This window comes from Gossypium arboreum, chromosome 13 (assembly GCF_025698485.1).
Source record: "Gossypium arboreum isolate Shixiya-1 chromosome 13, ASM2569848v2, whole genome shotgun sequence".
Lineage (NCBI taxonomy): Eukaryota > Viridiplantae > Streptophyta > Magnoliopsida > Malvales > Malvaceae > Gossypium > Gossypium arboreum.
Window position 1 is genome coordinate 50463494 of NC_069082.1, and position 72089 is coordinate 50535582.

Below are 72089 nucleotides of genomic sequence, written 5' to 3' on the forward strand. Positions count from 1 at the left end.
CATGCACAACCAAACATCTTACTTAGGCATTAACAACTTTATAGTTATATGCATATCTATGTTAAGACCAATTATATATTTAATAAATTCTACAAATATGGTTATTTATAATGACTAAATACCATTATATCTCAAGTTATACTTATAAGCACATCCACCTAAATACATTCGTACTTAAACATCATTCGACCTAATACTCATATAGTCACTAACATATTATTAATCACTTCCAAAGCCAAGAAGACATATTTAAACTTAGTACTTTTTCACTCAAATGCAAAACTCATGTATCGAAATAATATTTCACATACATATACTAATCATTTAAAGAATATATTTCATTGTATATACGCATATATATAAGAACCATTCATAACATACTTATTACTCATTTACAAAGCAAAATACTCATATCACATTTATAAAATTACAAGCCGAATATACCTATACTTACATCACTTGAACATCAACACTCAATTTCTTTGACAAAGCACATTTTCGAAAATGACAAGGCAATATAACAGCCTTTAATCCAACTTATAATTCATGCATATCACATTCCAAGCATTCACTCTATTCCATCATTTAAAATACAAACATTATTCAATAATTTCCTAGTTCAAATTCGGCAATTACACCAATACACAAGATGATTTATTATTATTATTGTTCATTCATTTAAACTACTTACAAATACCTTAAACTATCTCAATTATCAACCATTTGTAAATTATTCATTAAACTTGAAAACAACCATATACCTCTTTCATTTTCTACCATGGCCGAATGCTCAAGACACCACACAATTCCAAATTTGGTCATGGGTTAAGTAAAGAACTTAATAAATAACTCAAAATATGCTAAAAATCCAAGAATTATCATTGAACTTACCTTAATTTAGCTAACCACCATAGCCGAATTTCTCAAAGCTTTCCTTCTTCTAGATACGGCAATGGAGGAGCAAAATGGACTAACTTTGGTTTCTCCTCCCACTAATCAATATTTTACTTTTCTTTATTCATTATTTCTTTTTTTTAATCTAAAATATTAACATAAAATAAATATAATATGTTTTGATCAATAACATGGCCGGCCACTATCTAAAAGAATTTGCTAAATTGACATGCAAGTCCACCTTTTTAATAACATGCATAAATAGATCATCTTAAAAATTACCCATCACATTTCACAAATGTCTCACTTAAGTCCTAATTAAAATTTTCACATACAATTGACAAAATCAAAGCATGAGATTTTCACAAATGCATTTACACATATAAGAGGCATAGAATTTAATAGTTAATTATTTTTAAAAACTCGATTTTGTGGTCCCGAAACCACTTTTCGACTAGGGTCAAATTAGGGCTGTCACAAGTACTGTATGAAGTACTCATGATTTTAAATGGATTAAATCCATTAGATGCTAGCCCAAGCCTCACATTTTGAGGATCATTTGCAAAGCTTGGAAATTTACTATCAAATGTTTTCCAAGCTAAAGAATCCGTAGGATGCCTTAATAATCCATCACTGGTTCGTTTATCATAACGCCACCTTATAGACTCGGCTGTCTTTGACGACCTGAAAAGCCTTTGAAACCTTGGTATTAATGGAAAATATAGCAAAATCTTTATTGGCTTCTTTTTTTACTGTACCACACCTTCATCCTCATTCACATCCTCTGTATTCTTATTCATCCAACGAGATTTCCTGCAAACATGACAAGACTGTTGGTTTTTTCGATCACCCCAATACAACATGTAGTCATTTGGGCAACTATGAATTTTGTCGTACCCAAGGCCTAAATCTTTTATCAGTTTCTTCATATCTTTGCATGAATGAGGGATTTATTCAAACGGAAACATATCTCTCAAAAATGCTAATAGCTATAACACCCTAAACCCGGCCTAGACGTTACGGCCGAATTTGGTGTGTCACCTAAACCGCTTTTCAAATTTGATCTTTTCGGTAAAAATCCATTACTGAATCTAATCCTTTTATCATTACCTAACTAAATTTCTCGTCAAAACGTTTACAATTTGCTTGCATTTGGGGTATTACTTCATTTTAAATCGTGAAAGCATTTTAAAAACTCGTTGTTGAAAGCTCGAGTTCTTTAGAAAAAACGTGTTATTTTGAAAACCCATGTTTTCCTAGACTAGCAATTTAGTATAAGCAATCAAATTCCAAATTAAAATTTAAAACCCACTAGCGGCTTTATTACATAAATTTAAAACCCAAAATGAAATCTAACTGCAATTAAAAGAAATGCGATGTGTGGCCATCTCCAGTCCTCACAAAGACCAATCCATTTAAGCTTAGGGATTACCTGCACAGTTTAACAACGGGCTGAGTTTATGAAAACTCAGTGTGTAATCCCAATATCAATCGACGATGATCAACACGATGTCGACAATCTGAAGCCCTATTCAAGATCGATGCGATGCGGACCAAAGCCCTATTCAAGATCGATGCAACAGATAATGCAACCCATCCCATAACCATCCAGCACACCACCCGTACCAACTAGCACACCTGCACGGATATCAATCGACCCACCCAACCAGCACACCAATATCGTAGCAAAGCTGCCAGTAGTAATAATAACGCAGCATAGCTGCCAGTAACAGTGAGTGTTGAAGCCACTAGTGAAATATATATGTGACAAAGTCACCAGTACAGTACTTCCTCCATATCATGAGCCCAACCCTATGCAGATGTCGTGTCATAAACAATACGTGCATGCAATATGTCATACTCAAAACCAGTCATTTAAAAGTACTACGCACATCATTTAACCTACCACTAGCGTTATAAAGGTTATATCATCAGTTAGGGCCAAAACAGTACTTACGACCCTTCAGGGGTATTTCAGTCATTTAACAGATTTTAAAGTCTCGATACAGATAATGACCTCATTGAAGGTCTACAGTCACCTCGTGTGACTCCGATAACTCATTCAGGTGAAACGGTGAAATGGGCCTCAGCCCAACATTTGGCCCATGTGTGCCCACAGGCTCGTGTGGCCCGTTGACCTAATTCTAGCCATGGCTATGCGAATTCCATAGCCCAGTCCTATATTTTCCATCTTTTGTAAACTTTAATCCGTATAGGCCCACGAGCCCATTGGGTCCACACGGCCCATAGAGGCCCACAACGGCTCAAGCCCACGAGAGCGCTCGCGCTGGCCTTTACAGTGTGTCGCCCAGGTTTTATGGCTCGATTGACCTTGCGAGCGTTCACGCGCTCGTACGGTTGCAAATGTTGAAGTTTCGGCTCTTCGGCTTTTGCCGATTCACAATTACGCAATGGTGTGAGTACACACCCTTTTGGCTTATGATCAGTAATAGAGTGGTGTACGGTTACACACCTTTTTTGGAAAGAAAGACATCGAACCCTGTGCGCTCAACCTAAATCCAAAACAATGAACCTTAGTTAGTTCTCCAACGCTTGGATTAACCCCCAACCACGTACTCACCAATTCCCAACAATAAGCATTCGGTTACTTAATAATACTCCATCAAAACCAAACACACTTCTTACCACGACGTGAACTAAAATGAAAGACTATAACATTCGGCCCACCCCCTTGGGTAACATCACAACCCATAGCACCCTTTGAACAAAAAAGAAAACGTTAGATGAGCCTATCCTCATGACAGTCAAGAGGATTTGGCTCAGGAATACCCAAATCGAACAAGAACACAAAAGGAGCCTTTAACTATTCGACCAAGGAAAGCACTTACCTTTAATTAACAGAGACTAAGAATCGGTTAGGCCACCACCGCTTCGGTCACACGGAGAGAGAAGCAAGCGGCTAACTTCAGGAGAGAAAGAACAATGAAAAGGATGAAGGAGGAGTTGGGTTCGGTTTCTTCGACTTTAGAAGCAAGAAGAAAAGATGTTTGAGACAACAAAAAGAAACATGTTACTAATGTTTGGCTAAAGAGGATTCGGCAAGCTTGACTCAAAGAAGAAAAGAGAAGAAATTAGAAGAAGGGAGAAGTCACTTACAATCAGCACCAAAGGGTAGCAAAAAGAAAAGCCAAAAAGTTGCAAAGAAGGATTCGGCACCTACCCCAAACAACAATTGCCGAAAATGCCTAACCCAAACCCCTTGACTGAATTTGCACCCCCACACATACCCATTCTGCTACAACTCCCTCCCAATTCAAATCCCATGATAATCTCCACGATTTTCTCCACATAATCCTCCCCTTATCTCTCCATGATCCACTCCCAAGGCCAGTTCAAACTCTCACACAGCAGAGTCTGAAACCACTTCAAACTCTTGCTGCTCCCTTCTAGCAAAATTAAATACTATTTTGCTTGCCATGGGATTTGAACTCATGCCTCCTCAGTTGCTCCACACGCCACTTGCCACTAAGCCACAAGGCTCTTTGTGTCATCAACCAACCACGATTACTGATAAGGCCTAAGTGCCAGCGCTTAGGTTCTTTTAAAAGAAAAAACAAAGATGCTGCAAAAGCCAGAACTTGAACCCAGGACCTCCCAAACACCCCCAAACACACCTCAATCAACTAACCACTATAGCGAATAGGAATTTATGCTAAAACCGACAAAATTACAAACCCTAAATTTTTAAGGGGTTACAACTCTACCCCCTTAAAGAAATTTCAGCCTCGAAATTTACCTGGTCAGAATAAATGAGGGTATTGATACCGCATCGACTCTTCTAGTTCCCATGTGGCCTCCTCTGCGCCGTGATTGCGTCAAAGCACTTTGACCAGTGGAATAGACTTCTTTCTCAATACCTTAGCATCACTCTCCAATATCTGCACTGGTTCATCCTCGATGGTTAGATCAGGCCTAACTTCAATTTCCTTGACTGGTACGACGTGCGAGGGATCAGAACGGTATCGCCTAAGCATCAAAATGTGAAACACGTCGTGAATTTTCTCTAGCTCCGGAGGCAACTCAAGTTGATTCGCAACCTGTCCCAGTCACTTAAGCATTTGGTAAGGCCCAATAAATCTAGGGCTCAGCTTACCCTTCTGTCTAAACCTCATAATTTTCTTCCACAATGATACCTTAAGAAAGATATAATCCCCTACGGAGTACTCGATCGATTTTCGCTTTAAGTCTGCATAGGACTTTTGCCTGTCAAACGCCTCTTTCAATCAATCTTGAATCAGCTTTACCTTGTCTTCTGTATCAGTAATTAACTCTGGCCCCAATATTCGATGCTCACACAGTTCTGTCTAACAAGTAGGGGTACGACACCTACGACCATATAACGCTTCGTACGGTGCCATTCAAATACTGGACTGGTAGCTGTTATTATACGCAAACTCCGCCATCGGAAAATAATTCTCCCAGCTGCTCCTGAAGTCCAAAACACAACTTCTTAACATGTCTTCCAATATCTGTATTACTCTCTTAGACTGTCCATCTGTCTAAGGATGAAACGCAATACTGAAATCCAGTCGTATACCCAATTTCTCGTGTAATTTCCTCTAGAACCAAGATGTGAACCTAGGATCTCTGTCAGATATGATAGAAACCGGTACTCCATGCAACCTTACAATCTCAGCCACATATAACTTGGCCAATTTCTGTAACGAATAATCAGTGCAGACCGGTATAAAATGGGCAGACTTAGTCAGTCGGTCTACAATCACCCAAACCGAATCCTTCTTAGAAGGTGTCAAGGGTAAACCACTCACAAAATCCATGGTCACCCTCTCCCACTTCCAGAGTGGGATCTTAACTTGTTACAGTAACCCAGAAGGTACCTGATGCTCCGCCTTAACCTACTGACACGTTAGGCACTTACTCACATAATCTGTAACTTCGCGTTTTAACCCAGGGTACCAATACAATTCACGAAGATCCAGGTACAACTTGTTCTCACCAGGATACATGGCATAGCGGCTACCATGCGCCTCTCGCAGAATAGACTGCCTTAGACTAGAATCATTCGGCATACACACTCTTCCACAGAAACATAACACCCCTTCCCCATTCAGCCCAAAATCAGAAGTCTCACTTTTTCCCACTTGCTGAAAATGAGGAACTAGCAATTCATCCAACAACTGTTTCTCCTTAATTTGATCAGCCCAAGTCGGTCTCACTTGTAATCCAGCTAACAAGCTACCATCATCGAATAGGCTAAGGCGAGTAAACATTACTCTTAAATCAGAGACAACTCTATGGCTCAGTGCGTCAGCTACCACATTAGCCTTGCCTGGGTGGTACTCAATTGAACAATCGTAATCTTTAAGCAACTCAATCCACCTTGGTTGCCTAAGGTTCAACTCCTTCTGAGTAAGGAGATACTTGAGGCTTTTATGGTCCATATAAATAATAGTTCTTTCCCCAAACAAGTAATGCCTCCAAATATTTAGTGCAAACACCACCGCTGCTAATTCCAAATCATGAGTGGGATAATTTTCCTCGTGAGGTTTAAGCTGCCGCTACGCAAGCAACCACCTTCCTTTCTTGCATCAACACACACCTAAATCCAATGTGTAATCCATCAATGTAAATGGTAAATTCCTTCCCATACTCTGGCTGTATCAAAACAGGAGCCTCAGTTAAGACTTTCTTCAATTTCTCAAAACTCTCCTACTGTTTATCGGACCAAACAAAAGGCACCCCTTTTCGCAGCAATTTAGTCAAAGGTGCAGCTATCATCGAAAACCCTTCCATGAAACGTCTGTAATATCCAGCTAAACCCAGAAAGCTTCGAATCTCAGATACAGTCTTTGGTGGTTTCCAACCCAGTACAGCTTCAATTTTTCGAGGATCAACCATAATCCCCTTAGCGGACACCACATGACCTAGATATGTCACCTCATGCAACCAAAACTCGCACTTACTGAATTTTGCGTACAACTATTTTTGTCTCAAAATTTGAAGGACAATCCGCAAGTGTTCATCATGCTCCTCCTTACTTCCCGAATACACCAAAATATCGTCTATGAACACTACTATGAACCGATCCAGATAGGGTTGAAATACTCGATTCATCATGTCCATGAAAGTAGCTGGTGCATTTGTTAACCCGAATGGCATTACTAGGAACTCGTAATGACCATAACAAGTCCTAAACATTGTCTTATACACATCAGTTTCCTTAACCCTTAGCTGATGATACCCAGATCGAAAATCTATTTTAGAGAACATAACAGCTCCCCGTAACTGATCAAATAGATCATCAATTCTTGGCAATGGGTACTTATTCTTAATGGTTAGCTTATTCAGCTGACGATAGTCAATGCACATGCGCATGGACCCATCCTTCTTCTTCACAAACAATACTGGTGCTCCCTACAGAGACACACTCGGTCGAATGAATCCTCGGTCTAACAACTCTTGAATTTGAGCCTTTAACTCCACTAGCTCCTTTGGTGCCATCCTATAAGGGGCAATGGACACTGGGGCTATTCCTGGTAGAAGCTCAATTCTGAATTCAACCTCACGGTCTGGGGGCAAACCCGGAAGCTCTTCTAGAAAAACATCCGAAAACTCCTTAACAGTTCTAACATCCTCAACAAAAAGACTTTTAGTCTCAGAGTTGCTAACATATGCCAAGAAAGCCTCACAACCCTTGCGAACCAGCTTCTCGGCTCTTAACGACATTAGACAAAAAATCACTTCTCTCCCCTATTACAGTCACCTTCTCATCCTTCGCAGTCCACAACACCAACCGCTTAGCAGTACAATCTAGCTTCGCACGATGCTTCACTAGCCAATCTAAGCCTAAAATAATATCAAGTTCCCCGAATGGTAGTTCCATCAAATTCGCAAGAAATACGACCCCTTGAACTTCCAAGGGCACATCCCTGAACAATTTATCCACCCTGATCGATTGACCCAGCGGACTCAACACCGTCATTTTACTATCAGTGTTCTCAGATTGAACACCCAACATTCCAGACACAGTGCACGCAACATACGAATGCGTTGATCCAATATCAATTAAGGCAACATAAGGCAAATTATAAATTACAAACGTACCGGTTATGACGTCAGGGGCGTCACCATCCTCTCGGTAACGAGTAGCATAAACCAAGGCTGGTTGCCTCGCCTCAGTATTACCAGTGCCTCTACCCAGTGCTCCACGACCACGTCCAAACCCATTTCCTCCTCTTGCCTATCCACGACCCCTAAGTGGCTGACCACCTCTCACTGGCTGAACATGACCCTGTCCTATCACTTGCATCTGAGTGGGCTTCTGAGGACAATTCCTTACCTGATAATCTAAGGACCCACACCTGAAGCACGGCCCAATCTTTTTCCGACACTCACCCAAATGAGATCTTCCACATTCAGCACAGGGCTGCGATCTTACAACAACAATAGGATCTCCAACTCAAACCGGCCCATCAAACTTGGCCCTCTTAAAAGTCCTACTCGCAGAACCAAAGGATCCAAAGTCCCTTTTGCCTCTGCCCCTATCCTTATCACGATTCTGGTGCTCCAAGTGCTTCACATCCTCAATAATCATTGCTTTCTCCACTAAAGCAGCAAAGTCTTGCTCCCTCTGTGGAGCTATTAAAACTCTCAATTCATCGCGAAGACCGTCTTCGAAGCGGACACAGTATTCGTACTCAGTCACTACTATCCCACGAGCATAACGACTCAACCGTAGGAACTCCGCCTCATACGCTGCCACAGTCCTATTCCCTTGGGTCAAGTTCAGAAATTCCTTCCTTCGGGCATCCACATAACTCGTGCCCACATACTTCCCCTGAAAGGATACCTTAAAGAAATCCCATGTCAGACGGTCAGCTTGTGTACCTTCCCTCATAGTGAGCCACCATTGGTAAGCCTCATCTCGCAGTAACGACACTTCCCCTTTCAATTTCTGCTCCACAGTACAGTCTAGATCATCCATTATCCGTTCCGTAGCCTCTAATCAATATTCTGCCACATCTGGGGCTACACCAGAGATACCCCTAAAAATCTCTACCCCATTGGATCAGAGTCGTTCAGAAATTGACCCCCAGGTCACTGATCCCGTACTCGCTCCAGCAACTCTTTCAAGAACTCGCAGCATCGCCTGAGACAAGGCATCATCCCCAATTGCTCGATCATGAGACCGAGTCTCAGTTACGGGTGAAGCCAGTGACTCCCTAGCAGGCATGTGACCCGACATTGAAGACCCAGCCCTAGCACCCCCTCGGCCTCTACCACGGCCTCGCGTACCCCTTCCACGAGTACCCCTAGTGCTCATATCGATATACGCTTTATCTGAATTTAAAAGTTTTATGCCATCAGTTTATAATTTTAGTTTGACATTAACATATATTTTATGATAAACATTATTTAGAGTTTTGTTTTTGCAGATCAAGATCCCACTGCCAATATCAGTCTTCTACAGTCTCAGTTTACTCTAATCAGAGATTTAATGCTACTATCTATAACAGTTTTCCAACATCACATTACAACTTAGAACAATAAATACTAGCAGAGAACTTACAAATTTGGCGCCAGAGACTCGGTGTGCCACACCTTCAATAACATCATTTAAGAAGCAAGTCAAGTACCGTTGAAAATTTCCAAAACCAAATTTTAGAAAAATCTTTTTAAACCCCAATTTTAAAAAAGAAGGAAAAATACATTTCTACTACCCATACCACAGTCGAGTTTTGTAACCTGGCTCTGATACCACTAAATGTAACACCTCAAACTCGACTTAGATATTACGGTCGAATTTTTTGCGTCACCTAAACTGTTTTTCAAATTTGATCTTTCCGGTAAAAATCCACTACTGAATCTAATCCTTTTATCATTACCTAACTAAATTTCTCATCAAAACGTTTACCAATTTGCTTTCCTTTGGGGTATTACTTCATTTTAAATCGCGAAAGCATTTTAAAAACTCGTTGTTGAAAGCTCGAGTTCTTTAGAAAAAACGTGTTATTTTGAAAACCCGTGTTTTCCTAGACTAGCAGTTTAGTATAAGCAATCAAATTCCAAATTAAAATTCAAAACCCACCAGCGGCTTTATTACATAAATTTAAAACCCAAAATGAAATCTAACTACAATTAAAAGAAACAGAAGCAGTAGTGTGGCCATCTCCGAGTCCCTCACAGCACCAATCCATCTAAGCTTGGGGATTACCTGCACAGTTTAGCAATGGGGTGAGTTTACAAAAACTCAGTGTGTAATCCCAATATCAATTAGACAGTGATCAACACAATATCAGTACAGTCTGAATCCCTATTCAGTATCAGTATAGTGCATAATGCAACCCATCCCATAACCATCCAGCACACCTGTGGGGATATCAATCGACCCACCCACCAACACACCAATATCACAGCATAGCTGCCAGTAACAGTGAGTGTGGCAAGACACTAGTGAAATATATATGTGACAAAGTCACCTGTACAATACTTCTTCCATATCATAAGCCCAACCCCATGCAGATGTCGTGTCATAAATAATACGTGCATGCAATATGTCATACTCAAAACCAGTCATTTAAAAGTACTACGCACATTATTTAACCTACCACTAGCGTTATAAAGGTTATATCCTCAGTTAGGGGCAAAACAGTGCTTACGACCTTTTAGGGGTATTTCAGTCATTTAATAGATTTTAAAGTCTCAATACAGATAATGACCTCATCGAAGGTCTACACTCACCTCGTGTGACTCCGATAACTCATTCAGGTGAAACGGTGAAATGGGACTCAGCCCAACATTCAGCCCAAGTGGGCCTATAGGCTCGTGTGGCCCGTTGACCTAATTCTAGCCATGGCTATGTGAATTCCATAGCCCAGTCCAATATTTTCCATCTTTTGTAAACTTTAATCCGTGTGGGCCCACGAGCCCATTGGGCCCATAAGGCGCATTTCGGACCATAGAAGCCCACAACGGCTCAAGCCCATGAGAGCGCTCATGGTGGCCTTTACAGTGTGTCGCCCAGGTTTTGTGGCTCAATTGACCTTGTGAGTGTTCGCGCGCTCGTACGGTCGCACATGCCGAAGTTTCGGCTTTTCGGCTTCTGCCGATTCACAATTACGCAGTGGTGTGAGTACACACCTTTTTCGCTTATGATCAGTAATAGAGAGGTGTACGGTTACACACTTTTTTTGGAAAGAAAGACGTCGAACCCTGTGCGCTCAACCTAAATCCAAAACAATGAACCTTAGTCAATTCTCCAACGCTTGGGTTAACCCCCAACTACGTACTCACCAATTCCCAACAATAAGCATCGCTTACCTTGCTAAGACCAATGGGGCTTAAACCACCCTTATCCAACGATTACCCGTCCATAAACCAAAATCTACATCAACAACCCATTTATTCAGTAACTTAATAATACTCCATCAAAACCAAACGCACTTCTTACCACGACGTGAACTAAAACAAAAGGCTATAGCATTCGGCCCACCCCCTTGGGTAACGTCACAACCCCCTAGCACCCTTTGAACGAAAAAGGAAACGTTAGATGAGCCTATCCTCACGATAGTCAAGAAGATTTGGCTCAAGAATACCCATATCGAACAAGAACACAAAAGGAGCCTTTAACTATTCAACCAGGGAAAGCACTTACCTTTAATTAATAAAGACTAAGAATCGGTTAGGCAACCACCGCTTCGGTCACACAGATAGAGAAACAAGCGGCTAACTTCAGGAGAGAAAGAGCAATGAAAAGGATGAAAGAGGAGTTGGGTTCAGTTTCTTCGACTTTAGAAGCAAGAAGAAAAGATGTTTGTGACAACAAAAAGAAACAAGTTACTAATGTTTGGCTAAAGAGGATTCGGCAAGCTTGATCAAAGAAGAAAAGAGAAGAAATTTGGAGGAGGGAGAAGTCACTTACAATCAGCACCAAAGGGTAGCAAAAAGAAAAGCCAAAAAGTTGCAAAGAAGGATTCGGCACCTACCCAAAACAATAATTTCCAAAAATGCCTAACCCGAACCCCTTGACCGAATTTGCACCCCCACACACACCCATTCGGCTACAACTCCTTCCCAATTCAAATTCCATGATAATCTCCACAATTTTCTCCATATTATCCTCCCCTTATCTCTCCATGATCCACACCCAAGACCAGTTCAAGCTCTCACACAGCAGAGTCCGAAACCACTTCAAACTCTTGCCACCCCCTTCTAGCAAAATTAAATACTCTTTTACTTGCCATGGGATTCGTACTCATGCCTCCTCAGTTGCTCCACACACCACTTGCCACTAAGCCACAAGGCTCTTTGTGTCATCAACCAACCACGATTACTGATAAGGCCTAAGTGCCAGTGCTTAGGTTCTTTTAAGAGCAAAAACAAAGATGCTGCAAAAGCCGGAACTTGAACCCAAGACCTCCCAAACACCCCCAAACACACCTAAATCAACTAACAAATATAGCAAATAGGAATTTATGCTAAAACCGATAAAATTACAAACCCTAAATTTTTAGGGCGTTACAATAGCAGTGTAAAAGAGTTTTCGGTCCACCCTCCCAAACATTTTAAGTGAAATAGACGAATGTAGAAAGACAGTTTTAAAAATTTCAATCCGTCATAAAGTTCTTTATTCATTTCATTAAGTAACTTGTAGAACTTCATCTCTTCTCCATTTGGCTCTTCATCAGGTATACTTCTTCCCATTTCGGTAAAAGCATTTCCACCAATATCACAATCATCGGATGCAATGATTTCAGGTGGAAAAGATTGCAAACTATGACTGCACATATTGAATACATCCCACAACATACCTTCCATGTCATCTTCTCTAATAAACTGATGGTAAGCATTATGACGATAAGCCGGGTTAATCATTGAAGAGGTTCTATGAGGTGTCCACTGTCCATGAAAAATCCATTTTTTATACCCCCGAATAAAGCCATCAACAATTAGATGCTTGTAGAAAACTTCACAAATATGCCAATTGATGTTGCCACACTTCTTACATGGGCAAAGAATCATATTCTCTTGGCTTGCATTTTGAAATGCAAAATTTTGAAAAGTTTGTACTCCATTTCAATAGTCGTTGCTTACCCTTGGCAAATTCATCCAACTCTTATCTATTTCGTAGTTCTTGTAGTCTAAAGTTGACAACAAATTACGGTTACTTAAGTGTTCTAAATTGATTTAAATCATGTCATTGTACTAAAATAGATAATACATATCAAGTATCAAGTATCTAATGGGTGTAAACTAATTCAGGTAAATTGTTTATTTATAAGTATAATTAAGAGTAGGGAAAACGATAGTGTTGCCCAAGTTTTTGTGATTTTATATATTTTGATCTAAAATTTTATGTAAGTTATGATATGATATATATTTATGTATTATGTAAGTTATTTATGTAAGTTATGTAAGTTACTTAAAAGACAAAAATTAACAAATTAATAATTATATGTTAATAAAGCTAATAATTTTAATTTTTCATATATTTTGAGTTGATATTTAAATTAAATTTCCATGAACTTTTTACCTTTATACTACACATTAAAATTGATCAATTTATTTTTATGTTAATATTTATGAAAAATATTAAAATAATTTTAACATTAAGATAAATATTATTTTCCTTTAAAATTTTATTTTAATTAAATAATATTTATTTCTATGATAAATATTATATTATGTTTTATTTTGAAATTTGAACTTTAAACTATATACTTTTAAAGATAAATAAAAATATTATTTAAATTAAATTTTTTATGAAGGTTTTAACTTTAGAATTAAATATAAAAATTAATGAATATAAATTTAAAATTTAAAATAATAAATTAATAACACAATAAAAATGCAAAAGTTAGAACTCAAGTTATCTTAAATTTTAAAATAAAAATACAAATTTAGAATCAAAACTAAAATAAATAATAAAATTGGATTAAATATAAAGATATCAATAAAATAAGATATTATAATGAAGTTGCTTAAATGAAATAAGAACTTAAATCATAACCATGTAAAATATAATATTTGAATATCCATTCCCATGTGAAATATCAACATTGATTATTTAGATTGATCAATTTAGGCTGCTAATGAATACTTTCATTTCTAAGCCACAATTCCAATTCGTGTTTTTCTTCTTTCAACTCAAATAAAAATAAAATGTTGAAAACAAAACAATTAAATAAATAAAATAAAATAATTAGTTGACACGAGATTATTATTAAGTATATGCAAATATGAAAGTAGACGATTACAAAATTGGGTGTAGCTGGAAACATGAAAATATACACACTTTTTCATGCCCTTTTCAACTCAAATTCAAGCAGTTTCGGTAAAATTCTTGTCAAAAATTATTTAATTATTATGCAATAATTAAATTGTACTTAAATTATTAACATGTTTAACTTTACTTAATTTTATAATAAATTTTGATCATTTTTGATAGATTCGCACAAAGGGCGAAAAATGGCTCGACAAACACTACTAGAAGCACAAAACCGAGAAGCAATTTTGAAGGATCAATGAAAATTAATTTTTCAGCCTAAAACGGTCCAAATTATGTGTATTAATTCATAATATAATTAATTTTAATTTTAATCCAATTTAATTTTGGTTAAATAAATTATTTTTAATTAATTATGAAAAGGGGCCCAGTTGAGCTGAACCGTGAAAACCGATCCAACCAAGCACTGGGCAGCACAAAACTGTCCCACATGCTGACACAATCAGCTTGTCTGGCTGATTATTTGGCTTGCAAAATGACCCTTCAAGACTCCTTCAATTTGCATTCAAACCCCTCCACTATTCATGCCTTTCAAGATTTGCCCTTACCTAAAAATAACATGTTTGAGATATTCAAACATGCCACATGTCTGGCCGGCCATGGGGGAGTCTTTAGTTTCTGATTTTGGATATTTTTAGCAACCTTCTCAACCTATAAATACCCCCCTTGGCTGCTCACTTCAAACATATCTCCAACCCATTCATTTTTTCACTTCTCTCTCACTTTTCTCTCTTTATTGTTCTTCGTTTCCTTCTCCATTCCCTTACGGATTTCACTACTTGAAAAAGAGTCATTCAACCACCATTTGGAGTAACAAATAAGAACAAGCGAAGGAGGAGCTGAGCAAAATAGTCAAGCCTAGAGAAACACCAGATTTGATTCTTGTTCCTTATCCTTTTAATTTTATTGTTGTTGTTATGAACATGTCTATGAATATTTTTGATGTTGATATGTTTAATTTAATTAATATGGATTAAAATTAATTTATGCGGGGTTGATTGCATTTTGTCTACTTGAGTTATTAAAATTGTGTTTGTGTTGTTATAGACCTCGGTAAGATGTTTGATTAAGTAAAACCATGACTAAGTTATTCTAGCATTACAATTGTAAGGTAACTAATGCATTAATTATTTAAAAGGATTGAAATTGTAATTAATTGGCACAATACTTAATCAGTGCATGTTTAATCATCTATGGTGGCTGAAGATTAAATTAGCAATAGTATCTAACGATACATTAGCCTTGCATAACTTGGAAGATTATTGTGATTAAACTATTTCAAGGTAGAAATACATTGTTGCCTCACGTAATCTTTTATGTGCTTATGAGATTGAATTAATTGTTTGAATTGGTATAGAGATATGTACAAGAGATTATTTTAATTTCATTAATATGTATGTGCATTAACACATTTGCTTATTAAAATTTGTTTAATCGGTTGAATTGACATAGAGATATAATCAAGAGATAAATGGATTTTGGTAGGTAAGTATGTTCATAAGTTAGCATATTACCGAGTTGCTGTGAATTTGTTCGTAACAATATGAAAATGAGTTTAATAATTCTAAGTTAAGAAATGTAATTAATCTAACACAATTATGTCATCTTGATTAAAATCATCTTTTGAAATCGTGCATTGAACTTTTATTTTATTTTTATTTATTTTACTTAGTTAAAAATCTTAGTTTTCAATCACCTCCTCAAGTCAAAATACTTTTCTTCACCAAAATGTTTTAAATTGAATTCATAAATAATTCTTTTCATAGTCCCTGTGGGTACGATAACTCGACATTTACTTGTCACTTTATTACTTGTTGCGATTATGTACACTTGCATATTTTCGTCATTCCACTAGTTTTTGATCAACTAATTAGTTGATCCTACTGCAGCAAACTCGTGGAGCTTTTTTTCTTTTCTTTTTACTTTTAAATAGTAACATTTAAACTTATTTATTATCATCTTCCTCTTCTAAATTGTAATTTTTATTTAGCTATTATCATGAGATAATAATTAATATAAAATATTTTGAATAAAACAATTACTTTAAAATTTTAATATCCTTGAAATGAATAACTTTATTAGAAGAAAAATTAAAATTAATTTTAAATTTGAAATATGACATTAATTTAAGTCATTTTATTTAGTAATTAATTTATCTCAAATGATTAAACTTTTGTTCCTCAACACGAAGAAATAATAATATATAATAGTAAATTTATATTTTAATATTTATATTTTTTTATCAATTTAAACCTTATTATTTTAGCTAAATTTAAAATTATTAAAATAAAAAATAAAAATAAAAAATAATTTAACATAATATTATATGTTACATTAACAAATAATTTAAAATTATAAAATACAAAAATAAAGTCAAAATTAAAATTAATAATATAAAAGTTCATAGAAATTCAAAATGTTAAAATTAAAATGCATTCATATCACCAAGCATTATGCTTCTGTTTTTCAATATCAAGTTCCTTATGTGATAGTGATCGAAGACTAAACAAAACAAGAATGAAGAACAAGCATTAATTCTAGTTTGTACCATATATTGAAAAGGATAGCGCACCTTGGCAAAGAACTGCAAGCTGCACTGGGACAATGTTATCTGCCAACTAAAGCTGATAACTATGTATCTCCAAACTCAAACTTAAATGTCTCCCCAAACCAAAACCCTACAGGAAAACAAATTAACATTCATAAACCCAGTACAGTAGATACACACACCAAATGCTAGCAAATATTTACCTAAACCGGCTTGCAAATAGAAAACAAAAATTCGTGAAGCTTCCTCAGATGGTAACAAATTTCCTAAACAACAAACTAACAGAACTACTCAGGAGGCTGACAACATTTCATCAAAGGAGAAAATAAATAATAAGTACAAGCGAAGAGAAAGTAGTAGTTATAAAAATAAGGGTGAAATTCACTGCTACTACCTTTACACAATTTTGGCTTGCTTAATTAGGTCTGACCAAAAAAGAGAAAGAAACAAAAATATTTGGAGCTCAGTAACTTCCCTACAAAACCGTGCTCTATATCAAGAACTTGTTGATGTAATCACATAACTATATTTAGCTATTTTAATCACATAAGAAACAAAATAAGTGAACTAAAAACCAATAACACCAAAGCTGTCACCACATATGCTTGTTCCATAGGATAAACCAAATTCAAACATATTATCTTATTCATACCTGGAAGACAAGAGGATTATTCAAATCAACAATGAATTTGTGTGCAACCATCTTCGCAACTGCATTAAAAAAAAAATCTATTTAGCAAAGGATTAATAAATTACTAATTTTTTTTAACGAATAACAAAAACAAGTATAAAAAAATATAATTGCTATTCTAATAATTACATTAGTTTATTTTCTTGCTATCAAATACTAATCATTCTCTATAAAAAGTGGATAAATAAATAGTCATATCACTTACTCGACCTATAAAAGTCATGTAAATACAGTAGATATGTCAAACTCAAACTTTGATTGGATGAATTAGTCCATATACAAACCAAGAAAAAGGCCAAGTCCAACAAATCTTGTCTTTACCCTCTTTAAACCTCTAGTCAGCTTTCTCAAATTTCTGGTAAAGGATCGATGGTATTTTGAACTTTTGAACCAGATGGGGTCACTTCTTTTGTCCTATTGTGGGTAGACCAGCAAGGCCATCAGGGTAGGCTCGAGTCCATATAATTAAAAGCTGGAAGGAAGAACTATGTAAGCAGAAAATGCAACATATGTGTTCTTTTATGTGCTTCAATAAAAACAACAATCATACCCTGGAATGTCACTATGATTAATTATTATTGTCTATAAATGTTTCATCAAATTCAACCCAATGGCAATGACTACAAATTTGAGATGGTTCCAAATGGTGTAAAGTGTACCCCAGATTTGAAACACCACAGGTCTGCTCTTATTCACTATAAAGTTGCCACTAACTCAAGCTGAGAATTTGGGTAATCATTAACCCGAAGGTCTCATGAATTTAACTTTTCTCTAACAAGGTTAAGTCCCTACTAATTAGTAATGTCTCTGAGTTCAAAATTAGTGAACAAAAAAAAAATAGTCGGAGAGAGCTTTTCTCACTTTGAGGTCTTGCATTTCGATAATAAAGTCTTACAAAAACAAATCCTGACAGCTACCCAAATTTTAAAAAAAAATTATCATCCTTAAAAAAAACAAACAAAAATCTATCAATCATTTAAAACTTAGCATTGCAATTGTCCAAATTCCTCTGAATGGATTTCTTCACGTAACCCATCGATCTTAATGGCATGTAGTTTATTAATCTAAATCCAAAATTCGAATTCCAAGCCAGTTAATGAATAAAGCACATTTGAACTACCCAAATAAAAATTTGTAAATTTTTAACATGATTGAAAACTAAAGGAAGCAAGTTTTAACAAACCCAAACAAAAAAAAAATCAAAAACCTCACATACTTGCTAAGACTGAGTTCGCTGCTAGGTAAAGTAGCTAGGCGTCGAGAAAATGGGTAGATGGTTGCTCAGTTACAACCTTTGAGGAAAGGGGGCACAGTGGGTGTTTAAGGTTCTGGAAAATTAAAGAACAAACTGAGAAATAAAATAGAAGAACAGGTTGAGAGGATTTTCATATATAAAATAGAAGAACATGTTTTTAATTTTAGTTAAGGAAAGAATAAGCTGAGAAAGGCTGAGAAAGAAAAGGGAATCGGGAAAGAAAAGGGAATCGTGGGAGAAATAAAACGACATCATTTGCAAAGGAAAAGGGAATTAGTTTGTATCAAAGAATAAAAATGGCACCGTTTCAATCAAAATTAATAATTCACAGTGTTTATAGGAACAATGCCGCTATTACCTTACCTTTTGCTACGTTTTTAAGAAAAACGCCACTAATGGTATATATTTGCGGCATTTTCGGTCCAAATGCCACTAAAAACGCCGCTAAAAGCTTAATTTTCTATAGTGGCATTGCCATGTGGTCTGTTTAATTAAGGTGCAGGATGGTTCATACAACCACAGCAAGTTACACAGTCGTCTGACCCCTATTTTCATTTTTTACCTATATTTTCTGAAAAGTTTCAAATCAGTCTTGATTTGTTCCTAAGTTGGCTTAAGAGCTTCGTAGGCCTGATTGAGACCCAGTTTTAGTTATAATTCATATTTACTTGTGTTATTGAATATTTTGGTATTTGATTGAAATTTAAGTTGATTTTGTATGTGATATTGATTGTTAACAATAGTAGCAAATTATAGCTCGAGTCCAGCGATTGGATCGAGTATAGGGTGTTACACCCCCTATGGTGTAACACGCTATGACGAGCCAACCCAACAAGTCCATCAATTAATCGTGTCATTGTGATGAGGGAAAATGCATCGTCCCAAAAAGCTCCCACGTCCCAATAGCCACCATGTGCACATCATGACGAGCCACAGCACCTCCAAATATAAAGGGCTAAGCTATAATCCAAAGTCGTGATGAGTTGAACAAGAGATCGTGATGATCCATCATCATTAGTAGTGACGAGCCAAGATTCCAAGTCACAACAAAGTTGATCGAAATTGTGATACTATTATAGGGTGTCATGACATACCTTGATGAAATGACTTGTGAGAGCATAGAAATTATCCCACCATCGTAATGAGAAGGGGATTTCGTCAAGACGAGCTGACTACTATAGGAATCCAATGTCTCGATGCATCACTGTCCATTCGACCCATGGGATTCTCGCCATTCTCCACTCTCCACAAACTCAAGGACTATAGTTTTAATTAATTAATTATTGAAGTTTATATTTTATACGTAAGTATTTTTCGTTCACCTAAAAAATATAAATCTCGAGAGTTCCAAGACAACAAGAATTCAACCTTTTTAGGGAAGTTTTCTTGTTCACACTTTAATTCTTTTATATCAGGATAATGTTTGCTCTAAAGTGTAGAGGAAGTACATAGGATTTTTTGTTCAATTTGTGTGTTTTATTTTTTTATTTAATTATTAAATTTAGCAAAAAATTATTTTTTTATGTAGAAAATCCAAATTTTGGATGGCACAATTTTTTGGAGCTAAACCTCAATGAGGCAACAATCCCACCAATTCTGTTGCATTTATCAAGCTAATCAGTTAGTCTCATTCCTTTATTCATTTTTGGTGTACATTGATAACAATGTGCCAAATAAAGTGTGGGGTGACATAGGAAATTTTTAAAATTTTATTATTTTGTTTTGGTTTTATAGATTTTTTAGTAATTTTAAATTTTTTATTGTGTGTTTTCTATGTGCTTGAGCATGTAGACACACAAGTGATAAGTTAGGAGAATGTTAAATAGGTTGTTTGTTTAAACTATAAAACTAGCTTGAGAATAAATAATTTATGTTGTTTGCGTTTAGACTAATTAATTCAATTTGTTAAATTGTAAATAGGAAAAAGAATTAAATATACCAAGTGATAAAGGAAAAAAGAATTACATTTGTTGAATTTTAGAAAGTTTGAATTAAAAATGCTCAGTAAATAAATTCATTGTCATTGAAACGATATGATATAATAAATATTAAATCTTTACTTGTATGTGCTTAATTAAAATGAATGTGTGGATAAAAGTATTGGTGAGGGTTAAAAGCATTTTGAGTGTGATAAAAGCCTAGAACGGATAAAAGCCAAGTGATTGTGAGTGTTCACAGTGAAATAAAATATGAGAATTGAGAAAATCTCACTCATATTGGCACAAAAGCTCGGAAAGTGCTTGTACATATAAATATTGTATTTGAGTTCAAAGCATGGATTAAAAATACTAGGTATATAAAATTTGAACCACCTACATTCTTCAAAAATAATTACTATATTTGTATGTATATTTTGATGAAGCTATATATTTATTTTTCTTTGACTTGTTTAATTTGTAACATTTTGATCTAGTATGTTTGAATGTAAATGTAACATCTCAAAAATCAGAGGTTAGTAGAATCGGGTTTTTGAATCGAGAGAGAGTGGTCATGCCTTAATTTTTGAAATTTATCTATGCATTTTTAGGAAATAAATGAGGTATTGTTTGTTGGTTAAGTGTTAGTGAAACGTTCCTTGAAACCCAAGTTCAAATCCCTTTTCTCTCACTATTTTTATTATTTTGGAAATTCTGCCTTAAACCCTAGCATGTGACATGCCTTGTTTTTAAAATAAATATTGAAAATTTATTTTAAGAATGAGGAAAAAGCCTAATGGTTAAAAGAAATATAAGAAAGCATGGAAATTAAATGAGGTCCCAAGTTCGAATCCCTTCCATTGCGAAATAATTAAATTTTGCAAAATCCTTTTTTTTTTAATGTGTGTGCCATCCATACCCTTGAACCTTAAGTATAAATATAACTTTTGTAACACCCCAAACTCGGACCAGACGTTATGACCGAATCCGACGTGTCACATTGAAATTTTAAAAACCCATGACCCGTATTAGAGTTTTAAAAGATCGACTTTTGCAAAGTTAACAAAGTGAATGGAAGCTGTGCACCAGGTAGGTATCCGAAACAGAGGAGGTGAGCCATGAAGGCTGCTTAAGTACCAGGCTCTTGATTGAATCCAATCCTAGACATGCCCACAACCATTGCCACACTTTGATAAATGAGTTGAAATTCATTTGAGTAGATATCCTTGATAAACCGGTTAATCGTGTCATTGCGTTATTTTGAAAATGAGTATCATTTTGTAAACGCGCCCTAAGTCTAGCCCATTTGAATTATTATGAGAAATATTTAGAATTATTAAAAATAAAATAATCCCAGAAAAAAAAAGTTAAAATGGCCTTATTACAACCCAAAAATAAATAGTATTTAAGATAAACTAAAGGAAACCGGTTACTTATTGTAAAGTCCAAGAGCGATCATTGTGGCCACGCTGAATCCCCTCCGGCTCCAAGTCCCCACATCAAGGCTCACCTGCAAGGTTAAGAAAGGGGGTGAGTTTGGAAACTCAGTGTGCAACAAGCCCCTTTCAGAGCCCAACCAATATCAGCGTACTGAGCCTAAGCCTCAGTTCAGTTTCAATTTATACTGGGGTGAAGCCTTTCGTTTAACGGTTACTGGGCCAAAGCCTCTTCATAAATCATATCACTGGGCCGAAGCCTTTACTGTAATTGGTATGGCCCATAGGCCCATTTCAATATCACATGCAATATTAATGGATGTATGCAAGCCCGTTTGGGGAGACTACTCAACCCACCAACCGCTACTCTCCACCCGTACCAACCAAGCTCTCCATGTGGGGAATAACTCAACCCACCCAACCAAATTCTCCACTGGCAGCATAGTTGCTTTATCATATAACTGGAGGCCTAGCCTCTTTTAATAACTAGGGCAAAGACCTTTTTGATAAACTGGGGCAAAGCGCTTTTAGCACTTCTTCCATTCATATAAAACCCAACCCATGCATATGTGAATCTATCATGGCATATCATGTGCATATCATGGCATATCATGTACAAAAGCAGTATTACATGCATCTTAATTATAACATAACCCTAGGGGTATAATGGTCATTTTCACCTAGTGGCAAAAAGGGTCATTTTCACATTATAAGGGTAATTTCATTTCTCTATCAATTATTAGGGTTTTCCATGCTCATTATCAATTATCAACAATTTCAAGTGTTTAATTAGCGACTCTAGCCCATTCTAGCAAAACCGAGTCATTGGGCCAAAAACCCTTAATGGGCCTTGCCTGGCCGATTTAGTCATCTAGACCCATTTAGCCTATATTCCATAACGGTATTAACTGTCTTAATGTGCAATTTATCTGGATTCCATTTTCTACCAACTTACCCAAATGGGCCCGAAAGCCGATTGGGCCTGATTTCAGCCCCTCGAGGCCCAACTTACCGTGACGCAGCAAATCATGCCCTTACCTGTTCCAACGATCCCGATCATCAAACTTAGTATATCTAGCTAACCTATGAGCTTTCGCATGCTTACGAGTCCTTGAAATGCCAGAATTTTTGACATTTCAGCTTTTCGGCATATATCGAGTTAAGCTACGAAAGAGGGTTTGTTACACACCTGTTTTGTGACGTTCACCAACGAAGTCTCCCATGACAACCTACAATTATTCACCACCATTATTAGTCTATAGTTCATGCTAATCAACCCAAATCTTACCTTACCAAAATCGGCCAAAGAACCCCTAATGGCCATAGTTCACTTACCTTCACAGGGTCTGACGATATGATTCAAGCTTATCCAACACTGACACTCCAAGCCTTGCTGCTCCTCCAAAGTTTATCTATTCCACTATACAAACCATAAAAATCAAATGAAGAAGCCCAATGAGGCCTATATCTCAAATCAACAACCTCCATAAACTATAGGGGGTTTCGGCTTTTGTCAATAGTTATACTACTGAATCGATTGGAGTATGAATACTTACCACAGTCTTTCTTTTTTGTTCCGTTTAAAACTTAGCAAATGAAGGAATTGGTCACCAGAAAGTGAAGAGAAAAAGAAGGTTGCTGGTCAACAAGAAATCAACACAACCAAGCTTCACAGGTTTTGACTTTTGTGGCTTTTCGGCAAAAGTGATGATGAGAAAGAGACTAGTGGATGGGAAGAAAGGAATAGTAGGCTGGTTTTGGAGAAGAATAGAAGAAAGATGAATGGAAAGGGTGATAGTTCTGGTTAGAGAAGAAAAAGGAAGAAAAGAATGGCTCTATGGTGTTCCAACAGAGGAAAATCGGCACAACTATAGCCTAATGCCGAAATGCTACCCTTAAAATCCCTAAGCCGATTTCTCCTCCCTAATCCCCTCTATTCGGCCAACTTTAATCCCTTCTTCAAATCCCTAAAATCTCTCCCCTTATCACTCCTTAATTCAAGCATTCAATCGATTCAAACTCTCTCCAACAGAGTTCCATTTGGCTTCAACTTCTTCATGCTCAAGGCATAAAAATAACATCACATTTGCCATCATAGTGAATCGAACCCTGGCTTTCCCCCAACCACTTACACGCCACCTTTTTAGCTCCTTAGTGGCGTCACTTAGCCACATTGCCAGGGGCTCTTTTGTGTTACTTTTTACCCACACCTTTTAATAAGGCCACCTATCCAAAGCCCCATAACTCCTTAAGTCCAAAATTTTAAAATTCTATCGGGTTTTGGCCATCACATGGGCCTTCCATAAGCCCAATTACATACTCCAATTATGAATTTCACAACCAAATACCAAATTTTAAAAACTTTACCAAAATCTTGAGAATCACGAAAAACCCGAAAATCAGGATGTTACAACTCTACCCTCCTTAATGAAATTTCGGCCTCGAAATTTTATCTGTCCCAAACAGTTGAGGGTACTGCTGACACATCGCCTCCTCTGACTCCCAAGTAGCTTCTTCTTTGTTATGGTTTCTCCAAAGTACCATCACCAATGGGACTGACTTCCTTCTCAGCACCTTGACGTCGTGATCAAGTATCCGCACAGGTTGTTCTTTGAAGGTCAAATCTGACTGTACTTCAATTTCTGCAACTGGCACGATATGAGTAGGGTCAGAACGATATCGCCTTAGCAGGGATACATGAAAGACGTCGTGAATACGATCTAGCTCCAGAGGTAACTCTAGCTGATAAGCCACTGGCCCTATCCGCTTAAGGATCCGATAAGGCCCAATGAACCGTGGACTCAACTTGCCCTTCTTACCGAACCTCAATATCTTATTCCAAGGCGATACCTTCAAAAAGACCATGTCCCCTACAGAATATTCAATATCCTTACGCTTCAGATCAGCATAAAACTTTTGTCTATCCGCTGCCTCCTTTAACCGATTCCTGATCACCTTGACCTTGTCTTCAGTATCTGCAACCAACTCTGGAACAAATAGTTTCCTTTCCTCCAACTCTGCCCAACAAGTAGGCAAACGACGCCTTCGCCCATACAGTGCCTCGTAAGGAGCCATTTGAATACTTGCTTGGTAACTGTTGTTATATGCGAACTCCGCCAATGGCAAGTAATCCTCCCAACTACCCCTAAATTCAATAACACAACCTCTCAACATGTCTTCTAGAATCTGAATGACCCTCTCCGACTGCCCATCCGACTGAGGGTGAAAAGCCGTACTAAAATCCAATCGCGTTCCCAACGCCTCATGCAACTTCTGCCAAAATCGAGATGTAAACCTTGGGTCTCGGATAGAGATTATTGATACTGGCACTCCATGCAACCGCACTATCTCTGCCACATACAACTTGGCCAACTTTTAAAGTGAGTAATCGGTTCGGACAGGTATGAAATGGGTAGATTTCGTCAGCCTATCCACAATTACCCAAACTGAATCCTTCTTGGAAGGTGTCAATGGCAAACCACTTACAAAATCCATAGTTACCCTTTCCCACTTCCAAAGTGGTATCTTTACCGGCTATAACAATCCTAAAGGCAGTTGATGCTCGGCCTTTACTTGTTGACACATCAAATATTTCCCCACAAATTCGGTCACTTCTCGCTTAAGCCCAGGCCACCAATACGCTCTCGCAAGTCTCGATACAACTTACTCCTTCCTGGATGCATAGCACAAGGTCCACTATGTGCTTCCTTTAAAATCATCAATCTCAAGTCAGAGTCCTTCGGCACACAAATTCTTCCTTGGAAACAAAGAACCCCATCATTATTTAATCTAAAGTCTGGATTCTCCCCCTTCTCAGCTTGCTGAAACAGAGAAACCAACGACTCATCCACTAACTGCTACTTCTTAATCTGCTCCACCCAAGTCGGTCTCACTTGTAACTCCGCCAATAAGCTTCCATCATCATATAAGCTTAAATGAGCAAACATTGCCTTCAATTCCGCCACAGTTTGACGACTCAACGCATCAGCCATGACATTTGCCTTACCTGGATGGTACCCAATCAAACAGTCATAGTCCTTTAACAACTCTATCCACCTTCGCTGTCTAAGATTCAGCTCCTTTTGAGTCAGCAAGTACTTAAGACTCTTGTGATCCGTATAGATAATGCATCTCTCCCCATACAAGTAGTGCCTCCATATCTTAAGTGCAAAAATCACCGCTGCCAACTCCAAGTCATGAGTAGGATAGTATACCTCATGAGGTTTAAGCTGTCGTGAAGCATAAGCAACCACTTTACCTTCTTGCATCAACACGCAGCCCAAACCTACATGTGACGCGTCACTATATATCGTGAAATCCTTACCGGACTCTGGCTGAATCAACCCTAGTGCTTCTGTCAGAACCTTCTTTAACTTCTCAAAAGCCTCTTGCTGCTTATTTGCCCAAACAAATGGTGCTTCCTTCCTTATAAGTTTCGTTAACGGTGTTGCCAACACAGAAAATCCTTCCACAAATCTTCTATAATAGCCTGCCAACCCCAGAAAACTTCGGATTTCTGTTACTGACCTCGGTGGCTTCCACTCTAGAATCGCCTCAATTTTCCGAGGGTCTACCTTGATCCCCTCAGTAGACACAACATGCCCCAAGAAAGTTACTTTATTCAGCCAAAACTCACACTTACTAAACTTTGCGTAAAGTTACTTTTCCCTTAGCACCTGCAGCACAATACGAAGATGCTCATCACGCTTTTCTTCCATTTTCGAGTTCACTAAGTTATCATCGATAAAAACGACAATGAACTGATCCAACTACGGCTAAAATACCCAATTCATCAAATCTATGAATGCTGCCAGTGCATCAGTCAAACCAAAGGGCATAACCAGAAACTCGTAATGACCATATCGAGTTCTGAATGCCGTCTTATGAATATCCACTTCTTTGAATCTCAACTGATGATATCCTGACCGAAGGTCAATCTTAGAAAATATCGAGGCTCCTCTCAGTTGGTCGAACAGATCGTCGATTCTTGGCAAAGGATACTTGTTCTTGATCGTCAGCTTGTTCAGCTGCCGATAGTCAATACACATCCGCATGGTCCCATTTTTCTTCTTTACGAACAACAATGGTGCGCCCCACGGAGAAACACTTGGTCTTATGAACCCTCTATCCAACAGTTCCTGAATCTGAGCTTTCAGTTCCACTAACTCCTTTGGTGCCATCCGATAAAGCGCAATGGCCACTGGAACTGTTCCAGGTAACAAGTCGATTCCAAACTCGACTTCTCTGTTTGGAGGTAGTCCAGGAAGTTCCTCTAGAAATACATCTTGAAATTCTTTGATGGTTATGACCGACTCTACAGTTATCCCCTCAGGTTCAGCTTGACTCACAAATGCTAAGAACGCCTCACAACCTTTCCGAATCAACTTCTCAGCCCTTAAAGCCAAGACAACATTGGACAAATAGTTCCTTCACTCCCCTATGACCATTATCTCCTCATCCTTGGCAGTTCTTAGCACCATTTTCTTAGCAGCACAATCCAACGTTGCCTTATGCTTAGTTAGCCAGTCCATTCCCAAAATAAAATCAAAATACCCAAATGGTAGCTCCATCAAATCTCCTACAAATATCCTATCTTGTGTCTCTAAAGGCACCTCCCTAAAGAGTTTATCTACCTTAACCAAGTGTCCTAAAGGGCTTATCACCGATACCCCACTCACAGTCTCCTCAGGAAGCACACCCAATGCCTCAAATACATCATAAGCAACATACGAGTGAGTGGAACCCACATCAATCAAAGCAGTGTAACACGTGCTATGAATGAAGAACATACCGGTTATAACATCAGGAGTGTCACCCTCCTCACAACGCCGTGCAGCATAAACCAATGCCGGCTGTAGAGCTTCAGCATGTCCAGCACCCTTGACGAGTGCCCCACGTCCACGTCCATTACCATTGCCACCGCCACCTTGCCCACGACCTCTCTGTGGTGGTGGTCCTCCTCGCGGCTGTTGGACACCTCTTTGTTCTGCAGCTTGATCCTGAGCTGCTCTCCGAGGACACTCTCTGAACTTATGTTCCTTTGACCAACATCGAAAGCATGCCCCAGTTAATTTCCAGCACTCCCCCATATGTACTCTGCCACAGTCTCTGCAAGCCTGCGGTCTAAAGGTATTCACCGGAATTGCTCGAACCGGTTCCTACATTCTAGCTCTTTTAGCATTCCTATTTGCAACACCCGAAGGTCTAGAATCCCTCTTAAATCTGGGTCGATCCCTCTCACGATTCTATCGTTCAGTTCATTTTACTTCCTCGGCTATCTTAGCCTTCTCTACTAACGCAGCGAAATCACTCTCCCTCTGTGGAGCTATCAGCACCCTAAGTTCATCGCGGAGGCCATCCTCGAATCGAACACTGCACTCATATTCGGTTGCAACTATCCCACTAGCATATCAACTCAGCCTCAAGAATTCCGCCTCATACTCCGCAACAGTTTTATTACCCTGAACCAGATTAAAAAATTCCTTTCGACGGGCATCCACATAACTAGCTCCAACATACCTCCCCGTAAAAGTAGTCTTGAACAATTCCCAGGTTACTCATTCGATCGGGGTACTCTCCCTTACGATGATCCACCACCGGTATGCCTTATCTCGTAGCAACAGCACAGCCCCCTTCAGCTTTTGCTCTACAGAACAATCCAAGTTGTCCATAATCTGCTCTGTTGCCTCTAGCCAATATTCAGCCACATTTGGGGCTACTCTAGATACGCCCCTAAAAACCTCTGCTCCGTTAGCCCGGCGTCGCTCATAGATGGATCCCCTATTTACTGTCCCGGTGCTAGCTCCAGCAACCCTTTCTAAAACCCTTAGCATTGCTTGGGACAAAGCATCGTCCCCCGCAGCCCGATCATATAACCCAGTCTCAGTTGCTTGTGGCACGAATGCCTCCTCAACTGGCCTATGCCCTGAGGATGAAGATTCAGCTTGCACCCTTCCGCGACCACGTTCGCGGCCTCGTCCACGAGTTCTTCTTGTACTCATACCGAATTATATGATTACAAATTTTATGACATTAGTTTAATTTTTCAATTGTTTATTATGAGATGTCTTATGGATATATAGCAGTTCAAGGATTGTTTTCGCAACATCGTAGCCTAGCTACAGTCTAATTCCTACCATTTTACAGCTCTACCCTATCTAAAGCATCATACAAGGGGCTCAGTTCTATCATATCAATATCACATAATATAAAAGAAAGTATACTTACAGACTTGGTACCAGGGATTCAGTGTGCCACTTCTTTCTCCAAACCATTTTAAAACAAAAATATGTATTTGATCACAAAAAATAGAAATTCTTAAAATTTGATTTAAAACAACTTTGTTTCGAAACTCTTGATTTTAAACCCGTTTAAAAACCCACCACCGAGTTGTTGCAACCGGGCTTTGATACCACTAAATGTAACACCCCAAACCCAGCCCAGACGTTATGACCGAATTCGGAGTGTCACATTGAAATTTTAAAAACCCATGACCTGTATTAGAGTTTTAACAGATCGTCTTTTGCAAAGTTAACAAAGTGAGTGGAATCTGTGCACTAGGTAGGTATCCGAAACAGAGGAGATGAGCCGTGAAGGCTGCTTAAGTACCAGGCTCTCGATTGGATCCAATCCTAGACATGCCCAAACCATTGCCACATTTTGATAAATGAGTTGAAATTCATTTGAGTAGATACCCTATATAAACCGGTTAATCATGTCGTTGTGTTATTTTGAAAACGAGTATCATTTTGTAAACGCGCCCTAAGTCTAGCCCATTTGAATTATTATTAGAAATATTTAGAGTTAATAAAAATAAAATAATCCCAAAAAAAAATAGTTAAAATGGCCTTATTACAACCCAAAAATAAATAGTATTTAAGATAAACTAAAGGAAACCGGTTACTTATTGTAAAGTCCAAGAGCGATCATCGTGGCCATGCTGAATCCCCTCCGGCTCCAAGTCCCCACATCAAGGCTCACCTGCAAGTTTAAGGAAGGGGGTGAGTTTGGAAACTCAGTGTGCAACAAGCCCCTTTCGAGCCCAACCAATATCAGCTTCGGGCCTAAGCCCAAGTTCGCTTCAATTTATCTTGGTCAAGCCTTTCGTTTAATCTTCTTGGGCCAAGGCCTTTTAATAAATCATATCACTGGGCTGAAGCCTTTACTGTAATCGGTATGGCCTATAGGCCCATTTCAATATCACATGCAATATTAATGGATGTATGCAAGCCCGTTTGGAGAGACTACTCAACCCACCAACCGCTACTCTCCACCCGTACCAACCAAGCTCTCCATGTGGGGAATAACTCAACCCACCCAATCAAACTCTCCATTGGCAGCATAGCTGCTTTATCATATAACTGGAGGCCTAACCTTTTTAATAACTGGGGCAAAGCCGTTTTTGATAAACTGGGGCAAAGCACTTTTAGCACTTCCTCCATTCATATAAAACCTAACCCATGGATATGTGAATATATCATGGCATATCATGTGCATAACATGCATATCATGTACAAAAGCAGTATCACATGCATCTGAATTATAACATAACCTTAGAGGTATAATGGTCATTTTCACCTAAGGGCAAAAAGGGTCATTTTCACATTATAAGGGTAATTTCATTTCTCTATCAATTATTAGGGTTTTCCATGCTCATTATCAATTATCAACAATTTCAAGTGTTTAATCAGCGACTCTAGCCCATTCTAGCAAAACTGAGTCATTGGGCCAAAAACCTCTAATTGGCCCTGCATAGTTGATTTAGTCATCTAGACCCATTTAGCCTATATTCCATAACGGTATTAACTGTCTTAATGTGCATTTTATCTGGATTCCATTTTCAACCAACTTACCCAAATGGGCCCGAAAGCCCATTGGGCTTGATTTCAGCCCTTCGAGGCCCAACTTACCGTGATGCAGCAAATCGTGCCCTTACCTATTCCAACGATCCTGATCATCAAACTTAGCGTATCTAGCTAACCTATGAGCTTTCACATGCTCACAAGTCCTCGAAATGCCAGAATTTTCGGCATTTCGGCTTTTCGGCATATATCAAGTTAAGCTACGAAAGAGGGTTCATTACACACCTGTTTTGTGGCGTTCACCAATGATGTCTCCCATGACAACCTACAATTATTAACCACCATTCTTAGTCTACAGTTCATGCTAATCAACCTAAATCTTACCTTACCAAAATCGGCCAAAGACCCCCTAATGGCCATAGTTCACTTACCTTCACAGGGTCTGACGATATGATTCAAGCTTATCCAACACTGACACTCCAAGCGTTGCTGCTCCTCCAAAGTTTATCTATTCCACTATACAGACCATTAAAATCAAATGAAGAAGCCCAATGAGGCCTATATCTCAAATCGACAACCTCCCTAAACTATAGGGGGTTTTGGCTTTTGTCAACAGTTATACTACTGAATCAATTGGAGTATGAATACTTACCACAGTCTTTCTTTTTTGTATCGCTTAAAACTTAGCAGATGTAGGAATTGGCCACCAAAAAGTGAAGAGAAAAAGAAGGTTGCTGGTCAACAAGAAATCGACACAACCAAGCTTCACAGGTTTCGACTTTTGTAGCTTTTCGGCAAAAGTGATGATGAAAAAGAGAGTAGTAGATGGGAAGAAAGGAATAGTAGGCTGGTTTTGGAGAAGAAACGAAAGAAAGATGAATGGAAAGGGTGATAGTTTCGATTAGGGAAGAAAAAGGAAGAAAAGAATGGCTCTATGGTGTTCCAACAGAGGAAAATCGGCACGACTATAGCCTAATGCCGAAATGCTACCCTTAAAATCCCCAAGCCGATTTCTCCTCCCTAATCCCCTCTATTCGGCCAACTCTAATCCCTCCTTCAAATCCCTACAATCTCTCCCCTTATCACTTCTTAATTCAAGCATTCAACCGATTCAAACTCTCTCCAACAGAGTTCCATTCGGCTTCAACTTCTTTATGCTCAAGGCATGAAAATAACATCACATTTTCCATCATAGTGAATCGAACCCTGGCTTTCCCCCAACCACTTACACGCCACCTTTTTAGCTCCTTAGTGGTGTCACTTAGCCACATTGCCAGGGGCTCTTTTGTGTTACTTTTTACCCACACCTTTTAATAAGGCCACCTATCCAAAGCCCCCTAACTCCTTAAGTCCAAAATTCAAAAATTCTATCGGGTTTTGGCCATCACATGGGCCTTCCATAAGCCTAATTACATACTCCAATTATGAATTTCACAACCAAATACCAAATTTTAAAAACTTTACCAAAATCTCGAGAATCACGAAAACCCCAAAAATCAGAATGTTACAACTTTTTATTGTGGTTTTTAGTCTTTAGTTCAAATTTGACCTACCCTAGCCGTTCACCCTCTTTCTTTCCTCTTTTCTCTTCAATTTTCTTTCTTTCTCCCATTGATATTTTTACCTACACCTAGTTTTAACTCTCTTTCTTCTTTTTCTTTTTTCCAAAAGATTTGTTAACATATTCTCCACCGTATTGCTATCATTTTTCCTCATTGAAATAAGCCCCAAATCTGAAATCTTGAACTCCAAGATCGATCTTGAACATTGCCAAGAAAGTGCCATTACCGTTTCTCTCAACTAACTTGGGTAAGGTCTCTTCTCTCTTTAATTTCTTAATTAATCTTGTCCATTAAAAACCTAAATTTCCAGATCTGGAATTTGGGGGATTATAAATGATTTCAGAGGTATTTTCCAGAATTTAATGAGATCTCAAACATTTTAAAATTCAGCCTCAATTTTGGCCACCGTGAGTGGTGGTGCGTGCACCTATAGGCAAGAAAAGGGGTTGTTTTGTTTCTTGGTTCTTATCTATATTTTTCCAGCATTAAATTGAGTTTTTGAACCCTCCTAATCAGCTTTTAAACCCATTTCAATTAGGGAAAAATGTTATTCATCGATTGGCCATTCAGATCCAACAAATTGTGAAGCGCTAGTGCAATTAAGAGTAACTAGTTTGTTATTTCGACATAGTTGTTGTGAAAAGCTTATGGATTGATTAAATTAAGGAATTTAATCATTAATTAGCTACTTATTTTCCAGTATATTATTGAATTAGGTTGTAATATCCCGAATTAGGGCCTAATCGAAATAGTGGTTTCGTGACCACAAATCTGATATAGAAATAATTATTTTATGATTATTTTGAGGTCTATGATATGATTGCATGATTGTGTGAAACTTTCGTGAAGAAATTCTATGCATAAAGTGCTTAATTTGAAGTTAGGGACTAAATTGAATAAGTTGCAAAACATGCATTCTAGAAGTTTCTAGTATGAAATTGCTTTGAAATATTAATTAGGAGGTCTTAAATAGAAATTTGACCAATTTCTAAGTTTATGGACAAAACTTGGTCATGGATGCAATTTTTGGAAAGTTTAGTAAAAAGGGCATTTTGGTCATTTAGGGGTAAAATGAATTAAAATAGAAAATTAAAAGCCAATTTTGTTCATCTTCTTCACCATGGATGTGTATACCAAGGGAGACTCCATGCTAGGGTTTCCAAGCTTCCAAGCTCAATTGTAAGTCCGTTCTAGCCTCGTTTTTAATGATTTTTACGTTTTTGGAGTCCCGGTAACTTGATTTAGCTTATGCTAGCAATAATTCAACCTAGGGTTCATAATTGGAAAAATACCCATACGTGAAATTTGTGTATTTTGGTGTTTTATGATAGAATATGAGGTTTTAAATTATGTTAGACAACTTGTGCTACTCGGTTTTAAGTGAAAACGAGTAAAAGGGCTTAATCGGTAAAAATATCTAATAGTCATAAGTACATTTAGAGTGAGAATTTGATGTTGCCATAGAAGGGGAAAATGATCAGCATGACATAAGAAAATAGGATGAAGTTTAATTTCCGAACCTTGGGGCAAAAGTGCAAATATGCAAAAGTTCAAATATGCAAAAGTTTAGGGGTCAAAATGAAAATTTGTAAAAATATGATTTTTGGACCCGTATGAATAGTGTGACTAATTATTAGTCTAAATGTGATATTATAGATGAAGGAAATTGAGATTCAGGCTTAAATCGGGAAAATACAAGGTTATGGACTAAAATGGTAAATTCCCGTTTCTAGATCGAGGTAAGTTCGTATGATAATAATAATTCAATGTTATGTTTGAATTATATTTCTTACTATTATTGCATATATTGTATGATTTAATATATTGGAAAAGTTGATGGAATGGTGTTTATGATGTGGAAAGATGACATGAAAGAATGTTACATGAAATGTAAGAAAATGATGATACATGACAAGTGATATATGAAATATGTGATATATGTTATGTAAATTCTTAAAAGCTAATTTGATATTTGAGTTGTGTCTTATTATACTATGAATGGACAATTGGTACTATGGATAGTGAGATCGACACTTCGAGTAAGTTCGTACATAAATAATCTATCAATTCTTTTTATGTTATTATATTTTGATATCATATTGAATGTGGCTGCCTATCAAATGGTTATTTGATGTAAGTTATGAATTTAAATTGATTACGGACAATTTAGTAAAATGTTGAAAAGTGAGGAATTTCCCGGTTGAACCTTCGGAATAGAAACGATACAAATGAACTATTGTGAGGTCACGTGTGTAGTACTAAGTGCAGGCACTACGTGTACCGGATAATTGGTCGCATGTGTAGTACTAAGTGCAGGCTACTATGCGTACCCAAAAATTGTGATCACGTGTGTAGTACTAAGTGCAGGCTACTACGTGTACCAGATTATTGGTCGCATGTGTAGTACTAAGTGCGAGCTACTATGCGTGCAGATAACCGGCTACAAGTGTGGAAATGGGAAAATGTGCAGGCAATTGTGTATCTGTTATTATTTCGATGAGTTCAACCGGAAATCGATTAAATGAAAATACATGTGAAAGTGATTACGTGATGAACAAATGCAAGTATATGTTTATTTGAATTTATGAGCAATATGCTCGATATTTGAGCGAACCTCGATAAAATGGAATGGATTAAGTGAATTATGTAAAAGTGAACTTTAGTAGTAAAACAGTGTTGAACAGCAGCAGTGCATGACTTTGAAAGTTTACCAAAATTTGTGTAAGTTGAATTAAATTTCAAAAAAATTATGATTAAATATTAATGAGTCTATTTTCATATAAAAGAAACAGGGGGAGCAAAAGAGTTATATATTATGTGATATTATAATTTTTGTGAGACAGTGTCAGAATAAATTCGAGATCCCCTGTTCTGAATTTATAAATTCACCATAAATTGTAAAATAATTATTAAGAGTCATACCTTACATGCATGGATTCCTTATTGAGTCTATTTTTAAGGGAAATAAACGGCATGGTCGTTGAAATTCTGTAAAGGGAGAAATTTGGTTCGTAGTGCACAGGGGTCAGAGTAATCATACCCTGAAACAGGGGAAACTTTAATGAATAAACTGTACTAATTGGCTAAACCAAAAATTCTGAAAATTTTATGGAAGAAAGATATATGAATCTAGTTTCAAGGAAAATTAACAGAACTAAATTTGGAGTTTTTTAGCTTCAGATATGAATGATTTAGTAACTATAACTTGATAACACAGCTTAACCTGAACATGTGTAATTGTACAATTATAGTGTTTTATCTTAAAAAGCGTGGTAGTAATTGCTTATTATTTTCATATGAACTTATTAAGCGTAAAGCTTACCCATCCTCTCCATTTCTTTAGTATTGGCAGATCGGCTCAGGGTTGGAGATCGTCGGAGGCAAAATCACACTATCAAACTATCATTTTGGGAGAATTAATTCAAATATTAGAAATATCAAGTGAGTGGCATGTATAGGAAGTTGGTTTGTGATATGTATTTTTATTATGATTTTGACCATATGTATCAGTTTGCATTGAGCTATCCTATATGATCATGAGATGTAGTCCTTAACCATTATGGTTTATAAGTTTAATTAATCGTGCCATGTCCTATGTTTTGATGTGATGATATAGTTAGCTTTGTTTGTTATGCATGTGTTCAAAAAGTTTTGAAGTAAATGAAATTTTATGGCCTGGTTTTCGTCTATGTGTATTGTTAAGTCTGATAATGCCTCGTACTCTATTCCAGCCTTGGATTCGGGTAAGGGGTGTTACATAGGTGTTGACCCAAACACCTCAAATCATCCGTAAAGGCGAAGAACGATTGTACGTACGATTTCCATCTATATAGTGTAAGGAATCTAACAAGTTTGGATTCATAAAATAGTTATAATTCCAACGATTGGTTTGAACTCATAAGTGTGTGTTTGGGGGCTGGTTTAATAGTAAATTTATTGTATTTATACTAGATTTTGGTTTAGGTTCGTTTAAGGAATTCTTAAGGAAAATTGGAAGATTCGCTAGTGTGCTGCGAGGAACCGAAAAATAAGGTGTGGGTCCTAAACCCATCAAATTCTTTGAAAATGTTAAATATCATGTTATATATGATAAATTAGCTTGCTGGTTAGATTGTCTTAATAGCGAAATTATTGATTTTGTGAGCGACTGAACCGATTATGTTTCGAGCCTTAAAAGATTGTCATATTGGCAAAATTGCTAGTTTGATAGTATGAACCTTTGATTGAGATTGTAATTGCATATTTGAGTCATGAGACATGAGAGTATTTGACTGAATGATATAATGTGTTGAGATATTAAGCTTTCGTATGAATTAAACGTATGAGATGTGTAATATCCTGAATTAGGGCTTAATCGGAATAGTGGTTTCGTGACCACAAATCCAAGATAGAAATAATTATTTTACAATGATTTTGATGTTTATGATATGATTGCATGATTGTGTGAAAATTTCGTGATGAAATTCTATGCCTAAAGTGCTTAAATTGAAAGTAGAGACTAAATCGAATAAGTTGCAAAACTTGCATTCTAGAAGTTTTTAGTATGAAATTGTTTTGGAATATTAATGAGGAGGTCTTAAATAGTAATTTGACCAATTTTAAGTTCATGGAAAAAATTAGGACATGGAAGGAATTTTTGAAAAGTTTAGTAGTAAGGGTATTTTGGTCATTTAGTTATTAAAATGAATTAAAAACAAAATTAAAAGCCAATTTTTGTCCATCTTCTTCATTAGGCCGAAATTTCAAGGGTTCTCCATAGCTAGGGTTTGTTTCAAGCTTCCAAGCTCCATAGTAAGTGATTCCAAGCCCCGTTTTTAATGTTTTTTACGTTTTTGGAATCTCGGTAGCTCGATTAAGCTTATGTTAGCAATAATTCAACCTAAGGTTTATATTTGGAAAACTACCCATAGGTGAAATTTGTGTATTTTGATGTTTTATGATAGAATATGAGGTTTTACATTATGTTAGACAACTTGTGCTACTCGGTTTTGAGTGAAAACGAGTAAAAGGGCTTAATCGGCAAAAAAACCTAATAGTCACAAGTATATGTTAGAGAGAGAATTTGATGTTTCCATAGAAGGGAAATGTGATCAGCATGTTATAAAACATAAGAATAAAGAATAAAGTTTAATTCCCGAGCCTAGGGGCAAAAGTGTAATTATGCAAAAGTTTAGGGGCAAAAGTGTAATTTTTCCAAAGTTCGTATTAAATGTTGTTTTGATAAATGTATGTACTAAATAAGATTAATTTGGTATTATAGATCAAGAAAAACGAGATTCAAGTCGTGATCGAGGAAAAGAAAAGATTGTGGACTAAATTGCAAAATCTTTATATTTTGGTACCAAGGTAAGTTCATGTGTAAATAATGTAGCATAAATGTTATTTTTAAGTTATTAATGTTAATTATATGATATGTTGATTTTAATCGTGAAATATTATGCTTTATGGTTAATGTTGAGTAATATGCAAATTATGTTTACTACTTGATAAATATGAATTGCTACTGAGTATCGATTCCGATATTCCATGGAAGACGGCAAATGTGAGATCGAGGGAAAAAGCCCGTTTGAACCTTAGGAATAGATTAGGATACAAGTGACATGTCACTAGGATGGTTGAGCATCCGAACTCGTTGCGTTGAGTCCGAGCTCACCTATGGATGCGAATGTCCGAACTCGTTGAGTTGAGTCCGAGTTCGTGAGATGTAACTAGGCATCCGAACTCGTTGAGTTGAGTCCGAGTTCACTTATGGATGCGAACGCCCGAGCTCATTGAGTTGAGTCTGAGTTCACTTAGGGGCGGGTTACATGATTTCTTGATTACATATGAGGCACTTATGTGCAAATTATCCGTGTATCCGAGTTGTATTCCGATGTGTTCAACGGGTGAAATTTCTAGTGAAATGGAAGAACACTTAAGATGCAAGTGACGTTTTGGTAAGTGTTGTGAAATGGACACTTTGGACAGGTATGTTCTTAACCCTCGGGTTGAAAATAGATACAATAACGATAAGGTGGTAAGATGATGAATGATGTTTAGAAATGTGATATATGTTTTGGTGATACCATGCTAAAGTTGTTTGGTATATTTGTATTGTTATGTTACTAGTTGTTTACATATGAACTTACTAAGCATTTATGCTTACTCCCTCCTCTTTATTTACTGTAGTTTTGAACAAGCCGGCTCAGGAATCGGGACAGGTCGAAAGTTCGATCACAGTATCCAAAGGACTTTTATCTTGGTAAATGGCTTGTACAACTACTTAAGTATGGCATGTATAGCAATATACTTATTTTGTGTAAATAATTTTATGATATGGCCATGTTTGGTTGAGAAAATGTTTGATATTGATAAGTCATGGTGATGGCTAATTTAGATCATGTTTGATATTATGGAAGTTTAATAGGTTATCTAGTTCATAAAAATTCATGGAAAGATGAAACTTGCCTTAAAACAGAATATTGCTGCAGCAATGACATGAATTTGAAAAATCACTAAAAATAGTATAAATGGAACTAAATGATGAGTAAGTAATGAAATTTAAGCTTAATGAGTCTATTTTCATATGGATTGAACAAAACAGGAATATAAATTATAGTTTATGAGATATTTAAACTTTTGCAAAATAGGGCTAGAGTGATTTCTCGATCCCCTGTTCTGACTTTAAAAATTTATAATAAATTTTACTAAAATAATTAGAAGTTTTTATTTATATGTACAGATTCGTTATTGAGTATAGTTTTAATACAAACAAACCTCATAGTCATTGAAATTTTTTATATAGATATATCTGATTCGTAATACACAGAGGTCAGAGCAGTCAAACCCTGAAACAGGGGATACTTTAATTAATAAAATGTACTAATTGGCCTAATAAAAAATTCTAGAAAAAAATTAGTAAATAGATATATGAGTCTAGATTCAGGGAAAATTTATGGATCTTGATTTTGAGTTTTGTAACTTGAGATATGATTTTTCTTGTAACTGTGACGCGAGTAGCTAGGAAGCTATGAATGTAGAAACAAATGATTTGAAGTTCTTAAATTGATAAATTATGTTCGGTAACCCCTCAAGCTCGACTCCGGTGATGGTCTCGGGCGTGGGGGCGTTACATTTAGTGGTATCAGAGCAGGTTTAGTCGGTTCAAGGACTACGTGTTGTATGTACGGATTTTTCTATACATGCCATATGTATGAATTGTGATAGTGTGACGACTTGTGACATTTTTAAATGATTTTTATATAGTAAATGGATCCTGATCCAGCTGTGACAGATGAAGTGGAGAGTAATCGCCATCTCCTATTTGAAGGGCAGCGTGACTGAAAACCCACCTCCTATTGTTGGTCGGGGAGGAGGAGAAAGGGATCGGAAGCCTTTCTCCAAATGATGAGTGCATGGTACATCGAGTTCGTTCAATGCGAACCCAAATGTACGACCTCCCCACCTCCCCAATTCCTCAACCTATGCCTCCAATGCCTCAAGGAGTGGATATGATAAAATTTCACAGAACCCCGTTGATAGAATTAAGTAAACAAGGGGCTGAAGAATTTAGAGCAAATATTGATGATGATGCGAGAAAGCGAGTTACGGCTTGAAAATTCTATCCGGTATTTGATGAATTATCTTGTACACGAAAATGTTTGAAATGTGCTACATCTTTGTTGAAAGATTCAGCCTATAATTGGTGGAAGACTTTGATTTGATTGGTACCGAAAGAGAGGGTAACACAGGAATTCTTTCAAGAAGAGTTTGGAAGAAATATATTAGTGAAAGATTTATTGATCGAAATGTAAAGAGTTTCTTGAGTGAAGCAAGGTAATATGACATCTCTCGAATATGAAAGAGAGTTTGTTCGATTGAGTAAGTATGCGAGGGAATATGTTCCTACAGAAGCCAAGATGTGCCGACGATTTGAAGACGGGCTCAACGAAGACATTAAAGTATTTGTCGGGATCCTTGAACTGAAAGAAATAGTAGTCCTAGTTGATCGAGCTTGTAAGGCGGAAGAACTACTTAAAGAGAAGAGGAAGGTAGAGCCTGAGACACGAAATTGGAAGAAAAGGCCAATGAGTAAGGAACCTTCACAACAACCCGAAAAGTCAAGAAATATGAATCCTCGTTCCCAAGTTTCAGCTGGGCAATCATATGGAAATTTTAAGAAGCAGAATGTGTGTTCTAAATTTCAGAATACTTCTGACCAAGGTAGGGAACTCGAGATTTGTTAAATCCGAGTGCCGTGTGTGGTAGAAATCATTTTGGTCCGTCAGAGCAAATGAATGTTTTCGATGTGGTTCTCCGGATCATTTTATTAGAGACTTCCCGAGAGAGCCGAGAAAGAAAAATTTGAGTGTAAAAGCTAGTGGTGCAAACTCGAGGGAAGGTATCCGAGAAAAGTGAAGTGAAACAAGCGGTAAGAATGTAGCCAGAGATGCAGTGATTAGATCCGAGGGAAGAGCTCGGCTAGAACTTATGCTATTAAAGAGCGTGAAGATGCTTCCTCACCCGATGTGATTACGGTACATTTTCTCTTTATGATATTAATGTTATTGCTTTGATTGATCCCGGTTCTACTCATTCATACGTATGCATTAAAGCGGTGTCTAGTATGAATATACCGTTGAGAACACGAATTTATGATTAGAGTGTCGAACCCGTTAGGCAAATGCGTGATAGTTGATAAAGTTAGCAAGAAATGCCCTTTAATGATTCGGGGTCATTACTTTCCGGCCGACTTGATTGTTTCCGTTTGATAAATTTGATGTTATTTTGGGTATGGATTAGTTGACATTGCATGATGCTATAATAAATTGCAAAGAAAAGGTTATAGAATTAAAGTGTGAAAGTGGTGAAATTCTGCGGGTTGAGCTAGGCAAATCAGAGGCATTATCTAGTATGATTTCTTCGATGTCGGCTCAGAGATATTTGAGAAAGGGTTATGAAGCTTATTTGGTGTATGTAATTAATACAAAAGAAGTTGAAAAGAAAGTTGAATCGAGTCTTGGTTGTGTGTGAATTTGCGGACGTATTTCGGAAGAATTGCGGGTTTGCCTCCAATCGAAGTAGAATTTGGTATTGATTTAATCTAGAAGCAGTTTCGATCTCGATTGCTCCATATAGAATGGCACCAACAGAGTTGAAAGAATTAAAGTCGCAGATTGCAAGAGTTGGTGATAAAGGCTTTGTGAGACCGAGTTTTTCACCTTGGGGTGCTCCCGTGTTATTTGTGAAAAAGAAGGATAGTTCTATGAGATTATGTGTTGATTATCGGCAGTTAAACAAGGTGACAATCAAAAACAAGTATCCGTTGCTGAGAATTGATGATTTGTTTGATCAGCTAAAAGGAGCGACATGGTTTTCAAAGATTGACTTGAGATCTGGGTATTATTAGCTACGAGTAAAAGAGTCAGATGTGCCTAAAACTGCTTTTAGAACAAGGTACGGGCATTATGAATTTTTAGTTATGCCATTCGGGTTGACAAATGCTCCTGCTGTGTTTATGGATTTAATGAATAGCATATTTCGGCCATACTTGGACAGATTTGTTGTGGTGTTTATAGATGATATTTTAATTTATTCAAAAGATGAGACAGAGCATGCTGAGCATTTGAGGATAGTTTTGCAAACTTTGAGAGATAAGCAGCTGTATGCTAAGTTTAGTAAAAGTGAATTTTGGCTCCGGAAGTTGGATTTTTGGTTCATATTGTTTCGGTGATGGTATACGGGTTGATCCTAGTAAAATTTCAGCCATTGTTGATTAGAAACCACCGAAAAACGAATCGAAGTTAGAAGTTTCTTGGGGCTAGTGGGTATTATCGGCGGTTCGTAAATGGATTTTCTATAATTGCTGCTCCTATGACTAGACTACTCCGAAAGGATGTTAAATTTGAATGGACGGAAGAATGTCAACAGAGTTTGAAGAATTGAAAAAGTTATTAATCAAGCACCGGTGTTGATACAACTTTGAATCGGAGTAAAGAATTTGTGGTGTATAGTGATGCTTCTCTAAATGGTTTGGGGTGTGTACTCATGCAAGAAGGAAAAGTGGTGGCTTATGCTTGAGATGTTAAAACCTCATGAGAAGAATTATCCTACTCACGATTTGGAATTGGTCTGCGGTGGTATTTGCTTTGAAGATTTGGCGACATTATTTGTATGGTGAAAAGTGCCGAGTATATACCGATCACAAAAGTCTTAAATACTTGATGTCACAAAAGACTTGAACTTGAGACAATGAAGATGGTTGGAGTTATTGAAAGATTACGAGCTTGTTATTGATTATCATCCGAAAAGCGAATGTGGTTGCCGATGCTTTAAGCGAGAAAGTTGTTGTTTGCTTTGAGAGTTATGAACACTCGGTTGAAAATTTCATATGACGGTTCGATTCTAGCGAGTTAAGAGCAAGACCGATGTTTTTACAAGAGATTTCGAAGCTCAAAAAATGATCAAGATTTGCTAGCCAAAAGAAAAGCAGTGTGAAGTCGATGGGATCGATTTCGAATCGGTTCGATGGTTGTTTGATGTTTAAAATCGGATTGTGTATCGAAAAATGATGAGTTGATTCAAAAGATTTTGCATGAAGCACATAATGGTTGTTTAGCGGTTCATCCGGCGATGCGAAGATGTATAATGACATGAAGAAAATGTCTTGGTGGAGTGGAATGAAAAGAGATATTTCGAGTTTGTATCAAAGTGCTTAGTTTGCCAACAAGTGAAAGTGAACACCAAGTACCTTCGGGATTACTCCAGCCTATTATGGTTCTGAATGGAAATGGGATCGGATTACTATGGGATTTTATATCGGGGTTGCTTGTAACTCGGGAAGAAAATGCCATCCGGGCAATAGTTGATGATCGACTAAATCGGCTCATTTTATTCCGGTACGTACAAATTATTCTCTTAATAAGTTGGCTGAATTGTATATCCGAGAGATTGTTAGACTTCATGGGATACCTTTGTCAATCGTTTCGGATAGAGATCCGAGGTTTACCTCACGATTTTTGCAAAAGTTACAAGAAGCATTAGGTACAAAGTTAAATTTCAGCACTGCCTTTCATCCACAAACTGATGGACAATCAGAGAGAGTAATTCAGATTCTTGAAGACATGCTCAGATGTTGTGTATTGGAATCTCAAGGTAGTTGGGAAAAGTATTTACCGTTGGTAGAATTTGCTTATAATAATAGTTACCATACAAGTTTGAAGATGGCACCTTATGAAGCATTATATGGTCGTAAATGTCAGACGCCATTGTATTGGATTGAACTCAAGGAAAATCGGATTTATGGAGTTGATTTAATAAAAGAAACCGAAGAAAAGGTGAAAGTGATTCGAGATTGTTTAAAAGCTGCTTCAGATAGACAGAAATCTTATGCGGATTTGAAACGAAAGGAAATGGAGTTTCAAGTTGGTGATAAGGTATTTTTGAAAGTGTCTCAATGGAAGAAAGTCCTTAGATTTGGACGAAAGGGCAAGTTAAGTCCGCGTTTTATTGGACCGTATGAAATAATTGAAAAAGTTGGACCGGTAGCATATCGGCTAGCGTTACCACCCGAATTAGAGAAGATTCATGATGTGTTTCACGTATATATGTTACGTTGGTATCGTTCGGATCCTTCACATATAATTTCACCGACAAAAATTGAACTGCGACCGGATATGACTTATGAAGAAGAACCGATTAAGATTTTAGCTCGAGAAGTCAAACAACTAAGAAATAAAAGTGTTGCACTTGTGAAAGTGTTGTGAAAAAAGCATGGGGTAGAAGAGACTACATGGGAACCTGAAGAAACTAAGAGAAACCAATACCCACACCTGTTTACCGGTAAGATTTTCGAGCACGAAAATCCTTAAAAGGGGGGAGAGTTATAATATCCTGAATTAAGGCTTAATCGGAATAGTGGTTTCGTGACCACAAATCCAAGATAGAAATAATTATTTTACAATGATTTTGATGTTTATGATATGATTGCATGATTGTGTGAAAATTTCGTGATGAAATTCTATGCCTAAAGTGCTTAAATTGAAAGTAGGGACTAAATCGAATAAGTTGCAAAACTTGCATTCTAGAAGTTTTTAGTATGAAATTGTTTTGGAATATTAATGAGGAGGTCTTAAATAACAATTTGACCAATTCTAAGCTCATGGACAAAATTAGGACATGGAAGGAATTTTTGGAAAGTTTAGTAGTAAGGGTATTTTGGTCATTTAGTTATTAAAATGGATTAAAACAAAATTAAAAGCCAATTTTGTCCATCTTCTTCAGAGGCCGAAATTTCAAGGGTTCTCCATAGCTAGGGTTTGTTTCAAGCTTCCAAGCTCCATAGTAAGTGATTCCAAGCCCGCTTTTAATGTTCTTTACGTTTTTGGAATCCGTTAGCTCGATTAAGCTTATGTTAGCAATAATTCAACCTAGGGTTTATATTTGGAAAAATACCCATAGGTGAAATTTGTGTATTTTGATGTTTTATGATAGAATATGAGGTTTTAAATTATGTTAGACAACTTGTGCTACTCGGTTTTGAGTGAAAACGAGTAAAAGGGCTTAATCGGCAAAAAACCTAATCGTCACAAGTATATGTTAGAGAGAGAATTTGATGTTGCCATAGAAGGAAAAAGTGATCAGCATGTTATAAAACATAAGAATAAGGAATAAAGTTTAATTCCAGAGCCTAGGGGCAAAAGTGTAATTATGCAAAGTTTAGGGAAAAGTGTAATTTTTCCAAAGTTCGTATTAAATGCTATTTTGATAAATGTATGTATTAAATAAGATTAATTTGGTATTATAGATCAAGAAAAACGAGATTCAAGTCGTGATCGAGGAAAAGAAAAGATTGTGGACTAAATTGCAAAATCTTTATATTTTGGTACCAAGGTAAGTTCATGTGTAAATAATGTAGCATAAATGTTATTTTTAAGTTATTAATGTTAATTATATGATATGCTGATTTTTAATCGTGAAATATTATGCTTTGTGGTTAATGTTGAGTAATATGCAAATTATGTTTACTACTTGATAAATATGAATTGCTACCGAGTATCGATTAGTATCGATTCCGATATTCCATGGTTGACGGCAAATGTGAGATCGAGGGAAAAAGCCCGTTTGAACCTTAGGAATAGATTAGGATACAAGTGACATGTCACTAGGATGGTTGAGCATCCGAACTCGTTGAGTTGAGTCCGAGTTCACCTATGGATGCGAATGTCCGAACTCGTTGAGTTGAGTCCGAGTTCACTTATGGATGCGAATGCCCGAGCTCGTTGACTTGAGTCTGAGTTCACTTAGGGGCGGGTTACATGATTTCTTGATTACATATGAGGCACTTATGTGCAAATTATCCGTGTATCCGAGTTGTATCCCGATGTGTTCAACGGGTCAAATTTCTAGTGAAATGGAAGAACACTTAAGATGCAAGTGACGTTTTGGTAAGTGTTGTGAAATGGACACTTTGGACAGGTATGTTCTTAACCCTCGGGTTGAAAATAGATACAACAACGATAAGGTGGTAAGATGATGAATGATGTTTAGAAATGTGATATATGTTTTGGTGATACCATGCTAAAGTTGTTTGGTATATTTGTATTGTTATGTTACTTGTTATTTACATATGAACTTACTAAGCATTTATGCTTACTCCTTCCTTTTCATTCACTGTAGTTTTGAACAAGCCGGCTCAGGAATCGGGACAGGTCGAAAGTTCGATCACACTATCCAAATGACTTTTATCTTGGTAAATGGCTTGTACAACTACTTAAGTATGGCATGTATAGCAATATACTTATTTTGTGTAAATAATTTTATGATATGGCCATGTTTGGTTGAGAAAATGTTTGATATTGATAAGTCATGGTGATGGCTAATTTAGATCATGTTTGATATTGTGGAAGTTTAATAGCTTATCTAGCTCATAAAAATTCATGGAAAGATGAAACTTGCCTTAAAACAGAATATTGCTGCAGCAATGACATGAATTTGAAAAATCACTAAAAATAGTATAAATGGAACTCAATGATGAGTAAGTTATGAAATTGAATTTTAATGAGTATATTTTCATATGGATTGAACAAAACAGGAATATAAATTATATTTTATGAGATATTTAAACTTTTACGAAACAGGGCCAGAGTGATTTTTGGATCCCCTGTTCTGACTTTAAAAATTTATAATAAATTTTACAAAAATAATTAGAAGTTTTTATTTATATTTACAGATTCCTTATTGAGTCTAGTTTTAATGGAAATAAACCTCATAGTCATTGAAATTTTGTATAGAGATATATCTGATTCGTAATACACAGAGGTCAGAGCAGTCAAACCCTGAAATAGGGGATATTTTAATTAATAAAATGTACTAATTGGCCAAATAAAAAATTCTATAAAAAAATTAGTAAATAGATATATGAGTCTAGATTCAGAGAAAATTTACGGATATTGATTTCGAGTTTTTTAACTCGAGATATGATTTTTCTTGTAACTGTGATGCGAGTAGCTAGAAAGCTGTGAATGTAGAAACAAATGATTTGAAGTTCTTAAATTGATAAATTATGTTCGGTAACCCCTCAAGCTCGACTCCGGTGATGGTCTCGGGCGTGGGGGCGTTACAAGATGTTTGTTATATTGTGTGTTGAAAGGGGTGCTATTTATACCAAATGAAAATTTGTAAAGTATGTGAAATTGAACGATATTGGTTGATACCAACACAATGGTAATTTGAAATATTGGAACACTGTTTGCATTTACTAAAAGTATGTGATTATTGAGGACATGCTGAGCATGTGAAATGAATGTGAAAAGTATTGAGATATGATTATGTATGAGATTGTGTGACATATTGCATATGCATTGGGTTGGGATTTTGTGGTTGACGGAGGAGTTCCGTGGAGTACTGGTGGCATATTAAGTCTACATTATTTGTAGTCAGTGCACTGCACCTGGAGTACTAAGGGGATTGACGATTTTATCGCATATTATATGTTATTGGCGATTGTATCACATTATTTGATATCCGATAGATTTTTTGCATTATTGATTATTCGGTGGTTTTACCACATCGAGCTATGCTCATAATGTTTTAGAGTTTGACAGACGGATTCTGGGGAACTCATGGTGTGTAGCGAATGGTATAGGTATGAACCTTTTTGCATTGCATCATGTGCAGGACATATTCGAGGGTTATTGAATTATGCTACGCATTATACTTTGTTGTATTGAATGGTATCAAAATTAATGTTTGTTAATTGAATGAATGATGATCTGTGCTCATACACCGTTTGACATAAATTTGATAATGGCTATGTAATGACATGAAATTCCTCTGATGGTTCTGTTTTCTTCTGTTAATGCTAATATGTTTCACTGTATTTGATGTTTCTGGCTGTTTAAATAATTATTCGACTCACACTGAACTTTCCATAAGCTTACCCCAATAGTGTTTAACTTTTTAGGTAAACCTCAAAATTAGGACCGGCTTGGCATTCGAAGAATCACCTTGGACCTCAAACTATTCTTAATAAGTATTATTAAGTCTTTATTGTTTTTGGCTTGTAATTTTTAATTATCTCTGATCTGTGGCTTGGTAACTTTTTTTGGGGGGGATTTTTGCATGCATGAATTACTCAAGCATAATTACTGGATAATGCATGATATTAGGCTTAAGTAAAATTTGATACTGCTCCTTAGTTTCTACTACATTGCAAATGAACTATTTTTGAAAAAAAGAAATTGATAAGGCAATTAATTTTCCAAAATGACTTGAAAAATGGTTTTTCCACTACATTAGATTAACTTTGATTTTTTTTTAAAGAAGGGCGACAAGCAAACGGTTTTTCTAAAATAGCACTGTCAAGAATAAAATGAATCCTAAGTATGCACGACCTAATGAATGAACACTTTTAAGATAACTCAAAGTACAACTACGATTTTCTCTAAAATGAGTTTATTTAAAGTCTTCAAAAGTAATGAAATTTACCTTAGCCATTTAGGTGGCTAATGTAGCCTTCTCAATCTAGCCATAACGTCTAGGCTGAGTTTGGGAGGTTATTGTAAATGACTATAGAATATTTAAACATCTAGCTAGAATTATGTCTTTAGCAAGTCTTTCTATTGTTAGCACTACGATCCAATCCCGTGTATCATGCTTGCTAGAGTATTTTGTTTTTCTTTTGTGTTTGTGTTTTTGGTTTTTATTTTGTTTTTCTTTTTGCTTGCTTGAGCACAAACAAAGGACTTAAGTTTGCAGGTATTTGACCTGATGTCAAATGTAGTAGTTATTTTAGGTCATTTTCGCATTTGGCGAGCTTGTTTTCTAGCACTTTTATAATTAATTATTACATTCTCAATATTATTAGGTTAGGAATAAAATATTAATAAAAGAAGCATTTTTATGCATTTTCTGCTATTTCAATGATCTGTAAGGACAACTTGGGCCTCATGAGTGACTAGTGGACTATTTAAATGTGTTGGATGCCAACTCAGGTCCAAGAATACAAGGGGTAACTGTCGAGCTGCGTGCTAAGGGAGCCCGATAGAACAATGAAGCTGCCAAGGTTCGGAAAGCACTTGACATCATGACGAGGAGCTTCCTCTTGTCATGAAGACGTGATGAAGGTAGGAAGGATTTTATGGTGGCGACGTTGTGACAAGGAGTCTTCCCACGTTCGGACAACGTGAAAAAGGCAGGCCAAAATATGGTTGATTCTTTGGAAAACATTTTTGGATGTTTCCTTATTTGGGCCCTAGCCTTTTAGAATATTGCATTAATTGGTATCTAAGTGTATCTATGTAACACCCCAAAACCGAGACCATCGCCAGAGTCGAGCACGAGGTGTTAACGGACTTAATTCATTAATTAAATAGCTCAAACAATTTATTTTAGAACTTCCAGACAAGCTCGCTAACTAAGTCACAGTCGCTTAAAAATTCATATCTCGAGTTACAAAACTCGAAATCCAATTTCGTAAATTTTCCCTAAAACTAGACTCATATATCTATAAATGAATATTTTTTCTAGAATTTTTGGTTGGGCCAACTAGTACAGTTTATTAGTTGAAGTCTCCCCTATTTCAGGGTTCGACTACTCTGACCCCTGTGTATTACAAATTAAATATCTCCTTGTACAGAGTTTCAATTATTATTCCATTTGTTTTTCATAAAACTAAACTCAATAAGGAATCTGTACATTTAAAGCATGACTTCTAATATTCTTTGTAAACTTTTTGGAGAATTTCCAAAGTCAGAACAGGGGATCCAAAAATTTCTCTGGCCCTATTTCACAAAAATTTAAATATCTCATAACATATCACTCATATACCTATTTTGTTCCATCAATATGAAAATAGACTTATCAAACTTTAATTCTATATCTCATTCACTATCTAAATCCATTTCTACTATTTTTAGTGATTTTCCAGATTTATGTCGTTATTGCTGTCAGATACTGTTTTAAAGCTAATTTCACCTTTTTCATGATTTCCATGGAATAACTAACATTTAGGCATACATAACACCAAACATGTCCTTGATTAGCCATTCCAATAGCTAATCATTATCAAGCATTTACTTACCATTCATCAGTCATATCATCAGATCATACACACAAAATGGCTACGATGCTGTACATGCCATACTCAAAATGAAACGTCTAGCTATACCAAAATAATCCTCGTGATAGTGTGCCTAGACCTCCGACGTACTTTACGATCCCCGAGTTATCTTGACAAAACTATAAAAAGAAGGAAAATAAAGGGGGTAAGCATTAAGCTTAGTAAGTTTCCATGCAAATAAATAACAACATTCATAAGAATTATCTTACTACTTGGCATGATACTACTTAATGCAACTTCATTAATTGTCATAGACATATTTTAAACTTCTTCACTTACTCACTTACTTAAATACTTACTTAATCAAATTTATTAATACATTTTACTTACCTTTTTCCTTATCAAGCATACATGAACATTATGTACTTACCTTTGCTCTTCTAGCATGAACTTGTCTTACCTTTTTAGTATAACTCGTCTTACCTTACCTTACCTTGATATCCTCTTTAAATTTTCCCGTTGAACCACTTGGAATACTAAGGATACGCAGGTACCTTACCATTGCCATAACTTGTCATGGTCTTACGTGGTATCCTTTTGAAACTTACCATTTCCATGTCTTGACATGGTCTTACATGGTATCCTTGCCTTATGAACTCACCAATGCCATGCCTTGGCATGGTCTTACATGGGACCTTTGCCTTATAGTAACTTATCAATGCCATGTCTTGACATGGTCTTACATGATTTCCTTGCCTTAGAAACCTTACCAATTGCCATGCCTTGGCATGGTCTTACATGGTATCCTTAAACCCTAATGTCATGACATTTGTATCCTACACATTCCTAAGGTTCAATCGGGACTTTCTGAAATTACTTCTCCGTCAATTCATGCTTAAGTCTTCTTTGAATAATTTCATAAAATAAATATATACATGCTGGAAATTAAAAACATTAACATAAAATAATAGAATATTGCATTTATTTACCGCAAACTTACCTCGAAACAAAATACGATCAATTATATCGATTTAGTCCACTATCATTTTCTTTCCCCGGTCTAACTCCGAATTTTTTTCTTCTTTATCTATAATAAAAAAAATTAGCTTATTTAATACACACATTTATTAAAACTGTCCTTGACCCAAACTTTGGCAAAATTACATTTTTTGCCCCTAAATTTTTACATCTTTACACTTTTTCCCCAAGGCTCGGAAATTAAACTTCATCCTATTTTCTTATGTTTTATGACATGCTGATCATTTTTCCCTTCTATGACAATATCAAATTCTCACTCTAACATGTACGTATGACTATTAGGTATTTTTATCGATTAAGCCCTTTTACTCGTTTTCACTTAAAACCGAGTAGCACAAGTTGTCTAACATAATTTAAAACCTCATATTCTATCATAAAACACCAAAATACACAAATTTCATCTATGGGTATTTTTCCAAATATGAACCCTAGGTTGAATTATTGCTAGAATAAGCTTAATCAAGTTATTGGGACTGTAAAAACGTAAAGAACATTAAAAACGGGGCTTGGAATCACTTACTGTGGAGCTTGGAAGCTTGGAACAAACCCTAGCTATGGAGAAACCTTGAAATTTCGGCCTAATGGAGAAGATGGACAAAAATTGGCTTTTAATTTTGTTTCTAATTCATTTTAATAACTAAATGACCAAAATGCCCTTAATTAAAAACTATGGTGTTTTATATTCCTTTAGGTATTTTTGTCCAAACAAGTATAATGGTCTAATTAATATCCAAGGACCTCCACTTTAAAAACCCATTACTCACAAGTACTTAATACATTTGTGAACTAGAACACACATTTTACAACTTTTGCAATATAGTCCTAAATATCAAATTGGACCCTCTATCGATAAAATTTCTAAACGAAATTTTCACACAATCATGCAATCATGCCATAAACCTTAAAATGATAATAAAATAAAATTTTCTACCTTGAATTTGTGGTTTCGCAACCACTATTCCGTTTAGGCCCTATTTCGGGATGTTACATTTCTCCCCCCTTTAGGGATTTTCGTCCCCGAAAATCTTACCTGTGAAGAGATTTGGGTACTGTTTTCGTATAGCCTCTTCAGGCTATCATGTAGCCTCGTCTACCCCATGTCTATTCCATAGTACTTTCACAAGTGCAATACTTTTGTTCCTTAATTGCTTTACCTCTCGAGCTAGAATCTTTACCGGTTCTTCACCGTAAGTCATATCTGGCTGAATCTCAACCTCTGTCTGAGAAATCACATGTGACGGATCTGAACGATAACAACGTAGCATAGACACATGAAATACATTATGAATCTTCCATAACTCAATCGGCAAAGCTAACCGATATGATAATGGTCCGGCTCTCTCAATCACTTCAAATGGTCCAATAAAACGTGGACTTAGTTTGCCTTTCTTGCCAAATCTGAGAACTTTCGTCCATGGGGATACTTTCAAAAACACTTTGTCACCAACTTGATACTTGTAACACCCCGTACCCAAGTCCGTTACCAGAATCGAACACAAGGTGCACACAGACTTAACTTAATTGTTTTCACAGTCCATAAAAAAAAAATTTTCCAGACTAGCTGGTTACTGCGTCACTGTCGCCTTAAAAATCATATCTTGAGTTTTAAAGCTCGAAAATCAGTTTCGTAATTTTTCCATGAAACTAGACTCATAATTCCATCAACATATTTTTTTCTAGAATTTTTGGTCTGGCCAATTAGTACAGTTTATTAGTTAAATCTCCCCTAATCCAGGGTTCGACTACTCTGACCTTCACGTATTACGAATTGGATATCTCCCTGTACAGGGCTTCAATACTGATGCCGTTTGTTTCTATAGAAACTAGACTCAGAGAGGAATCTATAAATATATGGCATGACTCCTAATTATCTCTGGTTAATTTAAAATGAATTTCCAAAGTTGAAACAGGGGATCCAGAAACCGTTCTGGCCCTGTTTCACGAGAACTTAAATATCTCTTAACATATAACTCATATGACCGTTTCGTTTCTTCCATATGAAAGTAGATTCATCAAGGTTCATTTGCATAATTTATTCACTATTTAATACCATTCCTACTATTTTTAGTGATTTTTCACATCCACATCACTGCTGCTGTCAGCATCTGCCTTTAAGGTAGGCTTTACCTATTTCATGATTTCCATGATTCAATTGGCCCTTTTTGCATACATAGCACAAAGTGTGATCATGATTAACCATTCCAATGGCTAATCGTTTCAAAACCATTCCATACCTCATAATGATCAACATTCAAACGATTATAGTACTATGCTAAAACGATATAAGCCATTTTCGCATGGCTATCCAAGTTTACACAAAACCGAAAGGTACATGACCTACAACAAAAGGGTAGTCCTATACATGCCATTTCAAAGTTCAACCAAAATTGTACCAAAATGGGGGCTTTGATAGTGTGGATGACTTCGACTTGGATGATCCCGAATCCGATAGCTAACGAGCAAAATCTATAAACCGAGAGCCAAAGCAACGGGTAAGCATTTTAATGCTTAGTAAGTCTCAAATAATGAAATCAGCTTTGACTAAAGTATTACATTTACATAACTAAATGAATCACTTTATTAATACACATTCTCATAATCATACTTACTTCACATTACCGACCCTTATGTTTATACACAAAAGAACAACTTAGCCAAAGGCCGGTAGCTCGTTTATCAATGAGCGAGTACTTACTTGTAAGGGCTCAACTAATTCAAGCACATACTGAACAAACCTCATTGCTGGAATTTTCACAAGTGTATAAACTGAAATTTTTACAGCAAGATTGCTCATTTCGAGTCACGTACCTTGATTCAACCGATATAACCACAAGCACAATTGCCTTCGGTCTTAACCCGGATTTGGTAACTTGCACAATTGCCTTGGTCTTAGCCCGGATATAACAACTTCATACGAATGCCTTCGGGTCTTAGCCCGGATATAATCACTAGCATAAATGCCTTCTAGACTTAGCCCGGGTATCATTCAAATGCTCATGTACACATATATCAATAATCACGACACATTCATATTTCATTTTCGTTACTAAGGCTCAAACACAAAATATTTATCAAACCTTTACAATTTCGGCTCAATAGCCACACACAAGGAGCATGATTTCAATATAATTCAAGTAGGGTCATTACTCGAAGACTTACCTTGGATGTTGTCGAGCGATTTCGACGGCTATTCGATCACTTTTCCTTTCCCTTGTCCAACTGTGGTCCTCTAAGCTCTTGAGCTAATTCACACAAATTTAACTTATTAAAATCTCATTATGATAGCTTATGGCGAATATGACAAGGAGTTTAAATGGTCATATGGCCATCCTTTAGCTCAAATACACAACGGTCATGCACATTTTAATCACAACAAGCAATTCAATACAATTCATTCAAACATCAAAGTGAAGCTCAAGGTACTTAGCCCTTATATACATTAGACATTAGAGTCACATGTGCACGAAATCACGAATCGAATTCAACACATTAGTTAGTACTCTCCTTAGCCAATTTTCCAAGCCAAGAATAGGCATCAATATGCTTGCCTCTAACCGAATGCATGCACACCAACTCCCCTCATGTGGCCGAATATGCATGTCCATGTTGAGGCCAATTATACACTTAATACCACACAAAAAATAGCATACATTTTACTAACTAACGATTACATATTGTAGCTCAATACACATCTCTCATTTACTTCATAACCAAACATCATCACAAGCAAATATACACCTTGAAATAGTATATATGTCATACCAATACATCATGTGCAAACATATATTCATGTAGGTGCAAGGGCGAATCTCAAGTTGCTTATATCCAAATATAAACACATATCCAAAGCTCAAATCTTACCTACCATGCAACATGCATGAAACATACTTATGGATATACCATGGCGAATACACCACAACACCATACCGTTTCAATTTGGTCATGGTTAACAAAGAACTTAGCATCTCATTCAAAAATGCTAAAAGAAAATCTAAGAGTCCTCAATCCCCATCGCATGTATCATTATCAAGCTTGATATTTAGCATGCAATGGCATTAACACCACATCCACTTTGGCGAATATCATTCCCATGACATAGCAAAGATTTGAACCATGGGCTAATAAGAACATCAAGCTAGCAACTAAAACATGCATGAATCTCATGGCACAACCTCAAACATACCTTAATCTTGATGCAAGTATAGCCAAATCTCTTCCTAATCCCTTCCAAACCAAACATGAAGCAAAAATTCCTTCCTTCCTCTTTAGTATTTTCGGTCAAGAGAGAATGAAATGGATGAACAATTTTTTCTTTTCTTTTCTTCAATACACGGCAATGGGGAGGGGAGAAGCCTTCACACACAATTTTTTTTCATTTTTTTATTACCCATACCCCTTAGTTTAATGTTTCTCCCTAATGCACCAACAAAACATGTCTATGACATGTTTTGCCCATCCTCCTTGTCATGGCCGCCACCTCTTATAAAAGAGGATATTTGACATGCAAGGCCATTGTTTTGCATGCATGCTTTAATTAGTCATCACACATTTCCCCATCATACTTTCAAAGTTTTCTACTAGGTCCTTTCTAGTGAAATTCACATTTATAACTCTAAATCAAACATCAAAAATGTCACACACGAATTAACACATATCATAAGCATCAAAATGAACATTAAATTATTTTTATGCCTCGGTTTTGTGGTCCCGAAACCACATTCCGACTAGGGTCAATTTTGGGCTGTCACAATACTCAATCTCTTTTCTCTTCAAATCTGCATACGAATTTTGTAACACCCCATACCCAAGACCGTTGCCGGAGTCGAACACGAGGTGCTAACAGACTTAATTCATTTATTTGCATAGTCCATTTTAAAAATTTCCAGACAAGCTCGCTAACTGCGTCACTGTCACCTTAAAAATCATATCTCGAGTTCCAAAACTCGAAAACCAATTCCGTAAATTTTTCCTGAAACTAGACTCATATGTACATCTACAATGTTTTTTTATAGAATTTTTGGTCCAGCCAATTAGTACAGTTTATTATTTAAAGTCTCCCCTGTTTCAGGGTTCGACTACTCTGACCTTCATGCATTACGACTTAGATATCTCCCTGTACAGTGCTTCAATACTTATGCCGTTTGTTTCTAAAGAAACTAGACCCGAAAAGGAATCTGTTCATATAGGGCATGACTTCTAATTATCTCTGGTTAATTTATAGTGAATTTCCAAATTCGGAACAGAGGATCCAGAAATCGCTCTGGCCCTGTTTCACGAAAACTTAAACATATCATAAAATACAGCTCATATGATTGTTTCGTTACTTTCATATAAAAATAGATTCATCAAGGTTCGATTACATAATTTATTCACTATTTAATTCCATTCCTACTATTTTTAGTGATTTTAAAAATCCACATCACTGCTGCTGTCAGCATCTATTTTTAAGGTAAACTTTACCTATTTCATGGTTTTCCATGGATCGACTAAAATTTTGTCATACATAGCACCAAAATGATCGTGATTAACCATTCCAATGGCTAATCGTTACCAACATTTCCATAACACTCCATGAACAACATACAAGATGATTATAACGCTATGCTCAAAATATATATAAGCCATTTTCGCATGGCTATCCAAATATATACAATACCGAAAGGTACATGACCAACAACAAAAGGGTAGTCCTATACATGCCATTTTCAGAGTTCAACTAAAAGAGTACCAAAAGGGCTTTGATAGTGTGGATGACTTCGACTTTGACACTCCCGAATCCGATAGTGATTTAACCAAAATCTATAAAACAAAGAATCAAAGAAACGGAATAAGCATTTAATGCTTAGTAAGTTTTGAGTAATGAAATCATGCACAATCAAGTATAGCATTCATATGACTAAACGAATAATTTCATATACACATATTCTCACAATCATACCTACTTCACATTTCCAACCCTTATATTCATACATAAGGAATCAACTTGACTAAAGGCCTAAGCTTGTTAATCGATTGAGCGAATACTATTTAAAAGGAATCAATTATTCCAATGCATATACAAAACATACCTCATCGTTGGGGTTTTACGGCGTATTAATTGAAATTATTAAAGCAAGATTGCTCATTTCAAACCAAGTACCTTCGAATTAGCGGATATAGCTACTCGCTCAAATGCCTTGAGATTTAGCCCGTTATAGTAACTCGCACAAATGCCTTGGGACTTAGCCCGGATATAGTAACTCGCACAAATGCCTTGGGACTTAGCCCAGATATAGTAACTTCGCACAAGTGCCTTGGGACTTAGCCGGTTATAGTAACTTCGCAAATGCCTTCGGACTTAGCCCGTTATCATTCGAATATTCATGCACATATCAATAAATCATGACACATCTATATTTCATTTTCATAACTAGAATTCAAACACAAGTCACTTATCAAGCATTATCATTTTCGGCTCAATAGCTACATACAAAGAGCATGATTTTGATTTGCTTATAACATGATCTAATCGAATCATAATCTAAGTTCCATTACTCGAAAACTTACCTCGGTTGTTGTCGAACGATTTCAATGACTATTCGACCACTTTTTCCTTTCCTTTATCGATTTAGTTCCCTTTGCTCTTGAGCTTAAATTTAAACAAATAAATTTATTTAATTATTTTTACTTGGGCAATTCCATTCAATACATGTATGTCATACAATTTAAGTACAATGACCTTGTTCAATACTATTTAAACATCATGCATTATCGAATTTCATCAACACCATCTAACTTCATATAGAAACACATATCATCCTAAGTCGGTACACAAGTCAAATGCATCATTTAAATTGTCAAAGTCCACAATTTAGTCATATCTCACTATCATAGTTTCTTCACTTAAACCGAATTAGCAAGCCCATATAGTCTTTGGCCGAATGCTATATAACCCAAGTCATCAAGAGTTTTATTATTTAACACCTTAGATATCCATAGCTAAATAGGTTATTTGTACATACATATATATCGTCCAAAACCGAACATAAGAATTTTTTTTATATATCTAACATTAATTGAATTATTCAAAACCTCACTAGCAAAATATCATGTACTATGCCAAACCAAAAAAGATCAAACACCTAGCTTATCCATTCAAAACACTTAACTGCCTTTGACCAAGACTTTAAACAAAGTCTATGTTCGCTATCACACATATAGGCATTATTAGTTTAAAGTTTTAACAAGATTAATTTCTTTGATCTTAACCTAAATGACAACTCCCATTCTCCTTATTTCAACCGAATTATTCATAACATCAAGACTAAAATTTTTGCACCTTGAACTTCATACATTTATAAAACTTTCATAACTTATTCGGCCTTATCAAGAACCATTTAACATGCAAGGAAAAATAATGATAGAGGAAGAAGTTAACATTCTAAATAGACTCAATTTTTGACTGAATGTACAAGGTGTCTCTAAGCTACTCATCCAAAATCTTTACCCCATTCTAGTCATTCCCCATTGTTCCTACAACATGAAAATAGCCCTAATTCCAACACTTAATCATTCGGCATCTTGCTCAAATCACCATAGGAAATCTCAACTTTCTTGACATTACCAAGAGTGCATTCACAAATTAACTTAGCATAATATAAAGCCAAATCAACAAATTCAAAGCTTACCTCCTAATAGCTAAAGATGAATGCCGAATTGCTCTAGGTAAGTTTTCCCTTATTTTTCCTCTTTGTTTCGGCTTGAGAGAGGTAGGAGAAGAAGATGAACACCATCCTCTTTCTTCTCTTTTATTTAATTATTTCTAACATAAAACATTAACACAACATGTTTATAATATGTTATGACCCATAGCATGGCCGGCCACTAGCTCAAATTTTGGGTAATTTGACATGCAAACCCATCATTTTTATAACATGCATTAATAGGCCACTTTACATTTGCCTAGCAAATTTCTAAATTTTCTCACATAAGTCCTATTTACTAAAATTCACTTACAATTAACAAAATTCAAATATGAAATTTTCACACATGCATATATACATATAATAAGCATCAAATATGACGGATAATTATTTCTATGACTCGATTTTGTGGTCCCGAAACCACTTCCCGACTAGGGTCACATTAGGGCTGTCACAACTTTTGTCTGACTGAAGCTGCTTTCAAGCAATCTTTGATGACTTTTACTTTCTCTTCTATTTCCTTAACTAGATCAACCCCGTAAATCTAATTTTCCTTAAGCTCTGTCCAATATAATGGTGTGCGACATTTACGTCCATACAAAGCTTCATAAGGTGCCATCTTCAAACTCAACTGATAACTGTTATTGTAGAAAAACTCTACTAATGGTAAATATTTTTCCCAACTGCCTTGAAATTCCAATACACAACATCTAAGCATATCTTCAAGTACCTGAATAACTCTCTCTGACTGACCGTCGGTTTGAGGATGGAAAGTTGTACTAAAACTCAACTTTGTGCCCAAAGCCTCCTATAATTTCTTCCAAAATCGTGAAGTAAATCTTGGATCTCTGTCTGAAATGATCGATAATGGTACCCCGTGTAGTGTGACTATCTCTGAAATATACAACTTGGCCAACTTGTCAAGTGAATAATCCATACGAATTGTGATAAAATGAGCTGACTTCGTTAACTTATCAATCACAACCCATACTACATCTTTCTTTCTCGGTGTCAACGGCAATCCTGTCACAAAATCCATAGTAACTCGATCCCATTTCCACTCAGGGACTAGCACAGGCTGCAATAAACCTGAAGGTACCTGATGTTCGGCCTTTACCTGCTGACAGATCAAGCATCTAGAAACAAACTCTGAAATGTCCCTTTTCATTCCTATCCACCAGTACATTTTCTTCAAATCATTATACATCTTTGTACTACCTGGATGAATAGACAAAGAACTACTATGTGCTTCCTGTAAGATCTTTTGAATAAGCTCATCATTCTTCGGTACACATACCCTGTCTCTGAACATCAAACAACCGTCAGAACTGATCTGAAAATCTAACTCTATATCCGACTCACACTGATCTCTTTTGGCTAACAACTCACTATCATTTTTTTGAGCTTCACAAATTTCTTCAAGAAACATCGGTTTAGCTTTCAACTCAGCTAAGATAAAACCATCATCTGATAAGGCTAGACTAGTGTTCAAAGCTCTTAATGCAAACAAAGATTTCCTACTCAAAGCATCAGCAACAACGTTTGCCTTACCTGGGTGATAATTGATCACTAGCTCATAATCTTTAATTAACTCTAACCATCTTCTTTGCCTCAAATTCAAATCTTTTTGAGTCATCAAATATTTCAAACTTTTGTGATCAGTGAATATGTGGCACTTCTCACCGTGCAAATGATGTCTCCAAATATTCAGTGCAAAAACAATCGCAACTAGCTCTAAATCATGTGTCGGATAATTCTTCTCATGTGGCTTTAGCTGTCTAGAGGCATAAGCAATTACCTTCCCTTCCTGCATAAGTACACAACCAAGTCCATTCATGGACGCATCACTGTAAATCACTAACTCCTTACCTGGTTCTGGTTGTACTAAAATAGTAGCTTTAGTCAACAATGCTTTTAACTTGTCAAAACTCTGTTGACACTTCTCAGTCCATTCAAACATGACATCCTTTCGCAACAATCTTGTCAGTAGGGTAGCTATCATGGAAAATCCCTCTACAAATCATTTATAATATCTCGTAAGACCAAGAAAACTTCTAACTTTTGATACATTTCTAGGAGGCTTCCAATCAACAATGGCTGAAATCTTGCTCGGATCAACCTTGATACCTTCACCTGAGACAATATGTCCAGGAAAACCAACTTCTCGTAACCAGAACTCACTTTTGCTGAACTTGGCATACAACTGATTATCTCTCCAAATCTGTAAAACTGTTCTCAAATGCTCTGCATGCTCAGTCTTATCATGAGAATAAATCAATATATCATCACTGAACACAACTACAAAATTATCCAAGTACGGTCTGAAAATTCGGTTCATTAAGTCCAGGAAAATGGCAGGAGCATTAGTTAAGCCAAATGGCATCACAAGGAACTAATAATGACCATACCTAGTCCGGAAAGCAGTCTTCAGGACATCTGACTCTTTAACTCGCAATTGATAGTATCCGGATCTCAAATATATCTTGGAGAACATAGTGGCTCTCTTCAATTGATCAAACAAATGATCAATTCTAGGCAATGGATACTTTTTCTTTACTGTTACCTTGTTAAGTTATCGATAATCTATGCACAATCTTATCGATCCATCTTTCTTTTTCACAAATAGCACTGGTGCACCCCATGGTGAACTATTGGGTCTTACAAAGCCTTTATCTGTTAATTACTGCAACTGAACTTTCAATTCTTTCAATTCCAATGGGGCCACTCCATAAGGAGCAATAGAAATGGGCGTGGTACCTGGAATCAACTCAATACCAGACTCAACTTCTCTAACAGGAGGCAAACCTGGTAGTTCTTCCGGAAACACATCGAGAAACTTACATACCACAGGCATTGATTCAACTTTCAATTCTGGATCTTTACTGTTCAACACAAAAGCAAGATAAGCTTCATACCCTTTTCTCAAACATTTCTAAGCAGATATAACAGAAATTATGGCAAATGAACTATCTGACTCTTCTAAATTAACCCGAATAATTTCACCATTTTCACACTTCAACTCAATGATATTCTTTCAACAATTCACTATCACATCATGTGTTGTCAACCAATCCATACCAAGAATCACATCAAACTCATCAAATGGCAATAGCATGAGATCGGCCGAAAAACAGTAGCCTCTAATCATCAAAGGGCAATTCCAACATACTTTATCTACTAAAACATGCTTGCCTAATGGATTCGATACTTTAATCACAAATTCTATAGATTCTACACGCATACTCATACTAGGAATCAATTTCATGCAAACATATGAATGGGCTGAACCCGGATCAATCAAAGCAATAACTCTAGTATCATGGAGAGAAAATGTACCCGTAATCATATCAGGGGAGGATGCCTCTTCGCGAGCACGGATAGCATAAGTCCTCGCAGGTGCTCTAATATCTGGCCTCACTGCTAAATCTCTAGATGCACTTCTATTATTTGCCCCAACTCCCAGATTTCTCAGTGGTCTGCCTCTGACAGGAGCTTTTCCTGATCTTAAACTCGATATTGCTTCCCTTTTAATCATCTCGGGACACTTCTGAATAAAATGGTCTGGTGCACCACATCGGAAACAACCTGTCTCAGTTGCTCGACACTGACCTAGATGACATTGACCACATCGGGGACACTCTGGTCTATCAGGCTGAACACTGCTAACACTTGCAATCGAAGTGATCTGAGCTTTCGGACTCATAAATCTTCTACCTCTGTTTCGGCTAGAATATCCAGCTGAAAAATTAGATCTAGTGGAGAACTCTCTAGGCCTCTTGGATGTAGACTGAAATGACTTACTCATTAGTCTTTTCTTAGTGTCTTGCGTCTCAATTTCAACTTTTCCCTTTCTTTTTAACAGCTCCTGTGCCTTACAGGCTCTCTTAACTAGGATAACAAACTCTTTTATTTCTAGGACACCAACAGACAATCGAATATCATCATTAAGCCCATCCTCAAATCTTTTGCACATAATAGCCTCTATAGACACACACTCTAGAGCATAATTGCTAAGTCTAACAAACTCGCGCTCATATTCAGTCACTGTCATATTGCCTTGTTTTAACTCTAGAAACTCTTTTCTTTTCTGGTCAGCAAACCTCTGACTGATGTACTTTTTACGGAATTCCTCCTGAAAGAAGTCCTAAGTGACTCTCTCTTTTGGTACAACTGATACAAGTGTCTTCCACCAATGGTAGGCCGAATCTCTAAGGAGTGATACAACACATTTCATACATTCCTCAGGTGTGCAGGATAACTCATCAAAGACTCTGATAGTATTCTCAAGCCAAAATTCTGCCTTTTTCTGCATCATCATCTTTTGTAGCTCAAAACTCTTCGGCTCATTATTTTTTGATTTTATCAACCTGTGACTGGGGGAGCTATATGGGTGGTCTAATGATCATGAGGGGGTGGAGGTCTAACACTCGGATTCGTTCGAACGAACTCGGCAAACCATTCATTCATAGCTTGGAAGAAGGCTTCTCGAGCCCCTCCTCCCTGACTAACTGTAACAAGCCTTTCACTACTATTTGGTGACACCGTTCCTTCTGCAGGAGTGGGCACGTTACTCACTACATCATCTGTACCAGCTTGTTCGGGATCCATAACTATAAAAGAAAACATTTTAAAATCATCAGGAGTCGTCACACTATCAACACAAAAGTATGGCATGTATAGCTAGACTCTTACTCATAGTACCAACTAAACCTTTACTCTGATACCAATAAATGTAACTCCCCGAACCTGAAACCGTCGCCAGATTCGATCACGAGGTGTTAACGGACTTAATTCATTAATTAAACAGCTTAAACAATTTATTTTAACTTTCAGACAAGCTGGATAACCGCGTCACAGTCGTTTAAAAATTCATATCTTGAGTTACGAAACTCAAAATCCAATTCCGTAAATTTTCCCTGAAACTAGACTCATATATCTATCAACTAAAGGTTTTCTAGAATTTTTGGTTAGGCCAACTAGTACAGTTTATTAGTTAAATTCTCCCCTATTTCAGGGTTTGACTACTCTAAACCCTGTGTATTACGAATCAAATATCTCCCTGTACAGAGTTTCAATTATTATTCCGTTTGTTTCTCATAAAATGGGACTCAATAAAGAACATGTACATGTAAAGCATGACTTATAATTATCTTTGTACAATGTTTGGTGAATTTCCAAATTTAGAACAGGGAATCCAGAAATCGCTCTGGCACTGTTTCACAAAAATTTAAATATCTCATAAAATATGACTCATATACCTGTTTTGTTCCATCAATATGAAAATAGACTCATCAAGCTTTAATTCTATATCTCATTCACTATCTAAAACCATTTCTACTATTTTTAGTGATTTTCCAAATTTATGTCATTATTGCTGTCCGATACTATTTTAAAGCTAATTTCACCTTTTTCCATGATTTCCATGGAATAACTAGCATTTAGGCATACATAACACCAAACATGTCCTTGATTAGCCATTCCAACAACTAATCATTATCAAGCATTTACATACCATTCATCAGCCATAATATAAGATCATACACACAAAATGGCTACGATACTATACATGCCATACTCAAAATGAAACATCTAGCTATACCAAAATAATCCTCGTGATAGTGTGCCCGGACCTCCGACGTACTTTACGATCCCCGAGTTAGCTTGACAAAACTATAAAAAGAAGGAAAATAAAGGGGGTAAGCATTAAGCTTAATATGTTTGCATGCAAATAAATAACAACATTCATAAGAATTATCTTACTACGTGGCATGATACTACTTAATGCAACTTCATTGATTGTCAGACATATTTTAAACTTCTTCACTTACTCACTTACTTAAATACTTACTTAATCAAATTTATTAATACATTTGTAACACCCCAAACCCGGCCTAGACGTTATGATCGGATCTGATGCGCCACATCAAAGCGTTCAAAACATTCCGTATTACTTAGTTGGAAAACTTAGTTGGTGTTGTAAAAGACACTTTTAAAAGTAGGTTAAAGTGAATGGAAGCTGTGCACCAGGTAGGAAACTAGGAAGAAGAGGAGGTGAGTCCGTCGGACTGCTTAAGTACCAAGCTCCCTTCGGATCCAATCCTAGACATGCACACCGCCATTGCCACACTCTAATATCTCGTATAATTTTGAGAAAACCGTTTGGTTATGTCCATCTTAAGAAAATGATTAAGGTTGAAAACGTTTGCTTAGCGGAAGTCTTACTTGTATTCGTGTTATTTTGAAATCACTTAATGTTTTTGAAAACGCGTCCTAGAGCTAATCTATTTCGTTAGTTATCATAGATCAGTTTTATCATAATAGAATTAAATAATAAAGAAACAACCCAAACCATAAAAATAATTAGCGGCCTTATTACAAAAAAACCCAAATCCATAAACGAAAAATATGGAAAATCTAGTTCACCGGAAAAAAACGAATTTGCGAGAAAACGTGTGGCCACTCAATCCCGACTCCAAGTCCACCAACTAGGGCTCACCTGTAAGGATGGAAGAAAATGGGGTGAGTTTGGGAAAACTCGGTGTATCTGTAAACCCATCCAAAGCCCAAATCAGCTCGAGCCCATTAGGCCTAAGCCCCACTCGAGATAACGATACACAGTGGACCAAGCCCTTTTCGAATCTGATAGCAAGGCCTTAGCCCTTTTTACATAATAGTGTGGCCCATAGGCCCGTTCGATAACATAGGTAACAATAGTAGTAATGCATGCCAACCCATCTGGGAGACTACTCAACCCACCAACCGCTACACCGCCTGCACCAATTTCTACACTCCATGTGGGAATATCTCAACCCACCCACCTACACTCCACAGCTCTTGACAGCAACGCTCAATATTAGTAAGTTGAGGCAAAGCCTCCGATCGTGGATGAACCACTTTCAATACTTCCTCCATCAATACCCCAATCCCATGCAATGATATTAATAAAGCATATCGTGTACAATACAGTATTAATCAATCATGCAGTTTAGCCAATTTAAATCCTAGGGGTATTTTGGTAATTATGCTCTTTAGGGGTAATTTCGTACTTACGCAACTACACAAGCTACTTCAGTAATTTTTAGCCGTTTTATGCAATTTGGTTCCACCATCTAACTAACATGCTACTTTGCCCATCTCTTACCCATATTGGTCCATAAGCCCATTGGGCCCAGTTTTGGCCCATCAAGGCCCTCTTTTTCTGAAGTACGTTAAGACGTCACACAAACTTACTTACCACCTTGCGGTGTTAGATCTAACAATTACTCTACGTCTTTGAGAGCATTCGCATACTCACAAGCCCATGAAATGCCGAAATTTCAGCATTTCGACTTTTGACGAATTGAACTAAGAAAGGCTGTTCGGTACACACCTGATTCGCGATGACTGCTACTGAGATCTCTTCCGATGTCCTAAAATTGATTAGCACAGTTCTTATTTACAAACCATAATCACTAAACCCACAACCTACTTATCCATGATCGAACCATGTCCCTAAAAGCCTTTGAAACCTTACCTTTTTGCCAAAATCGATAGCTAGCTCCGAATCCGATTGCTCCAACATTTCACGCCTTCAATCCAACACTTAAGAAGACACTAATCATTGATGAAAAATGTCGATTAAAACCCGTAGAGCCACATGCCCAAATCGATGACCTCCCTAGATTTTAGGGACTTTGGCTTTTCCTAACTTTGTAAAATAGGACCGGATCCGAGATGATGAACACTTACCCCTTACTCCTTTTTGATCTCCACGCAATCTGGGCGATTTATCTTTCAAACGACGGTAGAACTCGACTCCCAAAGTTTTGAAGTTTCGGCTATAAGCCCCCCCCAAATCTATGGTTTTTCGGCTTTTGGGTGATGAAGGAGATGACAATATGAAACTATAACCTAGATGTAGAATTACCGACAGATTTCTAAAGTTTAGAAAGAATAATCGTTGATTAATGGAAACAAAATGTTAAAGGGTTTGGCTTTGAAGAAATCGGTACCTGTAATGTGTGTTCAAGATTTCGACTTTTATGGATTCGGCAAAAGTATTGATGAACAGCAGAATTGATGAATGGTTTTGAAGAAGAAAAATAGAAAAAGAAGAATAGGGGAAGTGGTAGTTTTGGCTAGAAAAGAAAAAAAAGAGAGAAAAGAAAAACCTTGTGATGTCTGAGCAGAAAAGGAACGGCACCACTCAATACCCTAGGTGCCAAATACTAACCTCATAACCTCTCGACGATTTTTCCCCTTCAATTCCCAAAATTCGCCAACTCCTAACCTCTCTCCTAATCCCTTAAATCTCTCCCTTATCACTCCTTAATCCAAGCATTTAGACTGATTCAAACTCTCCTCTAGCGTAATCCACCGACTCCAACACTTACCCTCCAAAGACTTAAAAATAAATGCATCTATTTGTCAACACTAGGAATCGATCCCATGCCTTCCCCAATGCTCCACACGCCACCTTTTTAGGAGCCTAGTGGCGTCACATTTGCCACTCTACTAAGGCTCTTTTTGTGATGCCCTTTACCCATAACTCTATACAAGGGCCATCTAGCCAGAACACCTAACTCCTAAGTCCAAAAATTCAAAAATTCAACCGGGTTTTGGCCAACACATGGGCCTTCTATAAGCCCATTTACCTACTCAAAACATTAATTTCACATCTAAATACAAAATTTTAAAATCTTTACAAAATATTGAAAATCGCGAATAAATCCGAAAATCAGGACGTTACAACTCTACCCTCCTTAAAGAAATTTCGACCTCGAAATTTTACCTTATTAGAACAGTTGAGGGTACTGTTGACGCATAGCCTCCTCAGTTTCCCAAGTAGCTTCTTCTTTGCCATGGTTCCTCTAAAGTACTTTCACTAGTGGAACTGATTTCCTTCTCAACACCTTGACGTCACGATCAAGTATTTGCACAGGTTCTTCTTCGAATGTTAAATCTGACTGTACCTCGATTTCTGCAACTGGTATGATATGAGTTGGGTCAGATCGATACCGCCTCAGCATGGATACATGAAAAACGTCGTGGATACGATACAGTTCTTGTGGTAACTCTAGCTGATAAGCCACTGGTCCAACCCGCTTAACAATTCGGTAAGGCCCAATAAACCGTGGGCTCAACTTACCATTCTTACCAAATCTCAAAATTTTCTTCCAAGGAGAAACCTTCAAGAAAACCATATCCCCAACAGCGAACTCAATCTCTTTGCACTTCAGACCTGCATACGACTTCTGTCTATCGGATGCCTCCTTTAACCAATCCCTTATCAGCCTAACCTTGCTTTCAGTGTCTGCCACCAATTTCGGTCCAAGCACTCGTCGTTCACCCAACTCTATCCAACACTTCGGCGTACAACATCTTCGCCCATAAAGCGCTTCATATGGTGCCATCTGAATACTTGCTTGATAGATGTTATTGTAAGCAAACTCCGCCAATGGTAAGTAGTCCTCCCAACTTCCACGAAAATCAATGATACAACCTTTCAACATATCTTCTAGAACCTGAATAACCTTTTCTGACTGTCCATCTGTCTGTGGGTGAAAAGCAGTGCTAAAATCCAATCGTGTACCCAACGCTTCCTGCAACTTCCGCCAAAACCGAGATGTAAACCTAGGGTCTCGATCAGAAATTATCGACACTGGCACCCCATGCAGTCGCACTACCTCCGCCACATATAACTTGGCCAACTTTTGCAGTGAGTAGTCGGTACGAACAGGTATGAAATGAGCAGATTTTGTTAACCTATCCACAACCACCCACACCGAATCTTTCTTGGTGGGTGTCAAAGGTAACCCACTCACAAAGTCCATTGTTACTCTTTCCCACTTCCATAGCGGAATTTTCACAGGTTGCAGTAATCCCGAAGGCAATTGGTGCTCAGCCTTAACCTGCTGGCACGTCAGGCATTTCCCAACAAATTCAGTCACCTCTTGTTTTAATCTGGGCCACCAGTACACTTCTCGCAAGTCTCGATATAACTTATTCCCTCTAGGATGCATGGCACAGAGTCCACCATGAGCCTCTTTTAGAATTAACTGCCTCAATTCAGGGTCCTTTGGAATACAAACCCTTCCACGAAAGCACAGAACTCCTTCACTGTTCAACCCAAAATCCTCGTTCTCACCACTCTTAACTTGCTGGAACCGAAGAGCTAATGAATCATCCTTCAACTGTTTTTCCTTAATCTGCTCAGTCCAAGTAGGCCTTACTTGCAGTTCTGCCAACAAGCTTCCATCGCCGTACAGACTTAATCGTGCGAACAAGGCTCTCAAATCAGTAACAACCCTTCGACTCAACGCATCCGCCACCACATTAGCCTTTCCTGGGTGGTACTCTATCGAACAGTCGTAGTCTTTAAGCAACTCCACTCATCTTCGTTGCCTAAGGTTTAACTCCTTCTGAGTCAACAAATACTTTAGGCTCTTATGATCTGTGTATATGATGCACTTTTCCCCATATAAGTAGTGTCTCCAAATTTTTAACGTAAAAATCACCGCTGCTAGCTCCAAATCATGCGTAGGGCAATTCACCTCATGAGCCTTAAGCTGTCGCGATGCATAAGTGACCACCTTGCCCTCTTGCATCAGTACGCAACCTAACCCCACATGCGACGCATCGCTGTATACAGTAAAGTCCTTCCCAGACATCGGTTGAATCAACATTGGCGCTTCGGTCAATACCTTTTTCAACCAATCAAAAGCTTTTTGCTGTTTCTCAGTCCAGACAAATGGTACTCCTTTCCTTATGAGTTTTGTCAAGGGTGCCGCCATTACCGAGAAACCTTCCACAAACCTTCTGTAGTAACCTGCTAACCCTAGGAAACTTGAATTTCGATCTCGACTTAGGTGGCTTCCATTCCGAATCGCTTCAATTTTACGAGGATCCACCTTAATCCCGGGCGCGAGACCACATGCCCTAAGAAAGTTACCTCCTCAACCGAATTCACACTTGCTGAATTTCGTGAGCTCTGTTCCTTAACACTTGCAACACAATACGAAGATGCTCATCATGCTTCGCCTCTTTTTAGAGTATACCAGATATCGTCGATAAAGACGACTACGAACCGATCCAAGTAAGGTTGGAATACTCGGTTCATCGATCCATAAAAGCTGCAAGTGCGTTAAATCATTAAACGGCATGACCACAAACTCATAATGTACATATCGAGCTCGAAATGTTTGTTTTATGAATATCCCTTCTTTACCCTTAGTGATGGTATCCGAGCGAAGATCGATTTTGGAGAATACTGAAGCTCCCCTCAGTTGATCGAACAGATCGTCAATCCTTGGTAGTGGATACTTATTCTTAATTGTCAGTTTGTTCAACCAGTGATAATCGATGCACATGCGCATCATTCCGTCTTTTTTCTTCACAAACAGGACCTGTGCTCCCCAAGGAGACACACTAGGCCTAATGAAGCCTCTATCTAACAACTCTTGAATTTGAGCCTTCAGCTCCACTAACTCCTTCGGTGCCATCCTATAGGGTGCAATAGATACTAGAGCTGTTCCAGGCAACAAATTGATTCCAAACTCAACTTCTCGATTCGGAGGTAATCCAGGAAGCTCTTCCGGAAAAACATCCCAGAATTCCCTAACAGTTCTGATGGTCTCCACAGTCAGATCCTCGGTTTCACTTGGCTTACCAAAGCGGATATGCCTCGCACCCTTGAGCATCGGTTTCAAACCCTCAACGCCGATACTACATTGGCTAAGTAATCCTCCGTTCTCCAATAATCATTACCTCTTCATCATTGACATCCTTAACACCATCCTCTTAGTCGCACAATCCAAAGTTACCTTATGCTTGGTCAACCAATCCATCCCTAGTATCAAATTGAATTCTTCAAGCGGTAACTCCATCAAATCCCCACAGAAAACCCCGCATTGAATCTCCAGAGGCACCTCCTTGAAGAGTTTCTCTACCTTAACCGAATGACCTAAAGGATTTATCACAAACATCCCACATACAGTCTCCTCGAAGTGCACACCCAGTGCCCCAGAAATGTTATATGCCACATATGAATGGGTTGGTCCCACATTAATCAGAGTAGTATAAGGTACACCATAGATAAAAACGTGCATTATGACATCAAAAGTCACCCTCCTTCTTGGCGACGAAGCGGATACACCAAAGTGGTGACGAGCATCTGCGTTACCAATACCCCTGCCGGGTGCCCCACGTCCACGGCCATTACCACCGCGACCTTGTCCACTACCTCTTGGCAGCGGCGGTCCATCCCTCACAGGTTGAGCCGGTCGCACAGCCCCTTATTCGGCCCCCTGAGCCTGAGTGGCCCTCCTAGGACAATCCTTAATCCTATGCTCCTTAGACCCACAACGAAGACAAGCCCCAGAACGCTTCCAGCACTCTCCTTGATGCGTTTTGCCACAATCCCCACAAGCTTGCGGTCTACCTGTGTTCACCGGAACTGCTCGAACCGGTTCCTCCATCCTAGCTTTCTTAACATTTCGATTTGCAGCACCCGCTGGTCCAGCATCCCTCCTGAACCGATTTCGATCCTTATCACGATTCCTCCGTTCGGTTTGCTTCACCTCCTCTGCTATCTTAGCCTTCTCTACCAGTGCAGCGAAATCTCGCTCTCTCTGCGGAGCTATGAGCACCCTTAACTCATCTCTGAGGCCATCCTTAAAACGAACGCTGCGCTCGTATTCGGTGGAAACGATGCCATTAGCATACCGACTCAATCGTAGAAACTCCGCCTCATATTCAGCAATGGTCTTATCTCCCTGAGTCAGATTCAAGAACTCCTTTCTGCGCGCGTCCACATAGCTAGCTCCAACATATTTTGCCTTAAAGGTGCATTTAAGCGGCTCCCATGTTACCCTCTCACCGGGGTACCCTCTCTCACGATAATCCACCATCGACACGCTTCATCCCGCAAAGAACGACACGCCCTTTCAACTTCTATTCTCTTGAGCAGTCCGGTCATCCATGATCCGCCTGTGGCTTCCAACCAAGATCGGCCACATTTGGGGCTACTCGAATCGCCCTAAAATCTTAGCTCCGTTGGCCCAGTCGTTCGAAATAGACCCCTATTTATGGGCCCAATGTTAGCTCCGGCCACTCCTTCCAAAACCCTCAACATGGCCTGAGACAGGCGTCATCCCTGCGGCCGGTCATACGGCCCATTTTATTAATCGGTGGTGGGCGTACCTCGCCGGTGGCATGTGTTCGATGACGAGATCCGACTTGAGTGCTACCTCGGCCTTGACCACGGCCTCTTCCCCGAGTAACCCTTGTACTCATAACGATTTATCTGGTTACGAATTTTATGACATTAGTTTACTAGTTCCACTGTTTATTACAGGATGTCTTATGATCAGATAAAGTTTTAAAGTTATTTCCGCGCAATCAAAATTTAGCTACGGTCCCAGTTTTGTAGCCCTAATACTACCTTATCAATAGCACTATCTCTAAAGCTCAGTACTATCTAT